This window comes from Chenopodium quinoa, unplaced genomic scaffold (assembly GCF_001683475.1).
Source record: "Chenopodium quinoa cultivar QQ74 unplaced genomic scaffold, ASM168347v1, whole genome shotgun sequence".
NCBI lineage: Eukaryota > Viridiplantae > Streptophyta > Magnoliopsida > Caryophyllales > Amaranthaceae > Chenopodium > Chenopodium quinoa.
Window position 1 is genome coordinate 80,225 of NW_018743697.1, and position 72,089 is coordinate 152,313.

Here is a 72,089-nt window from a genome sequence, read left to right on the forward strand (position 1 = left end):
CGTCCGGCGGCATCCCTCCGGATGAAATTCGTCGCAGAGAGCAGCTCCCTTTTGGGTGGAACATTGCTCTATAAACTAATTACACGACACCTATACGATTGTCCCCAAGGGAAACCACGTAGCCGTTTTTGAGACAAGGATAACTCTATCACTAACCAAACCAGTGGTAGCAGTTGACATCTGAGTCAGATGACCGCCTGTATTACTTGGGATAAATGTAGGGGGTACCTCTTGAGTTAATAGCCAACAAACATTGGCGAATCAAAAGGTTCAGCCGGCCTCCGCCGCCTGGTACCTTTACTACTCAAGCAGGAGTGACGGCGACTGAGTAACACCAAAGTTAACTCATAGTCACTCTCTCAAACTTAGTATGGAGCCTAAAAGGTATGAGTCGTCCGCCTGTTTTTAGCAAACAGGGGCTCTCAACCACTACTCCTGCTAGGTTAACAATCTATGAGTTAAAAGCCAACAAACATTGGCGAATAAAGGGGAACAACCGGTACCCACCGCTTGATACCTCTACTACTCAGTTACTTGGCGACTAGGTAACAATCATGTTTACTTGGTCACTCCTTAAAAATTTAGTATGAAACTAAAAAGGTGTTCATACAGCACCTGTTCACACTAGATTAAATATGGCGGGGAACAGTCGGCCTAGACGACCTAAAGTCTCTAGCCTAAAAACATGACAAGTAGGAAACCACTTTCCTACTTGGTTAATTTTACAAATGACAGAACCGCCTGCCTAAAAGGGATCCAGTCTTTAAAATGGTTCGAATACCGATTGGATAAATGGCCGACTGATCGTCTAGCCTGGAAACAGACAACCAGTCGTCCAGGGGCATAGGCGGCGTGACTAACTATCCGTACCTGTCTGCAACTATCGGCCATGTAAAACAGTCGGTATAGTGTACAATTGGATATCAGAATAATCAATACTTGAACAAATTTGAAGCAAAACAAAAATATTCATTAAAAAGAAGCCGGTCATTAAAGACCGGCAAAATATTCAGAGCCCCGGCCCCCTGGCCGGGTAAATACAAACAAACGGCACGCAGGCCGGGGAAAGAAGACATAAAGCTTATGAAGGGGGCAGATCTTCAATATTAGCAGCTGCCGCCTGGTCAGCACTCTTTTTGCTGGACTCGGCTTCAGCTGCATCCTTCTTCGATGCATTACCCCCAAGCGGCACAAGCGCCACTACCGGCTGCTCCTCCTCCTCCAACGCCTCTTCCTCAGCAGCCGCCAGGATCTCTTGATTATATCTATCAGAACACTGGCGGTACGTTTTTTCCCAGGAGGCAAAGTCGGCATTGGGGAAGAGGCGGCCCCAAGTCATGCGCTGGATTTGAGCAGAGTCTTCCATCATCTCCCGGACCAGCTCTTTCTTTTCTTGCTCGGCCTTTTCCGAGAGCTCCTGAGTAAGACTCTTCTCCTGGGTCACCAGGCGTTCCTTTACGCTCGCCAAGGATTTCTCCAAGGTTTCATATGAGGACATCTTTTGGCGAAGAGGTCTCAGCTCGGTCTTGAGGTTGTTGATGGTCGCCTCCAGCTCGCTATTCCTCTTCTGGGCCGCCTCTAACTGAGCCCGGATAGCGGCGGTAGCCTGCGCCTGATAATAAAGAATATCAATTGTCAGAAATTCATTTTGGGCAATTTGAAACATTGCCTTATCACAGTCAGAGGCGGCCATAGCTTTTGCAGCCTTTACCTCTTTGTTCTTCCGGTCAAGCGGCTTGCGAAGGCCGTTCACTCGGAGCAGGGCTTAAGTAAAAAGGGGAACAGGCGTCAGTTTCCAAACAAAAAAGAAAACAGGCATCCTGGAATTCAAATACTCAAAAATATGCTAAGTATACCTCAGCAAGGACCCCTGCAATCCCGTCTAGGTCAAGGGTGCCGACACCCCTGACCGCCTCCTTTTCAGCTGGAGGTACGGCCTTGATCATAGACTTGGCCACTTCGACCAAGTCAGGCTCCTGAGGGCCGGCTGCATCAAGCATAAACAAACAGATTAGACCTAGTAAAGAAGGGAGCAAGTCTAAAATTTACAAGGACAATTTCATACTTCTAGGTGGCCCAGCTGGAGTTTTAGAAGAAGTGGCCGGCTGTTTCTCAGCCGCCGCATGTTTCCTGGCAGAACCAGGAGAGCTCGCAACAGTCGTCCTCCGGGCCTTGGGGTCCGGCTGTTGGGAAGAAGAAGCTCTTGGAGCGCCCGTCTAAAAAAGAAGAAAAGAGTCAGTATATGAATAAACACAACTCCAAAAAGAGGGTGAAAGGTTCGAAGCCCACCAAGGGTGCCCCCTTGTTGGGGGAGTCGGTTGAAGACTGTTGCATGATGGAGGCCCGCAACATGGCCGCCGCAGTCTTGGAGGCGGTAATTTTGCTCATGGCGTCCGCTGCAAAAACAAATAGCAAAGTTAATAAAAGTCATAACAAGAAATGCACGGAACAACAGAGTATTCGACAGGCCGGCTACCTCTTGAGCACCGACTGCTGAGGCCACAGGCGGCCAAAAAGTACTCGTCGTAGAGCCATTTGAAGCTCGGGACGCAGTGCAGGGGTACTTGCTCTCGTACCCCTGAAGTAGAGTTCACCTTCGACTCTACTTTGAAGAGTCCTTTATCTAGGATCTCTTTCTTAGCCTTGGGGGGAACAGGCGGCATGCTGCGGCCGCCTGCAAGAAGGGGCGGATTCCTGTTCCACCTGTTGAAGCGCTTGTTCAGCTCTGTGTCTGAACTCTCAATGATAAGGAAGGTGCTCCGCCAGCCCTTCCATTTGTTTGCTTTACCTCTCGTCATGAGGTAGCCCCTGTGGCTCGTCAATTGATACCAGCCGGTACCGCCTGTCTTAGGGGTCCGGCTGAGGTAGTTCATGTGGGCGAAAGCCTCGAAGTTCGGCTCCACCCCGTGCAGTCGTACCCGGCCACATAGCCGAGTACGTTGACCCAGGAGTTCGGGGCTAACTGCCATAACCCCAACTCATACCCATCCAAGATCCGCTGAACAGCCGGATGTAGTGGGAAGCGTAGCCCAGCCTTGATGGCCGCCTCGTAGCAGCCAAAGCAGGCGCCATCATAACTGGTACCAGCCGGCCAAACGACTGTGTCTTATGGATCCGGCACGAACACTAAAAAGTCGGGGCCCATTGTGTGGTTTGCGATAAAGCTCTCCACTTTCTCTTGCATGGCCGTGATCCGGCCCCGAGGTACCGTGCAGTAGTAGGGGGTATTTTGCTCTCGGTGAGAGGCGGATGGCTCCGCCCAATCGTCCCCCTTCTCAACTGCGTGAGAAAGCCTCGCCTCTTGTAGGCGACTGTTTTTCTCTTCTGTGTCCAGAGAAGCATGGCCAGAAGAGCTAGACTCGGAATCGTCCTCTGACGAGTCCGAAGAGGACGACTCCTCCCCTCTCCCGGAGGGGCCCGCCTCCTCTCCTTTAAAAGGAGAAGGAGAGAATGTAGAATTGTCAACTGTAAAATGGGAAGGGGTCACTTTGACTCCTCCCTCAGAACTGCCGGCTTTCAAGCCTCTTTGTTTCACTTCCACATCTGGCGCCTGGTCAGATGTTTCACTAATCGGCACCCTGTGGGAGGAGCCGTCTGAGTTTGAGATCCTGGCAGTCTTTTTTGTTCTGGCCATCATGCTCTGCATAGACACAGATACAATCGGACTTTGTATAAAGGGCAAAGATGGGTCCAGAAAAGGGCAGGCGACACTCCTAGTCCTAGATTCAGCCGTCCCCGGTGACCGGCTGATCACTAACCTAGGTCGTGTCGTGTGCTTTCGTGGTGCCATTTCAAAAAAGAATAAAGTAGAGAAAATTAAGAGTAAGAGAACCGACGGTTACCTGAACGAGTGACAATTGATGAAGTTCTGAAAATCCTTTGCAGTCGGCTTGTCAGAGCAGGCGGTAGGAAGAAAGGGTCCAAAATGTCAGAGCAAGTTCAGGGGTCCGAATGTTCTCTCACAAAGTTTTCAAGTGTGAAAATGACCGAAGTCAACACTCCTTTATATAGGCGAAGTGAGAAGGCGAAGGGTCACTTCCAGAATTCAAAATTTTGGCGGGAGAATCTCTCGGCCTCTCGCCGAGAGACATCTGTAGCAGGCCGTCGCCTGTTACAGGGCGACACCTGTCACAGGTAACACGTGACCAGTCACGTGCCACCTGTGAGGGGCAAATGATTAGGGGATTTTGCTCCCACCAATCGGAATGCGCCACGTGGGCCAATCAGGTCCTGCCAAGTGTCCCCCAGTTGGACCTCTCAGGGCTTGCCACGTGGCACACGCTTATTCGTCCACCCTGGACTTATTATGTCATGACACGTGGCATACTCCATGCCTAATGGAGAAGCCGGTCACCTAGGCCCAACTTCCGAGGGAAGCCCAATCAGCCCAAGGTTAACCTAAACCTAGATTGGCACGTTTTCCGAGGTTATAAATACCTCCCTTAATCCTCATTAAGGGAAAAAACGCAGATTACACACATTAAACACTCTCACCTAGAGAGACCCAATCACTTTAATTTCCGCATTAATTACTCCTTAATCAAGTACTAACTTGACCGTCGGAGGCAGATCTCCAATCATCCGGAGCATCCGTTTGTTTTGCAGGTACAGGCGTCCGGTTCCAGTCTCGGAATTGTAACTCTCCCGCAGGACATCAGAAAACCCCGAAACAGAATCAATCAATCAATACTATATACTAAAAGACGACACACCAAAAATGGCTTATAAGGAATGGAATCAATCAATCAATAATATATACTAAAAAACGACACACCAAGAATGACACGAGTCATTTTCCGAAAAATAAAAATCAAATTCTTATCATAATTTATTTGTGACGCACGTAGTATTATGTACTATTCTACCATTATTACATGAAGGATTATTTTTTTATTTTTTTTTATAATTTTTTAATATTATTTATTTATTTATTTACAGATTTTTGAATTAAATTATGTATGAAAAGCTTGCCAGGAAAGATATGAAAAAATATTTTAAGTCAGTTGATTATTGAAAAATAATATTGCATAAGAGAGAATGAATAATAGTGTGTAAAAAATAGATCTATTTACGGGTTGAATAAATATTGTTAAGATATTCATTTGGTTAACAAGAAAAAAATGATATAAATTAATTTGTTGGTGAAATATACTATATATAAATATACATATATGTGTATTTTAAAATATCTATTTTGCTAATAATACTCTTTCATAATAAATTCATTTTACGAAGTAATAACTTAGACAAATTCATTTTTTTATAATTAAATATAGTAATAGTTATTGAAAATTACAGTGAATTCTTTCAAAAAAAAAAGTACATTGAATGACACGGCACCTAAAAACTAGTTATGAAAGGATTTTGGACTTATTATTACGAGTACTCATTATTACTCTCTCCGTCCCAAATTACTTGCAACGGTTTGACTTTTTGCACTATTCACACATCTCACTTTGACCATCTTTTTTAACTATTATATGAAAGTCAATGTAATCATGTAAGATGTTGTTGGGTCTATTTTAATGTATAGTTTCTTAATATAAACTTTTTATAACTTATATAAATTTATAATAAAAGATATCAACGGTCAAACATGTGCATCGGCAAGCGTGTCCAGTCAAAATGTTGCAAGTAAACTGGGACGGAGGGAGTAATATTATCTAGGATAATAAATCTTGCACGAAAGGACAAACTTTCATTTATAATTTTTTATTTAAAAAAAAGATTTATGTGAATTACGTACGTTTTTCATAAGCAATTTATTTTCCTGGAGCTTCAATAATTTATCTTACTAATTTTAAAATGACCCAAAACAAACCTCAATAGCCAGTTAGTAGAGTTATTGTTTATTGAAAATCACAAATCAATGTTCGCGAGTCTTTCCATGCCATCGATCGAGTTATGGTTAGTCATGACTCACGAGTCATGAGTTATTAGCTAAGAGTGGCAACCCTTTAATGGCAAAAGAGTGAACACCTACATTATTTGACTAGAATTTTGCAAGTTTCAATCGGATTTAATTTGGTAGGGTACACCTAACGCCAACGCCAAGGCTAAGCCATAATAATGTTGTGCTACTATTAGGTATTAACTAATGAATGACAACTCTATCGAGGGGTGACCGTGATTGGCCGGCCAAATCTTTCTTTTTGGACGTTTTGACTTATTGGATAATAGATTTATCACGCTGGAGGGTTGGGTCGGATTCGGTCGAATGGGTGCTATCTGAATATGATAAATTTCCGGTTCAGGTCAAATAGTATAAATATTCGGTTTAATTAAATTGATCAAATGGATTGGAGTTTGAGATTTTGAAAAGTTAACCTATTCTCACTTTTTTAAGAGTGAGATATTTATATAAAAATAAAAATTATAAAAAAAATTATTAAAAAAAAAAAAACACACACACAAATTCTTATATGTATCACGTTACTAAAATATAATTGAATAATTATCTCACTAATTCTCATTGATCAACATCGGCCGCATACAATATTTATAATTAGGTATACTTGGGGGGCAAGGCCAAATATACTAAGATAAATCACAATGTCACAATATATTCTAAGATAACTTTTCATAATATTCACAATATTATGACATTCCTAAAATATATCCCATTACCCCCCCTCAAGTTGGAGGGTACGGATCTCAGACACCCAACTTGCGAAGGAAAAACTAGAACTTGAATTTTCCCAAAGCTTTGGTAAAAATGTCGGCCAACTGAACCGCCGTAAAAACATACAAAGGATTAATTGTCCCATCATTAATTGCATCTCTAACAAAATGACAATCAGCTTCAATGTGTTTTGTTCATTCATGGAACACCGGATTCTGAGCAATATACAAAGCTGACTGAGTATCACAATAAAGGTGCATCCTATTCTCATGACGTACACCTAAATCCCCAAGCAATCGCTTCAACCACTTCAACTCACAAGTGACAGCTGCCATAGATCGATACTCTGCTTCTGCTGATGAACGAGAAACATTAGGTTGTTTCTTGGTCTTCTATGATACCGATGAAAAACCAAGAAGCATAAACCAACCGGTCAAAGAACGCCTAGATAGGGGGCAACTCGCCCAATCTGAGTCACACCAACCTTCTAACTGTAAAGCACTGTCGGATCTCAATAAAATTCCTTGTCCTGGGGTCTTCTTCAAATATCCGACAACTCTCAGAGCTGCTTCATGATCAATCTTGGGATTTTGCACAAACTGTGATAAGATGTGCACAGAGTATGCTAAATCTAGTCTTGTAACAGACAAATAAATCAGTCGACCTATGAGACGACGATATTTCTCCGTATCATGAAAATACTCACCCTCCGCCAAGGCCAACCTGTGATTTTGTTCCATAGGGAACTCTGTAGATTTAGCATCTAGTAAACCGGCCTCTGTTATAATATCCAACGCATATTTCCTCTGACAAATAAAATTCCCTACGCATTCCGAGCTACCTCTAGCCCCAATAAATATTTCAACATTCCAAGATCTTTCATCTTAAAGCAATTTCCAAGATATAATTTAAATTCAATCATAGCAAATTTATCGTTGCCTGCAATAATTAAATCATCGACATATACTAATACATTAAGCTGCATCTTTCCCTTTGTCAGAGTAAATGAGAATAATCATAGTACGACTCTTTAAAGCCATACGATTTCAAAGCTGTAGCTAGCTTTGCAAACCAACACCTAGAAGCTTGTTTGAGACCATTCAATGATTTTTTTCATCCTGCAAACTTTGTCATAATTTTTATTTTCAAAGCTAGGGGGAATTTTCATGTATACCTCTTCCTCCAGATTTCCATGAAGAAAAGCGTTATGGACATCCATTTGATGGACATCCCAGTTTTTCACCGCCGCAACTGCAAGAAAGGTTGGAACTGTCACCATTTTTGCTAGTGGAGCAAACGTCTCATTGTAGTCTAGTCCTTCAACCTGATGATGACCGAAAATAACTAGCCTCACCTTTAATCTCTGCAAATTTCCATGCTCGTCGTATTTTTCTTTATACACCCACTTACTCATGAGTGCCTTTTTACCAGGTGGTAGTTTTTCTAGCACCCAAGTATCCTGCTCTTCTAGTGCCTGTATCTCATTTACCATAGCTTTTCTCCAACCCTCGTGCTTCATGGCCTCCCTGAAACTTTTGGGTTCATTTCCTCCTGTAATAGCAGCAATATATTTTCTATGTTTCACAGAAAATCAGTGAGAATCAATAAAATGTGTTACAGGGTAAACAGTACCTGGGGAAGCGGTGTCTCAGGTGAACTCTGAGTTGATGTAGATGGACTTATATTTCGGATCGTGTGTGTCACATAGTCACGGAGCTTCACGGAAGGAACCTTCGTTCTCATGCCTTTACCCAAGGCCTTATCACTAGCTGTTGTGTTGCTTCCCCCCTCGCGCTGCCCACTTTGTTGCTCCGTGTGAACAGGTGTAATGTGCTGGCCAGACCCCCTTGCAAGCTGCCGCAAGGATCAGCAGCACCAGTGCTCGCTGGAGAACCCGCGACCTGATCAAATGGCCTGGCAGGCTCCTCCGCGGCCTAGTCGTGGTCTGTGGCCTCATGCCGCAGGTGGGTCGCGGAGCTCACTGCCTCCCACTCAACTCCCACATGACAATTGGTGCCTTCACTCACGCACTCCCCTTCAACCTTCAAGCACCATTCATCATCACTTACCCCCGCATCTACACAAGGCTCATACACCATTTTTCCATCGACACTAGGAGTTATGAATGGGAATTCGGTCTCAAAAAATTTCACATCCCTTGACACAAATATTTCCCGGGTTTCCAAGTCATACACCTTCCACCCCTTTTTCCTGAAAGGATATCCGATGAACACACATTTTTGGCTTCGACTAGCAAATTTATCATCCTTACTTCTTTGATTATAAGCATTACACAAACACCCACTACTAAAAATAGGCCGAATTACGACGGACCATTTTCGACGGACATGTTTTTCTGTCGTAAATTCCGACGGATTTTTATTCCGTCGAAAATTTACGACGGATTTCCTACGGAATACAAATTCGTTGGAATTTATGGGCTTTCCGACGGAATATTAATTTCCGACGGATTATTCCGTTGAAACAGTTATTTTCCGATGGAAATAAAATCCGTCGGAAAATTCCAACGAAATATTCCGTCGGAATGTAATTAAATAATAATAAAAAAAAACCCTTAAAAACCTAAAAAAAACCCTAACAAACCTATTCTCTCTCCTCTCCCCGCCTCTCTTCTCTTTCTCTTTCTTCCTCTCTTTCTTCCTCTCTCCTTCTCCTTCCTGTCCTTCCTCTCCTTCTCCTTCCTCAGCGCCTCACTCCTCTTTCCTCTTCCCCTCTTTCTCCTTCCTCTCTTTCTCCTTCCTGTCCTCTTCCTTGTTTCTCTTTCCATATGAGAAACACAAAAAACCGAACAACAACGTTAACATCAGCACCAACAACAACGTCAATCACCAACAACAACGACGCAACATCGAACAACGGCGCAACAACAATAAACCGACAACCACAAATCCAAGTTTCGTTCGTTCGTTTGTTGTTTTTACAATTTGTAATCTTGTTTTTTGTTTTTTTTTTTGTCAATTTGAATAGATCTGGTATTTGTTTTTTTGTTTCGATTTGTATTTGTTTCGATTATAATAAAGTTCTGATCTATATTTGGTTTCAATTTGTATAGATCTGGTTTTTTTTTTCAATATTTTTTGGTTTTTTTGTGTTTTTTTCAATTTGTATTCTAGCTTTTTTCAGTTTGGTTTTTTTTTTTCAATAATTTTCGTTTTCAATATTTGGTTTTGGAGGAATGGTGGTTACGGTGGGTGGTTTGGGCTGGGTGGGGTGGGCGGTTTGGGCTGGTGGGGTGGGTGGAATGGTGGTTATGGTGGGTGATCTGGGCTGGTGGGGTGGGTGGAATGGTGGTTACGGTGGGTGGTCTGGGTCTGGTGGGTGGGGTAGGTTGGGGTGGTGGGGGGTCTGGTTTGTTCTGGGTTGGGTTGGAGTTGTGGTGGGGGGGTCTGGTCTGGGTTGGGTTGGGTTGGGGTGGTTTTTCTGGGTTGGGTTACAGTGGTGGGGGGTCTGGTCTGTTCTGGGTTGTGTTGGAGTGGTGGGGGTCTGGTCTGGGTTGGGTTGGGGTGGTGGGGTGATTTTTTTTTTTTTTTTTAATGCTGTTTCCGACAGAATTTTCGTCGGAAGTTTTCGGCGGATTTGTATCCCGTCGGACTTTCCGGTGACCGGAACTCCTCTTCCGGCGAGAAAATTCCGTCGGAAAACACTGTTTCGACGGAATTTCCGACGGAAAAAGGCGTTTTTCCTACAAACATGTTTACGACAACCTGTTCCGACGGAAATTCTGTCGGAAATGGGTTTTCCGACGGAATTCAGGGTGTTTTCGACGGAATTTTTCCGTCGGAAATGGCCTGTTTTCTAGTAGTGACCCAAATATACTCATATGAAGTGGTTTGTCAAATAACATGTCAAAAGGGGTTTTATAATCAAGCAATCAAGAGGGGGTTCTATTAATTAAATGACATGCCGCTTTTCTCTCAACACGCCCATTTTGTTGAGGCGTGCCCACACATGAGGTCTCAAAATATATGCCATTTGTAAAAAAATATTCTTTCAAGGAATTAAATTTTGTACCATTATCACTACGAACCACTTAATTTCTTGAGAGAATTGACGTCGAACAATAGCAACAAAATTATGAAACATATACTCAACTTCCGTTTTATTGCTTAATAAATTAAATAAGTCCACACACCTCTAGAATAATCATCTATGATAGTTAAAAAATAATGAGCACCGCAAGACAATGGAGTCTTGTAAGGCCCCCATAAATCTAAGTGAACAAGCTCAAAAATTCGACTAGCTTTATTTTGACTCAAAGGGAAGCTACTCCTATGTTGTTTTGCCCAAGGGCATACATCACATGATTTAAATTTATTACTAATACGACTCACTAACGGAAGATGTTGTAGAACTTTTCCCGAAGGATGCTCCAAATGTTAATGCCACAACTCTGTCGATTGATCCCCATCTATCTTCAAAGCCACGCGTTTTGTTTGGTGTGTAGCTACTTTACATATCAAACAATTAATTATCGTTTTCCTATTATTGGTTCATTCGCTGATAAAAATTTGTGCGGGATCACAACGGTTGTCAAATTTTCAAACACATTAAATTGAATCAGATGCGGCAAATCATCCTTATTACGGCTACAACAAATTGTTAGATCGTCTCTCCGAAAAAGTTGTATATTCCAACGATGTATCCGAGAGATGTATCACAGTGCAAGATTCATTCAACGATCGTAGCTTTGATAAAGAAACCTTTATTTTATTCTATTTTATGTATTTTTAAAATTTAGATTTCATTTGTAAATAAATGTCTTATGACTTTTATTAATGAATCGATTAAGTTCAAAAAATAAAATAAAATTGAAGTTAGTCTTTTAAACGACGAAAAAATTGGTGAGTTGGACTCATAGTGAGTCCAATATATCTAATAATAATAATATAATATCTGACAATAATATTACAATGTATGACATTAATATTCTAATATCTGACATTAATAATATAATATTTGACATGAATAATCTAATATCTGACATTAGATTATTAGATTTGTCAGATATTAGATTTCTTATGTTAGATATTAGATTATTAATGTCAAATATTATGTCAGATATTAAAATATTAATGTCATATATTAGAATATTATTGTCAGATATTTTGAACTCACAACGCAAAGCTTTTCCTTAAACAAAATAAGGTTATCTTATGAATAATGAGTTACTAATATAAATCACTAAAAGTTATCCTTGTTAATTTTAATTAAGTATTTCTAAATGTGATTTCAAATTCACAACATTGACACCACGAGTTTGCCGCACACAAAGGACTAAAGGAGCTTACTGCAAAAAATACATGCGTGAAGTACACGTACAATATCTTTCACAAAACCTGAGTACGTAGTAACTAGTAAGTCATGTGGAGTAATAATTTTCTCATTTAATTACCATTAAATCCTAAACAAAGATTCCTAGTTTGATCAAGGAGACCCATATTAAATCCAACAATAATTCTAATTGATGAAGACAGTTTTTATTTGTAGAAATTTTCCCATATTCTAATAATGTTACTAATAATTTAGATTTTTCCTTTGATCAAGCTAAAAATAGGTCGGATCAAGTTTTGCCCAATAAACCTCTTTTTTCTAAGTCATATTAGAATTAGAGTGTAGAAACTAGGAGTACCTAAGGAATAACCTATCCACGTATCATTCACATAAGATAAAATTTGAAAACTTGTACGTATTAATCAACCTCTAAGATAGACTAACGTGTTTTCCATCAACATATTCCATCTATGTAACCCTAGAGATTATCACAAATAAAACCTTGATTCGCATATTCCATCCATGTACCCCTAAAGATGATCACACACATATATATATAGGGGAGGGATCCGATGAGAATAAGTCTATATGTGAGAACCCTATTATATATGAGAACAAATCTCAACCATTGGATACCTCATGATCCAACTGTTGAGATTGCTCACATAGTAATGGCAAAAATGTAATCTATATATTTTTTTTTTGTTTGGCTCATTTTGAGCAATAATTTTTTGTTTATTTATCAAATGAGTAACTAATTATTTGCTCATTTATCAAATGAGCAACAATTCATTTATCAAATGAGCAAAAAGATTTTTTAATTTTTTTTTAATTTATTATTTTTTTTTTGTTTTTTTTTTCCCTCATTTATCAAATGAACAACATTTATTTGTTCATTTATCAAATGAGCAAATAATTTTTGTTCATTTGATAAATGAGCAAATAGAGCAAATAATATTTGCTCATTTGATAAATGAGCAATAATTATTTGTTTATTTATTAAATGAGCAAACAATATTTCATTGTTTTGTTTGCTCATTTATCAAATGAGCAACTATTGTTTGTTCATTTATCAAATGAGCAACAATTCTAGAACATTCAAAACCTTGAGCTTACTTACTATATTTGAAAATGTAAACAACTGTTGGACCATAAGAGACCAACCGTATACTAGTTTATATTATGCACTTCATTTTCTGCCTATTTTTGAAGTAGATAGTTCACAAAATTAATTTAATACATGTTGTTCTGCTCATATTCTTCAAAAATGAGCAAACTGAAATTAAAATGAGCAAAAACACATACAATAAAAATGCATAAATGAAAATGAACAAACTTATATTAGAATCTCAGAAAATTGCTCCATACTATCATCACATAATACAAACTCATTAAACTCATTTTCGATGACCGAAATCTTTCAATTTCACCGGAACACGCGACCATAATTGTCGTTGAGTGGAGCTCGAAAATGACATAATTGGTCTGAATTTTGAGCTTGATTTCTTTGTTATTGATGTTGTAAAGTTGATAACAATGATGTTAATGGCGATGTTGTTGATGGCGAACATAATCGTCGCCGATTGGAGCTCGAAAACGCAATTATCGACCTGAATTCGAGCTTAATTTCCTTGTTTTTAATGGCGCGAAGATGATGGTGATATGAGCACAATACAAAGACGCCATGGTTGATTAGAAGTTGAGTTTAATTTCTTTAAAATTAATGGCATGAAGTTGATGATGTATACTGAACAATAGGTGAGAGGAGAAAGAAAGAGAAGGTGAGGAGAGAGAAAGAAAGAAATGTGGAGGTGGAAGAGAGAAATAAGGGGGTTGGTTTAAAATACTCTTTTGATTTTGATTTTTTTAGGGAATAATCACATCCCTTAGATTAAAAAAATTCAAAGGTCTAGATTTATTATCACATATATATATATATTTATATATATATATATATATAATATATATATATAAATATATATATATATATATATATATATATATATATAATTTTCAAACTACAATAATAACAATAATTACTTAATTATGTACACCGTTGGTTGGACACATTAAGCGTCAAATGTTCAATGGACATAGTACAAAATCGTTAAACACGGTGATTATGAGGTTATGACTAGAGTTGTATGCTTATGGAAAACACTTGTCTATCTAGAAACCAAAGGCTTACAATATTTAGTGTACTAATATCGCATTAACAACACTGAAAATTTCAATCAAAAGAAATAATTAATGAAGAAATTAAAACATTAAGAAAATCTTACCTACATCGATGCATGCATGCATAACATTATTTCTTCGATTTATAGTTTTCATAAAGTTAGCCAGTTAGGTATACTTTGCTTCATTGGTGAAGCAATGTAAATTAATGTAGTGTCTACTTGAATGATGTGCACTTTGTCTTTTGTTTTATTTGGCCATCCAATTTAATGGTATACAAGTTATATATATCACGATTAAAATACATAATTGTATGCTGATGATATTAAACAATTCGTCCAAAGGGAGAATGTAATGTCATGTGCATATAGAATTATTTAGAAACGCTTATAAAATAGATTAGTATAGATTTGCTCCCAAAAGAAAATGTATGCATATTTGGAATTGCTTGATTTAATGAAGTTTCATTGTACATGCTCAAAACTACTTCGTATTATTTATAGAAAAGAGTGTTAAAAACACTCAATATTTCTAGTAATTTTATGTTTATCGTTTTTTCTTATAAGCAAGTAGGGTTTGTCATGCCCCCAATGAAGGGTTACATTGCTAACTTGCTGCTTTCATTTCTTTATTTACTAGATGAAGTCCATGCGATGCACAGTTTGTTTGTATTTTTTTAAATAAAATATTTTGATAATATATATTTATTTAATAAACTTTGTGATATTCACTTGCTTACTACTTGAATTTTTTTATTATAAAATGAATTATAAACTTTGTTTCTCATATTTAGATAAAATTCTTAATATAAAAAGCTAATATTTTATTTCAAAAAGTTTCATATATGGCTGGTCACATTGTGTGGTCGGGATTACTTGGTCAGGAGTTACTTGGTTGGTCAAGGATTACTTAATCGATCAGGGGTTACTCACACGGTCAGGGGTTACTCGGTCAGTGTTTAGGTGTGTCTCAGCCGGCCACACGATATAGCCAGCCACACGATATGTATGACCAGCCACACAAAAAACGCGCTAATAATTTTATTTTTATAATTAATATAAAATTTTTGATCTAAAATCAATTGCAATTGTTTTTTTATTGGCTAAAATATAACATTTTCCTATGTGACACTCTAAAATTAATCTTACATGACATAATCCTATTGTATCGTTTTAAAATTAGTAATCCTACGTGGCGATTTTTTATTATAATCCTACATAGCACTTTAAAAAAAAAAACTAATCTTATGTGACAAAATTCTATTGAAGAACAAAAAAAAAAAGGATATACCGAGTATTGATTTTTGTGTAAGCACTTCCCAAAAAATTTAAGTTACTAGCTATTGGAAAAAAAAAAAAAAAAGTGGCTTAGCTTGTTTGCGCCAGTGAGTGGCACAAAGCTTGACACACCTGTGCCACTACTGTACTAGTGTACTGTGCACTGTGCCTTGTGGTGTTATTTACTTCCCATTCTAGTAATACTGCAACAACCGGACTTTTGCACTATTTATCACGTTTGTTTTTTATCACATATTATGATTTATATATAAAGTAAAATATAGTCATGTATGGTCTTGTTAGATTTGTTTCGTAAAATAATTTCACAATATTAACTTTTTATAATATTTACTCTTATATAATTATAGATATTTAACATATAAAATGTGCTTTGGGATGCGTAATTTCATCCTTGTTGCAATATTTGTGGAACAGAGGAAGACTTATTAATTAATGGCACATGAAGGGTATGTAGATGAAATTTGAACCTGTAACTTTAATTTTTAGTCATGCTATTAGCCTATTACCACGTCAAAAGATTACTTCAATCAAAAGTTAAGCTGGTAGTTAGAGGTTGTCTCAGTATTGATTTTATACTCTATCGAAATTGTGTATTCGTATCACACAAACTCAACTTTATCTAATATGTATATTAGTATATCTGTATATTATGGTTTGTTAATTTACAGTACAAAATCCGTATATTCTCAATTTTGTTATAAGGGGTTCTAGATCTAGCAAGGGGTCCTTCAACTAGGTTATATTGGTAACAATAATGAAAGAAAGGGATGTGAGGATCAATAGATTTGATGCCAAAGATTTCGAATTTTGAAAGATGCGTATAGAAGATCATATCAATTATCTACTAGTAAGATCATGAATCTAACCCTCCTCTTGATGGAAAGAAGTCAAATTAATGAGGTGTGATCACTTAGCTTTGATATCCTAAATCGTTAAGTGGTTTGGGTGTGATCCAAGTGACATTGTCAAGGAACATTGCTTTCGTTGTCAAGGATGAGAAAACAACAGCAAGACCGATTACAACCTATCAAATATGTATAAATGCATGAGTCTTTGAGACTTTGAGTAACCCTCTAGATCTCTTGCGCTAACATAATCATCCATTTATGTCCCCAAAAGTTCCTAGCTCCAATATGATGTTAATTAAGGTAGGTTATAAGAGCATCAACACTCGTGATATAATTCATACCACGGTGTAAAAACTCATCAAAATTTTGCAAATTTTCACTACATTGGTGGTATAAAATTATACCATTTGATGTTATACCATCACATGATAAATATTTGCTTTGGTCCCCGTGAAACATGAACCAACCAGGTCACGCCATGTGGCCTGGTTATCATGTATTTTTTTTTTCAATTGCATTTTAAGTAAAAATTATGAAAAAATTACCATTGTTCATAAATTTTCAAGACCTACAAATAGACACCCATATAGATATAGTTTTATATATTTTCGAATTCGCTTTTTACTACCTAAATTGCTTACTACCTCCGTTAACTATTATTTGCAACAAGTGTACCTTTCGCGGAGGCCAATGCAAAACTTTTAAAGCATGGTTATTGAAATATAAGGACATGTAATTAAGTATTAATCCTACATATAAAAAAAATAAAATAAAATAAAATAAAAACAATTAAACAAAACCAGCACCATCACCGAAACCCAAAATCAGAACCACCACCAAAACCACCGACAACCACCAGAACCACCAAACCCGTCGACACTAAGAACCCCAAAACCACCTAAACCCAACCACGAACCCAGCCTTCACCACCGAAACCCAACCACAAACCCAACAAACCACCCACGAACCCAGCAAACCACCATGAACACAGCAAACCACCACGAATACAGAAAACCCAGAAAACCACCACACACCCAAAACCACCTCGAACCCAGCAAACCAACACGAACCGAGCAAACCACCACGAAACCCAATTAAATCGGAACCACCACGAATTGAATTACTCCCAAAACCACCACTTTTCGAACCCAAAACCATCACCTACGCCACCCTAAACCACCCACCTTTCGAACCTGAAACCACCTAACCCACCACCCCCAAATCCAGACCCACAAACCCACGAAACCGAGACCATTTCTCCAGATCTGAAATTGAGTGTCTTTCTTCTTCAATTCATGAAAAGTGGATGAAGGAGGAGAGAGAAAGTTAATGTTGAAGAGGATGAAGATGGAGAAAATAGATTATGAGGGAAGAGGAAGAAGATGATGAAGGAGGAGAGAGAAAGATAATGGGGAAGATGAAGAGATGATGAAGGATTGATGATTATTGAAAGATATAAAATAAGATTAATTAGATTAGATTAGTTTTTAATTAATTATGTTTTAAGTATGTAATTGATGTTATAAAGTTTTAAGTAAGGGTGTTTTTGTAATTTCATTTAAAAAAATTACTAAAAATGGAAAGATTTGGGAATGTTGCAAATAATAGTTAGCACCCCATTTGGGTAAATGTTGCAAATAATAGTTAACAGAGGTAGTATTTTATTTAATTAACTTTACAAATACTAATTAGTTATTTTGAATAATAAACTGAAATATAATTATAATTAAATTAAGTGTATAATTAATATATATAGGAGAGAGAAAGTATGGCGGTAAACTTTTTTAATACCATGGGTGGGATGAGTTTTGGAGAAAGTAAATTGTGATATAGATTTGTGGATGAGAGAAAGTGGTAGAGAGAGAGATGGTATAAATTTTTATACCAGGAGTGATGATGGTCTAAGTGAACTAATATTCTACATTTACTTTTATTGTCATACTATATAATACCTATTTTAACCCATAAATATTCCTTTGCTTACTTTATCTAATTATCTTACACTTAATTACTATTTTCATAAATTTTTTAACTTTGTTTGACCTTTTTACTCCATATATAAAACCAATCACGAATCTTTTTGCCATCAACTTAAACTTTTGGTTAAAATTGTCACTTTGGCATACATGGTATTAGTATCAAATCAGTGCGATAAGATCACAAGTTCAAATGTCATCTACTCATACTTGTGAAATACTAAGCTAGCGTATGTATATGCAACCTTGGATATAGTCAGCTTATGTTGCATCTACACTTTTTAAGCCCAAAAAGCTTTTAGTGAAGGGGCGTTATAATATAATACTACGTATATACAACCAATTTTAAAGCTCTAACCATCTTCTTAAGTTATTTGGTTGAATTTGCCGTTTGACACACTCTTTTAGTTTTTTAATTTCTTACACCCACACAAAGTTTTCAAAGGTTTGTTAAACTATACATACAATAAATGAGTGGAAAAATGAAATCCGGAGCTAATACATTAAACATACAAGTAAGATACATGCACACTAAACTTTCATGTTATACATCTCTACAATTAATTATTGGTAAATTTTGAAATGTGTAACATGCATGCAATCAAATTATGTATATATATATATATATATATAACTTAATTATACATAATTAATTTTAGATTGTCTATTAATTATATATAATTCAAAGCCAAATGTACTAGTTTTGGCACAAAACTAAGTACTATACTAACTGCGTGCATGATAGATCCATCCGAAACCTTAATGATACTGAAACTAATGAAACCAAAATAGAGTTACGAAAAGAGAAATTGAACACTTCCACTATAAGGGCATACATCAATTTGAGAACAACTGGACAAGATTAATTATATGAGAAAGCTACTTTGATAAATTTGGCTACATTATCACTCTTCCAATACCATCACTATCTTTCAGATTAATACTCTTTAAGGACCACACCACAAATGTAACCTTCGTACAACACCTCCAGTTGTAAATATTATTTGTCGTACACTAAGAAACTATAAACTTCGTCCGTAGTCCCTTTGTTTTGAACTAATAGTCATGTAGTACATAGTCGCATTTATTCTATAGTTTTTATTAGTATTGTGACAACTAAATATAAACATATGTAATATAAGCTTATAAGCAATGTAACATTCTACGAGTAAAACAATTGCATGTATTATGATCATAGCTGAAGAATGAGAAGAATGTAGTTGATCTTTTTTTTTAGGAACATATTGTTGTAAGATTATGATAAATATTTTGCGTGTATTCATTATCTCGTAGAATTCTAGTAAAGCGATTAAGTAGATATTATATTTTTTTTTACTTGTGTTTGAGATCGATTAGTGGTCCATTTTTAGATTGGCTGGCAAAATTTGGAAGGTTTTGTGGTACTTGATTACATATTGTACGTGCCTAGCTTCATGGCGGCATGATCATCTCAATTGGCTCTTCTGGTTTTTGTTCTCTTCTTGTATAGGCACCAAATTAAAAGTGGAGATTAAATGTGAATTAGCGGACAAAAATTGATTGAGCAAATATGTGACAAATGTTTTAATAAATAAAATGACGTTCACAAATATTTTCTGAAAAACTAGACATTGCTGAGGTGAAAAAATAAATAAATAAATAAATAAATAATATTAAAAGCCCCATTGTTTGATGTAAGCAAAATCATGCACCTAGAACCAAATGGTAATTGGAGTTTTCCATTTATTTATAAACTGATAGGCCATTGCCTCAGGTATATACTAGTTTGTTATAACTGATGGGAGAGACACAAGTGAAATTTTTTTGCCATTATCAGAGCTCAAAATGAGGTTTTATCCTAAAATTATTTGGTAATCTGTGTCATAGCCTACGAACCTTATACATTACTCACCTTCTAAACACTGTTCCAATGTCGGAAGATTGTTATATACACACGCGTGGAAAATTTCTAATTAACAATCACCCTTCACATGAGTGTTCTAATACTTTTCCCCCTTAGCTTAATTATACACCCTAGATCTCAATTCATAGTGTTGAGAGCCAACTCAACTAACACTACTTCTTATGTATGAGCTTCCAAAGAACTCACTGGTACGACCACAATAGGAATTGTAACTTTCCAGTTACAATAGATCATAATCATGCTTTCACTAAGCCTGTTCCCAATAATTGGCCCTTCCTCATGTGTGTGTTTTGTTTCGTTCTTCGCTTTAATCTTTAGACAAAATAGGAAATGCATGGTTGAATTTGTTCTACAGGAAACAACACTGACACATGCAAATCACATATAGTAAATTAAATTGGAGAATGATAAGAAACAAATGAAAGGTATGTTATATTGTTATGTATGTTAGCAATCTTAGCATGTACCTTCGTTCCAATTTGTACCTCTTTTCACTTTTTCAGCACCATTTGTTTGCAACTATGCAAGTAAGGCCAGACCATAAAATTTCAGCTCAATTTCAACAGAAAACGACTTATGACATTGCAAATAGTACGATGAAATCGCACTAATTGAACAAAACCAAACCCAAATCCAAAACCAAAACAAAAAAAAAAAAAAAAAAAAAAAAAAAAAAAAAAAAAAGGGAAATTGGATTCCTAAGAACCAATTGGCATTTTTGTCTTCAAAGTCACTTTTACGCGTGAAATGGCAAATGGATTGTGAAATTTACCTAAGAAATTGCAACAAAATAAATGATTGACAAAATGACAAGGATATAATATACTTATACAACTTACTAAGAACCAAATACAAGGAAAGTGCGGGGTGTTTTAGGAGTAGAGAAAGAGGATGTGAGCCATCTTTCCAGTAAAGGGATCATGTTTTCGTTTGGTTACGTTCCTTTTTTTGTGTTATTTTAACTTTTAAAGATATGCTCCATTTGTTCTAATTTGAGTTGGTCATACTTATGGACTATATGGTTCTCTATTATAGATAAAGTCCTATCTATAATGCTTGTACCGTACCATTACCTGCATGTTTGGTAAACGGTTATAAATTGCGGGAATGGTAATGCAATTTTATGTAATTATTTTGCAAAGAAATCCTAGGGTCTTTATCATGTCAATAGAGGTTCACCTACAAACTTGTGATTTTGATCGCAAATTTTAATTTTCATTACCTTACTATTCCACCTCTAAAATGGCAATGGATGAAATCTGTGAAGAAAATAGTGTATTTGGGGATGGAGGAACTAGTATTATCATGGACATTACATGAAATTGACTCATCCAATAAGTTGTGTTAATGAGGTTATAATTAGGTTATTTCTCATTATATGTGTTTGAATTTGAATTGGGGTACGGAATTAGAAACTTGATAAATAACAGGTCTAGGTTTGCACTTCACATTAACATGTATCGGGTTCCGATTGTGTTACTTTGGGCGTACAAAAGGAAAACTGCTAGCCTTGTAATTGTAACACATAACGAATGGACACATATACTTTGTTCGTACAAAAGGAAAATTACTAGCCTTGTATACTTCTTTTCTTCATTATATTATTTATTTTTTTGGTGTTATCCGGCAATGCACAAAACGTTTTCCGGGCAAATTTTGCACGCTAATTTACTTAATTAGGGCCCATCTTATCTGGGAAGGATTAAATAGCAATCACATCTTTATGCACATAATAATATTGGAATTATTGCATAATCCAATAAAATTTGATGAAAATCGATGGAAGATTACTATAGGCTGAAGATAAGAACAAAATGAGAATTACAAGTATTTATCTCTATATCAAGTATTGACTTAAACATTGAAACAAGTATATATTCTTTAGACACCCATGCTTAGTCTAATTGTATTTTTACTGTTAATCACTCCAGCCTTATTTTTCTTACAATCCAATCTCATTTTTATAAACTCATCAAGTGTATCAGTTCTTATTTTTAAAACCTCAAGATCCACATTATATTAATTGAGTCTCTTACAACAATTCAATCTCATTGTTATTATAAGGGCCCCTTCTTCACTCTTGATTTTTCAATATTGTTTTTGAAAACTATAGTCCCAGTTTCAAGTAATAAGCAAGCCTTATTTTAATAAGCAATATTATTGTTAGTGGGTTAATGTTACTATGTTTGGCATGATCTAATGATAATGGGATTATGTTCCTTACTTTTAGCTTAGTTTTGCACTATATATATACGTTGCTATATAGTACTCCTTCCGTCCCATAATACTTGAGACATTGGGGTGGACACGTAGTTTAAGAAAACTACAAATTAGTCCATTTAAAACATTTGTTTATTATATAAAGGATTTTCTTTTGTATTTTTATATTGTAAGAAAACAAAAAGTGGGGGAGGGGGTAGTAAGGAGAGAAAATTGTAGGATTTAATTGGGTTTTGGGGTTTGTGGTCCCAAAAAGAGTATAGGGAAATATTTTTTTATTAGTGGTCCCTTCCCTATTTAGTAACGTGTCAAGTATTTTGAAACGGACGAAAATGAAATAGATTAAAATACAAGTTTAAATTATTCTTTCCCTATATCATCTCTATTACGTAATGTTAACACTGAAATAGGTATTAGTTATAAATTGAGCATTATTTATATCTACATCTCTAACTTCAAGGGGGTAATAATTATAAGAATATATAAGGGCAACTTCTATTATTTCCCATCAGTTTTAATTCCAGACTAATTTTAATTAGGAAAACGATAAACTAAGAAGCTAAAAAAGGAAATATCGAGGATAGATTAACATTAATTATACCGATTTACGCGTGATTTTGTCATGAATTCCCAACTTAATTCCGTTTTAGGAACTATATGATTATTGTACAAGTATTAAACACATACAAAATTTGTTATAGAACCAAAAACTATACAAAATTAATCATCACAATATAGGTACTTTAATTTATTTATTTTTGGTGTCAATAAATGAATCATGATAACAGATTTCCAAAAGTCATGTATGCAACACAATTAAAAAAGTGAACAAAATCATCTAAGAACGTATACAATATGTCAAAATAGGTATCAATGTACAAAGATTTGAAGTACAAAACATGAGATTATTGTCCTATCCAATGTAGACGACCACTCAGTTTACTCTTTGGGTTGGGTAGCAGGAGAAACTCCACCAGTAGTCGGCCTATAAAGCATAGAAAATGAGAGATTATTAAGAGATGTTAAGAATAAATTTAAAGGAAACCGCGGTTCAATTTGAGAAGACATCTAGAGATCGAATGTGTAACTTACAGGCCAACAGACACTTTAAAAGCATCATAGATACCCCATTGAGCACCAGTAAGAGTTCCAATCATGACTATACGAAGGGGAAGACCACGCGTAAATAAACCTAATAGTCCTAACTTCTTCACAGCCTGCAGAGGATGTATTATACAAAATTAGCAAGAATGTCAATAGAGTAACGATGTAATAATGTAACAAGGATGAAATTTGGAAGCGTACATCAGCAACGGATGCACCCTTGGCATTGTTGAGAAAGGAAACTAAGTTGTCTGCAGGATGTGATACAACAGCACAAAATATTCCAGCAATATATCCACCAGCAAAGCTAACACCTAGCTGCATTGTCTTGCTACACTCGTCTTTAGGTGTCGGAATGGCATGCTTGTACATTAGCTCCACAATGGTCTCAAATGATGCAAACTTCATCATTGTATCTGCAATTAAAATCAAGTCAAATTTGGCATTTTTCTCATCACTATCATACTACACCTTATCACTACTAGATATGCAAACTCTGTTCCTGAAGCATTATTATTAATGAATATGAAAAACTTTATTAAGACATTAGCAAATTACTAAGCTTATTAAATTCAATCACATAAGCTAGTATCATTTGATATTTGTTATAAGATATTTACACATAAAATTCAGTTCAATCACCTAAATAGGTCATATATATAGACATGAGAATTTATTAAGAAAAAAACGACGAAAACCAGATAAAACAAGTTGACTTACAAGGAATCTGACGGCCCCATAGAGGAACTTGTCCTTTGAACAATCTGTAAGAAAGAAATTCAATCTTGTAGATAAGAAGTTGTAGCTAGACATTATCATGATTGTTGATGATAAAAGGAAAAACCAACTGTAGTAAGTGAGAAACCATGCATACCCCATAACACCTTCAGACTTGACAAAATTAGGCAGGCCATCAGACAGGCCTTGTGCAAACCCGGGCTGAGTTTGCACACGAACTTTCACAGCCTCGAAAGGGCAAAGAGCAACATCAGCAATCACCTCTGCGGATGCAGAGCCAGCCAAGATAATCAGAGTTTTGTATTTGGTTGCGTACTCAGGACCTGCAATATCTGAATAATACTTCTTGAAGAACTCATAGCCGCAGTATTTGAAAGCTCCTTGAGCACTGTAACCAAGAAAAGTTGGTGCCCAACCCTTGAACAACCCCTTAATCCCTTGCTCTCTCATCAAAATTCCGAACCCAGAGCTTATGTTTTTATACTTTGCTGGATCAATCTGAACAATCAGGTAACTTTTATGAGATATATTGCTGAAGCTTAGGACCAAAAACCTCTTGCAGAATATCCCAAGAAAAAGACTCCAAACAAAAACCCAACTTCTAAATTCACAACATAATAAAGTATTTACATCTTAGATTATATGACACATTAAGTACATGTAACTAACCGGAGGCGTAATATCAATAGGAAACCATTATACTCTAATCAGAAAAACAAAAAAGATGATTAAGATGAAAATTTACCTGCATATTACACTTGACAAGATCAAGAGGAGTAACAGCAGTATGAGTAAGACCGCAGCTAAGCATTCCACCAGCAGTACAAGCTGCATAGAATGCGGGCGAATACATCTTTATCTTCTCACTAGGAGAAGCAACCATGATGTTAGTCTTTGACACTACTCCATTTGTTGATGATGAAGGGAGAAGAAAGTTGTTAGACTTCGAGGAATCGTAAGTGGCATGATCAAATTGAAGAGAACTCAAAGAGGAGGAGGAGGAGGACAACGAAGAGGGGTATAGGAAGGAGGGGATCATCGAGGAGTGACTATAGTTCTCGAAGATCACCATCTTTGTTATTATTGCACAAAGTGCCAAAGGTTAGAATATAATGTAGGAAATCAATTGTTAATGTACATATAAATAAATTGGATTTGTCTGAAAATTCAAAGGGAAGAATCATTTGTGCTTGTTGACCAAAAAAAATATGGAAAACGTAAGCATGGAGGTGTACTTGAAGCATAATTTCTTACTTTCCTGGCAAATTGGAAGGTTGTCAACTTTGACATTTTCTAAAATGTTGCTCTTATACAGTATACGTGAAACATTCTCACCTGCTAAAGTCACCGTGTGTAGAATAGGATATACAACGGTTGTATAAGATATTTGTTTGATTGGGAAAGTAAACAGGGTAGCTAACTAGTCGATGATAAATGTAGAACACCTTGTTAGTTTTATGCTGCTCATTTTGCAGAGTAATTAAAGCTTAGTTTAAATTTGGCCTTATTCTTTGTAGAGTTTTGATTCATCCCAAAAGAATCATGCATGTAATTTTTCTTGAATCGAACAATGTACATGATACACCCAACAAAGGTAACAGATGAACCTTCTTTGTTACATAGCTACTCCGCTATCTTCTTTTGCAAAGACTTTTTATTTCTTACTTGTAAATTTTGATATATTGCACTTGAAAGTTGACATGAATAACTCAAGTTCTGTTAATTTTACATTCTTACCATTCATGTTGCTCGTGTTTTATAGAAATTCTTACAGGAATCAAGCTGCAAGAACCCATAGATGTGCAGCTTTTAAGGTGAACATTCAAGCTATAATATCAAGCTCCTCTGCAGAAAAAAATAATAGATTATTGAGCTGTTCATATTAGTAAGTACTTGTGAATTACCATGGTCTCTATCTCCCTTATCAACTCTAAAAGTCACATAAGCAAATGAGATAGACTTTACAATGATAACCAAGTCGCTCTTTGTATTATGAACCCTGTTTTTCATTACTAGGATTAATCACTCCGTATTGAGTTGGATATGTGTATGAACAAGTTTAAACTGCGATTCAGTATTATTGCTAGTTCATGTTCTTTCATCGGAGCGAATTTCTAGTATGTACTTTGTATACTTGCCAAGATTGAAGATGGAAAACAATTTAAATATGTAATTGGCAAATTGAGTACATTCAAAATCTACATCTCCAACTTCAAGGGGCTACTACTTTTCATAACTATAGCTACTCAAATTTATCATAGAAACAAAAGTTATCTTGTATAACTATATGGTAATTTTGTACACGTATTAAGCACATACAAAATTCATCATAGAACCAAAAATTATACAATTGATCATCACTAGCTACTTCACTTTATTTGTTTTTGATATCTATAAACGAGTTCTTAAAACCCATTCACAAAGATAAACGAATTCATGTAAGAATGTTGTATGCAATCTGTCAAAATAGGCATCAATGTACAATTATGAGAAGAATTTTAGTTTCCACAATTGTCCACTGTTGATGACAACTAACTTCACTCTTTAGCTTCGGAAGCAGAACCTCCACCAGTAGTTGGCCTATAAAGCACACAAAATGAGGAGTTCAGAGAAGTTAAAAATGTATTTCGAGGAAAGCATGAGTCGATATGATGAGAACACAACTAGAGTATGTAACTTACAAGCCAACAGACACTTTAAAAGCATCATAGATACCCCATTGAGCACCAGTCAGGGTTCCAATCATGACTATACGAAGGGGAAGGCCACGCGTAAATAAACCCACTAGTCCTAACTTCTTCACAGCCTGCAGAATTTAAAATGTGTTAATGGAGGCTTATAAACTTTATGCAATACAGAATTTGGTACTATAAATTGATTTTATAGAATTGAAAAGATACAGAATAATGTAATAAGGATTAAATTTGGAAGCTTACATCAGCAACAGATGCACCCTTGGCATTGTTTAGGAAGGAAACTAAGTTGTCTGCAGGATGTGATACAACAGCACAAAATATTCCAGCAATATATCCACCAGCAAAGCTAACACCAAGCTGCATTGTCTTGCTACACTCGTCTTTAGGTGTCGGAATGGCATGCTTGTACATTAGCTCCACAATGGTCTCAAATGATGCAAACTTCATCATTGTATCTGCAATCAAAACCAAGTCGAATTTTACCTTCCCATTACCGCCATACTTAAAGCATTATTAATGAATATGAAAAACTTATTAAGACATTGGAAAATCACTGAGCTTATTCAATATTTCAATCACATAAGGTAGCATCATCCGATTTTTGTTCTAAGATATGTAGACGTAATATTCATTTCACCTAAATAGTTCATACTCGTATATATATAGACATGAGAGCTGAAGAAAATAGATGACGAAAACCAATGAAAGGAGAATAAGTTCACTTACATGGAATCTGACGGCCCCAAAGAGGAACTTGTCCTTTGTACAATCTGTAAGAAAATGCTCAATCTTATAGGTAAGAAGTTGTAGCTTGATAATATTGCAAGTTTTTTTGACAAAAAATATAAGGAAAGGCCAATTGTTATTATACCCCATAACACCTTCAGACTTGATAAACTTAGGAAGACCGTCAGACAGGCCTCGAGCAAAGCCAGGTTGAGTCTGCACACGAACTTTCACAGCCTCGAAAGGGCAAAGAGCAACATCAGCAATCACCTCTGCGGATGCAGAGCCAGCCAAGTATATCAGAGTTTTGTATTTGGCTGCGTTCTCAGGACCCGCGATATCTGAATAATACTTCTTGAAGAACTCATAACCCCCCATTTTGAAAGCTCCTTGAGCACTGTAACCAAGAAAAGTTGGTGCCCAACCCTTGAACAACCCCTTAATCCCTTGCTCTCTCATCAAAATTCCGAACCCAGAGCTTATGTTTTTATACTTTGATGGATCAATCTGAATAATCAGGTAACTTTTATGAGATATATTGCTGAAGCTTAGGACCAAAAACCTCTTGCAGAATATCCCAAGAAAAAGACTACAAACAAAAACCCAACTTCTAAATTCACAACATCATAAAGTATTTACATCTTAGATTATATGACACATTAAGTACATGTAACTAACCGGAGGCATAATATCAATAGGAAACCATTAAACTCTAATCAGAACAACAAAAAAGATGATTAAGATGAAAATTTACCTGCATATTACACTTGACAAGATCAAGAGGAGTAACAGCAGTATGAGTAAGACCGCAGCTAAGCATTCCACCAGCAGTACAAGCTGCATAGAACGCGGGCGAATACATCTTTATCTTCTCACTAGGAGAAGCAACCATGATGTTATTCTTTGACGCTACTCCATTTGTTGATGATGAAGGGAGAAGAAAGTTGTTAGACTTCGAGGAATCGTATGTGGCATGATCAAATTGAAGAGAACTCATAGACGAGGAGGAGGACGACAAAGAGGAGTATAGGAAGGAGGGGATCATAGAGGATTGACGAGAGTTCTCAGAGATCACCATTGTTGTTGATATTGCAAAAAATGCTCAAGGTTAGAAAATGATTTAGGAAAGCAGTTAATATATAATTATATATTTGCAATTGTATGAAAATTCAAAGAACATTTTATACTTTTTTATTACTTCGTATTATATGTTGAAACGTGGATTGACCAAGAAAGTTGGAAAAGTAAGCATGGAGGTGTATTTGAATTTGAAGCATAATACTAAGCATGTTAATCATCAATGTCGTCTTAAAAGACTCTACTTTTCTGCAAATTGAAAGGTCAGCTTTGGCTTTCTCTAGAATGTTGCTGTTATACATAAAATCTAAGTTGTCGACTTGTTCAATTTGTGTAAGACATTCAACGGTTGTACAAGATATATGTTTGAGTGGAGAAGCAAATAAGGTAAGCCAATTTATGATAAATGTAGATCACCTTGTTAGTTTTATCCTGCTTGTTTTGCAGAAATTGCAGTTTACAGCTTAACATGGCATTTTATAAATTTTGCGAGCGAATTCCCTCCAAAAGAAACATGCATGTAATTAGTCTTCAATCGATCGATGTACATGATACGCCCAACTTGGTGAGGTGTTTTTACATTGATCTTAGTCAGTGATTATTACAAAATTCGAGTAACTTTGAATTTTGGCTCACATAACGGATTATAATCCAATTCCTGTGTACCATCAACAAATCAACTGTACAACTGACTAGAGATAATGTACAGGACATGGTAATAATTTAACACATGCAAATAAATAAATACGTAATTCTGCAAGAGTGGATAAGAAAAAAGAGATTTTACATAGAGCATAAATCACTCCTCATCGTCTTCATCATCATCGTCAGGTAAGCCAGTATCGTCTCCAACTCCTTCAAGCAGCTGGTCAACATCCTCTCCTAGCTCCAACAGCCTAGCAGTAAGTCTCTCAACTTTGCTTTGCTCTTGTCCTAAGCAAACAAGTAAGTCATTTAACTCTGCCTCACTATCCTTCTGCGCTTCTTCTCTCGCTTCCTCTTTAATTGCCTCAATATCTGGGTAAGGTGAAGCGCCCCCACTTCTTAAAGACTTGACCTCTTTCTCGAATTGGGAGTTGGCCTGTTCCAGACTGCAATAAGCATCGGATAAGCTCTTCAATTCAGACTCCATTTTACTAGCCAAATTCTGGTACATGGAAACATCATTTCCAAGTTTAGCGTTCTCATTCTTGAGCATCTCAAGTCGCTGAGTTGCTTCTCGCAGTTCTCTGCGGTATGTCTCCACCTGGACTCTCTCTGACGGCCCACCAGTCTTTTGCTCAGACCCTGTGCCTGACATAGCCATGCCTTCAGCTAAGCTAGCATTACGGCCAAGGAGATCCTTCACAAGACAAAATAGTTCACAGTTTATCAAAGCCATTTCCATCGGTTCCCAAATATAAAGTTATAATGTTACATAAATCCTCTATTCAATAAATTAAAAAATTCCAAAAATAGGAATGATGTATATATATGTTAAATTCGGCGATTCTTAGTTTCTTATACTACAGGAAGACAAAATTATAGCTTCCAGATGATTAAACATCCCCACTGCCACTCCATACACAATAAGTAATTAAATAAATGAAAGAAAACTTCAAATTGGAAGGGAAGCAGATAGATAAAGACTTCAGATTAAACTGTTTACCTGGATTTCAGAGCACTGTTTCTCCACGAAGGTTTTAAGACGCTTAATATAATCCCCATCACTCTCCCCACTTCTTTGATCCAATTCAGCAGGAACAACTGCCACCTTTGCTTTTGGATTACTATAAACCTCGACAAATCTCTCTCTTATGTTAATCTCCAAGCTACCAACCATTGCAACAAAGCCAGCATCAAAGAGTGAAGCCAGAATTGGATGCACCTCATTGTCAGTTCTCTTGTCCGTCACACTAGCATCATCTTGTTCGTTGTCAACATCCTCCATACTAGCACCATTGGATCTAGTCAAAGGTTTGTGCTGTTCAGAAAGCTTCTTGGAGGAAAACAGGAAGTTCTTTTGCATCTCATCAAACTTCAGAAAGAATGAGGTAAGCCCAGCTTTTTGACTGATTGCATCAACTATGCCGTAAGAATCTTTACCATTTTCAATACACTTATTGTACAGAACACACTCTCCCAAAAGAACAGCAGCTAGCCCCCGAGTGCATACTGTTGCAGATTGATTTGTCAGCAACTCAAGAAGATAGGTGAGATGGGGGCGTGCATCAAGAAAACAATCCACCGCACTAGGGCAATCAACAAGCCACACTATCAGAAGTTTGAGAATCATTTCCTGAATGTAAAGATCTGCTTTTCCATTTGACTTTCCATCTTTACTATCCATGGAAGAAGAAACAGCCAAGTACTTTACCATGCGGTGCATTAATGGCTCAGGGGTCCCCATAGACTGCATTGTTGCCCCCAGCTCAACTTTTAAAGCCTGAAATTTTTGTCAAATTGAATACACAATGACATGTAAGCATAACACAGGCCAAATATAAGCTAGAGAAGGTGAACTAGAAGGGGCAATGAGATAAGAGACTATGGGTTTCCCAGTGGGAACAGAAGTTTAGAACATAAATATGATTAGTACAGAGAAATAAATAGACAAGAAATATACCTTCTCTTTGCACTGGGTGTTGTCCTTCAGCATATGAGACAAAACACTAGCAGCCCGTGCACATATCTGCACCAACAAAAAATAAATAAACAAATTACTGACCGTTTTATAAACCAAATATAGTAGACACTAGACAGATGGAGGTTGGAGGAAGTAAAATAATACAGGTATATATGGTATGCATGAAGAGAACAGGAAAAATGTTTAACAAATACCCTATGTTTTCTATTTTCTATTTCTTCTCTATTATTTCATAGGAAAGGGAAGCTTCACTTTAAATTTATTCTTATGGAAATATTATAGTGCGAGGTTGAGACATCAGCTACTACTTTGAGGCCTACACAGCCACCATATGCCATTTAAGATGTCTGAGTGTCAACACTGCTTACCATTTGGAAAATAGAAAGGGGTGGTTTTGAGCATATGCAAGGTGATTGACCACATAGGGCCCACAAAAAAGGGGCCTCAAATTTGGTATTTTGTTATACTAGTACTACTTTCGATATATACAAAGAGAGCATGTGCATCATATGTAAATTTGTTGGGTTTTGGAGATGTATTTTGAAACCTGCTCTTTTAATTTTCAATTTTATCATAAAATTGATAACTTATTAAAGTTTTATGTTTTGTTGATAAAAATTATCTTTGAATTTATGAATTAAAGGCCTGATTTTTAAATTTGCACAGGGCCTTTGTCGTTGTTGGCATTCATAGCCCTGCTCCTGTACAGCAAGACTAACAAGTTAAGGTCAAGATAGAATTCATGAAGTCAGTCACAAACATAGGCTAGCAAATTGGTACGAAGACCATCAATGGATTGACTGAAAGCATAAACTCATATTATGTTAGTTGTTACAGGTTCTTTTATAAATCGTAGATATATATAAAATATTACCTCAAGATCACCATCACTTTCACTCATCGACAGACCATGGAGCAGCATACTGCAAAACAGAGACCTTTTCTGAATAACTACCCTAATCAAACAATACTGCAAAGATATCAGATGGGATGTCAGAAAAGAACCTTCCAAATGACATATTTACATCATCTTCTAGTGGAGCATGAGCCATTGACTGTGGCTGGGGTGTCAATGTGGATGCTAATAGTCGCTGACCATCAGGATTATTCTGTTTTAAGCAAGGTAGGCAAAAAATCATTTCCAACCATCATGGCCCATTTGGTAGCAATTTATAAATAATGGTAATGAAAATGAATTTAAATATAATTATGGCAAGCAAAATAACATCATAGTGTCTATAGTAATGCAATCTCATCACCAAACTTGTGTTTTTCTTTAAGAATGTCCATTACCACCTAATACCACACCACAAATGGTATGGTTGGTAATGAATATTTGTGAAGAAAAATTGATAATTTGGAGTGAACTAGCATTACCATGGAAATGGACACTTATTTTTCTTACATATAAATGTAAAAATTCAGTCCCATTCCCACCATTTATTACCAATTTACCACTTACCAAACGGGCTATCAGTGACATACCAATTAAGTCCTCCCAAAGTAGTCCTAAAAGACTATATCCAGAAAGCTTTTGGACTAGGTAGCGGCCTTATAGCACTACCTGTTCATCATATTCTCCATTTCTCCTTTTTTTTTTTCCCCACTCTTTAAAAAAAATATTAAAAAAAAAAAAAAAAAAAGAATCTTTATATACTTCAGTCTACCTACCTCACAAAAGTTCTTGAAAACATAATCGGCATCAACAAACTCTTGCATGCTAGAAGTTCGTAAAATGATTCGAAGAATGGAATTTAGAGCAGGTTCTACTTGTGGTTCTTCTCCAAGAACTTTGCTAGCAAGCTCGTCAATGTTCTTAGGATGTCGAGCAATTATATCACCAATACAATGTAGAGCCTGAAACAATTTAGCAACACTATTGTGAAGATTATGGTTACACACATCACCAGTAGAAGAAAACAGCATCAACAATACTAGGATCCGTTAGGAAGAATAATAACCAACAGAGAACCACAAGGAAGAATATATCATACCGCACAACGAACAGTAACAGGAGCCCATTGGCTCTCAACTCCTAGCATAAGGAGATAATCCAATACTTTTCTCTGCAATAAATGAGTAGAATATATAATAAAAAGATATAATAAAAAGATTAATAAAAATTCACTCTCAAGACAAGCTGAAACAAAAGTGCAATAAAAATAAGGGTTTGACAAACCTGAACCAAGACTGTCTTGTTGGTCATACTATTCGTATCTTTCCCTGTTTCAGCTTGTGGACCACTGGCTATCAGCAGATTAACAGTCTCCAATGTGCTGAGCAGATTTATTGTCTACTGGTATGATGGTTTTTAACAGGAGAATAAAATATACCAGTGAGCCATTCAAAGTTAAGAACATAGTTATTATAAGTAAATAAATGTATCAGGTTACATAAGTTTCCAACCTTTTGCTGTGTAAAGCTATAAGAGACTCCTCGAAGCCTCAAAAGTGATATTATAGGATCAAATCCCACTGTCTCCCTCAATAGAGTCTAATCCACGTATGTGAAAGGACATAGTTAGCAGTAGAATACGGTCAATATACAACCAAATCAACAAATTCAATAGGAACTTACCTGATTAGAGGTATTGTTACGCAATATATTATTCAAGAGTTGAAGACAATCCTGCACAAAAATGAAGTAAGCATAAGCCCTAAGTAACTTCAGAACTTTCAGGCATTAAAAATAAACAGTATCAAGCAAAGAGAAGAAAAGGCATCAGAGCTCGTAGTTCAAAAAACCCAAAGGTCGTTTTTCAGCATCAGGTTACAAGGATGTGTTATTGCGAGGACTGAACATACCAAGCCCGAGTTCATAATAATCCAATTTTTGGTTAGGGATCTAAGTCTATAATAAAGATGACAAACAAGAATCTGAAAAGGAAAGGATAGCATAGCTGATGCAATTTGGTGCAACCCTAAGGGGTTTTATTTCATGTTGCTACTAGTTCTAAAGCATGACTGACAAATTTTAAGACAGCTATTCTTCTTATTTTAGAGTGTTAGTATACAAATTATCTCTTACTATAATTTCTTTTATTAAATGTAAAGAAGAAGAGCTTCCCAAAGTATGGAAATATGCACAATTGCACACTGAGTCTGAGAATCAGCTCACCTGAACAACAACTCCACCATCCGAACCACCTTCCTCTTTCATAATGGTAAATATCTTCTCAAAAGCTCCTTCAAACACTACAATTTTTTGTATTTCCTACATAAAAGAAACAATTCTTAGTAAACAAGATGCATGCTAACTGCTCAAGTAAAGCATCAACGGGGAATTCCAACCTCAGCTTCACGAGTCAAGTACGTAAGGAGCAGCAAGGCCTCATTGCGTATAACCTAGCAGAAAGACCAAATAAAATGTTTCAGCAAAGCCCAAAATAATATTGAAGGGAAGGCAAAACAAATGGTAAAATGAGGAGGGAAACAGAAGAATTTTGGACATAGTATGTATAGCAGGTATTAAATAATATTAGAAAGTCGTATCCAGGGATTAAAAAAAAATATGTGGCACCCCAACCTAATCTCAGTAAAATAACTAAATGTGAAAACCAGTTTTACATAATTATGTCAGATTCATGAGCTATTGCAAGAATATTAATCATTTCCAATAACACGTTACCTCACGATCCATCAGCATGTCCATCAGTCGAGTTATGCCACGAGGAATAGTCAAAATTGACTCTTGTAATCTGAACATAAGTGCATCATGAGTCACTATACAGCTCAAAATATAATACCTCTTTTTTTTAGTTGACACGCTTTGACTTTTGAGTTTTGACACTATTCACAAATTGTACTCTGACAAGCTTTTGTGATTTATAGCTACGACAAAACATAGTCATGTGGGATATTGTTTGAATCGTTTCAATGTAAATTTTATTAATATCAACTTTTTATAAATTTTTACATATTGATAATTAGAGATTTTTCACCCTTAAAATTGTGTGTTGGCAAACATGATTAAAAAAATGTGTTAACTAAAAAAAACGAAGGAAGTATAATATAAGAGAGAAAATATACAGGTAGACAAACACCTGTTTAGCGAATTTGTGAGAAGAGCAGTTAATACTTGTAGGGTATAGTATCTTACATAGAAATCATCCTCCGCCTGAAAGGTGAAAAATATTGCACATTAAACAAGCAAAGAACTCAATAAATTATATGACTAAATGAATGAGATACATAAACAGTTCTCACCAACAAGCTGAGAAGGAGAGATATGTTGTCTACTTCTCTTGATAATAAATCAGCATTCAACTTAGATGGCTCCACTTCAATCTTTGCCATTTTTGCATGATTAAGAGGAGTCAAAGAACTAACAAGGGTTTCTAAAGCACCTCGAATCTGTATGCACCAAGTAGAAAATATTTTAGTGACTCAACATTCTATAAGTAGCTATAAGGCAACAAAGAAAGTATCTGATGGACTCTGTTCTGCTAAGTAAACCGACCAAAACTGTTATTCACTGGAAAGTATGGGAAAAAAAAGGTTCTGTGTATTAAGCACAGTGTCGATGTTAAGGAAAAAATTACAAAGATAATATGGTCTATGTTAATAGAACCCCAAACATTTGTGCCCATCACAACATGAATATCAATTCAGGCAAAAGGAAAGATGAAACCAGTAGTTCAAAATGTGTCCAAGTTCAGATATTCACTCTGTTCTTCATTGACCCTTCTACTTTCCATTTATGTGCGTACCTCTTTTATCTTCCTAATTTTAATTTATTCCTTTCATGGAAAAGAAAACTAATTTTACTTTATTCCTTTCATGGAAAAGATATTTTTTTCTGTATCACTCCCTCGCCCCGCCACATGGTCCACTTATACTACTTAATAAAAATAAATGGATTACATAATACATCCCATCCCCACCCCCCCCCCCACCCCTCTCTAGTTTTTATTGCTACAATGAAAAGGAAGATTAATGAGATGGAGGAAGTACACAGCTTGAACTTCAGACTCACTGGAATTCCCTAAACTGCAGTAAGTTCAATATCCACTGGGGTGGAATAATTCAGATCTTTCTCTTGTCATCTCAGTTAACTCAGTATAGAAGCTTTACTAGAAAGCATAATGTAAAGAGACAAATCTAGTGGATTGATAATAGAGGGAAAAACAATAGAAATTTATGTTTGAACGATCATAGGGAAGCACAGTAAGGACCTTCACATACAGTGTATTTTGGATTCCAGGAAAGGATTGAAATTATAATAATAGATATATTAATACACATTGAAATGAATCTAACAAGATCCCACATAATAATTTAATGTCTTATGTTTTCGTGAAAAAGGTGCGGTCAAAGTTTTTGCTGACCTTATAAAATTGTATGTAGCACTTAATATGGGATGTCAGGAGTTCATAAAATGAGCATATGATAAGTAAATACAACACTTGCAGCAGTATCATATACATCACCAACTGTTAGGAAAAATAATGTCTAATAAAAGTGAAGAATTCAAACCATTTCTACGTCATCTCGCTCATCCTTCAGCACACTTAGTAATACTGGCATGCCTGCAAACCCAAAAGAGAAAATATGAGAGAAATCAATCTAGTGTATTGCAGTCCAAGAAAGTTTTACCACGAGAAAGATACCAACCCATTGCTCCAAAAGCTAGCTGTGCAGAATGGTTTTCTGCAACAACAGATTGAAGTTCAACCATTGCCATCCTTCTATCCTCAGCCTTTGCACCATTATTTATTCGATCAAGCAACCGTTCAACATAACTATCAACCAAAGAAAATCAATTATGTAGCATATACAGTGAGGAGTGGAAAGATCACCAACATCGGAATATTACATTTCAAAGAAATCACAGGCTCCAACTTACAAAAAACAACATAAATCTCCTAACACTATTCATGCTTGCAGATATAGTAGAAAACTTTAGGCTCTACAGTTTCTGTCATACCTTTTGAGGCTCTGTATAGGCCCAACTCTGCACCTCCACATCTATTATCCCTGCCAAATTACCCCTTTTCTCTCCCCAACATCAATTTTCAATTTACAGGAAAGTTCCCCGGTTATTTTGCAGAAAAATGCAATTGATGATAGAATGCTTTGCTAGATATGTCACAAAATCGTGCTACTTGGCAGAGCTAAGGGTGATGGTCAGAAAGAAAAATAGGGATAAAGTTACAAGCTTTTCTAGTGCAGATGCAAGAAGACTCAAAAACATTTAATTTAGTTGATCTATGTAGTTATTGGTTGTGGATAATATTATAGTTCTAAGTTGCAATTGCTTATTTGGACTAATTTAAGTTAACTAATGGACAACTTACGGGCTTGCATCTGTTTCGTCTACCCTGATTGACTTCAACACATTAACCTTTGCATGTTAGTTAGAATTACATCATTTTAGAGTTTATGTTAGTTAGAAATTATCTTGAGAGGCTTGTTCTCTCCAAAAGTGCTAAAACAAACTAAAAAAAGTACTCAACAATAATCTCCACAATTTTTCTCTCACCTATCTCCTCTTTATATAGAATTTCCTTCCTCTTTACACTGATTTTAACAACTTATTATGCTTTGCCTACACTACTACTCCTATCTATTAGTCTAGTCAATTACATACTTGTATAGTTGTATTATCTTTTATTTCCAGGTCTGAATGCAAAAAATCTACCTTCTTTCCCCAGCAATTTTCTGGCACAAATTTCCAGTTCATTACAAACAATTCCTCTCCCCCTCCCAACAACCCACATGGCTTCATTCAAATCATTCCCATTAAGGAACCAGCAATCTTTAGTCTGATAATACACCTCCCTATAACCTTCCATCTATAAAACTTTGATCTCCCTCTTTTCAGCACAATAATTTACCTCCCAAATTGTCCATAAAAAGTCATATGATCTACCCCACAATCTTTATCAATGGAATATATTATCACATTTAATTGAATGTACAGATAGCTACACCAACCTTTTACCTCAAATCCAACAGCAATATTCTTCATTTACCCACTTAGTTTCAAGCCTATCAGGATTCAAGCATAAAACATAATGTACCACAGGATCAAACTTCTAAAATTCCTGGCATAATGGGAGACAAGCTTTTCTTTATGTTCCTTGAAGACTAATTGCTATAATTGAAAGTGAAGGTTTCATCTGCCCATCATAATCAGTCAGCTGAGCCTCGAAATGCATTCAGTTAAGGTTCTTGAAGGGTCATTCTGATAATAATAACTTCCTTCATCCGAAATCAATATCAACATAATATAGCGTAGGATATGACACTATTTTAATCAATGACCCTCTATTGTAGTTCGATTATTCTCATATTCTCCTCGTTACTAACCTTTATAAGAGTATATAGGGAAAGCCAAAGACAAATCATAACTATTTTAGAAAATGCAACTTTTTACATACATCCTAAAATAGTTAATCTGACTATTATTTCCAAATGGAGGGAGAGGTTAGTTAAAATAAGCCATAATTCCCAGTATAATTCATAGAAAGTGTATGTAAATTAGCCACGGAATATATGCACAATAACTCACCTATCTTCATTTGAAGTAGCATTATCATTTCCGAACACACGCCCAACAACTCCCTGTCAAGAAATTGCCACAATTTTAAAATGCTTTTAGTGCTGTCAAAAGATATTCAATATAAAAGCAAACAGAGATACAAACTCCCAATGCTTAAATCAACTACAAGCATTAGTAAGGGAACTCATTCTCCAAGAATGTCTATATAGACTAGTATACAATTATTTTTCAACATTAACAAAAAATTACCCCAAATCTCCAACGCCTACAAACAGGCTCCCGCCTAAGGCAGAGTAAGAAAGCTGCGGTATGAAGCCTTATCCCATAGATAACAAAAAAAGTTCACAAAAACCCGAAAATACACTCTAAGTTTATTATGCCCCTACTCAACACTATGTTTGAGCTCACATTGATCAATTCAATAATATGATGCACGATTCATGATGCTGCCGTAGAGCCAAGAATAGTATAATGACTAATATCACATTCATCAATAATTATCATCACACCCGAAATTACAGATGATATGTGAATAAAAGTTTACGAAGATAGATGACATATGCAAGAGGAATTGAGATGAACCTTATAGCCAGATACAAAATCCATCCTAATTAACTTGCCACTTCAACCGCGTTCGTGCTAACCTGAACATCAGTAATCACAGAATAATGTAAATTAAAATTTGTAACCCCAAATGATTGAATTCTTATCTATTATCAAATGATTAAAGTTGGAGTCTTTAAACTCTTTAATATCAAATTAAGCCCGTCCCTAAGCGAGGGCAAGAGGGGCAGCCGCCCGAGGCCGAAAGAAGGTTGTGATTCTAGTTTCTTCCTGACATTAAAGGATAATATAAACCAAAGTCTGCAACACATTATCAACTAAATTTGATTCAATTGTCACATTTAATTCTTCTCGCTTAAGAATATGAATTAATTATATTTATAGCAATGAAATCAGTCGTTATGATCTTTCATAACTTGAGTGATTATAATCAATACTACAATCATCCACCTTAGAAGATCCCTAAATTGAGTATACTGACAACTAAATCAACGATTAACAGTATATCGTGAAATTGATGTTCGATGATTTTAAAAAAATTAAAAATCTTACTTCAGAAGCTGCTTCAATTGAGGAGAGAAAGCTCAGAAATCGCTTCAATGGAGTATTCAGAGTACGCTTCAATGGAGGAGAGAGGGGGAAGGGTGTGCAGCGAGGCAGGGCAAGCGAGATGAAATAAGATCCAAAGGAGGAAAAGGAAAAAAATAAACATGGGAGGAGTACAAAATCCCAATTTAACTCCATTTGTTTATCACGAGGGCAAAAGTGTTTTAAGTAAACCTGGGCACGGGCCGGGTTGGCCCGCGTGCCGCCCGGCACGGCCCGCCGTTCGGAGCAGCCCGGCACGGCCCGAAGTCAAGCACGGCACGGCACGGCACGAAGTTCGACTTCCGTGCCACGGGCCGTGCCACGGACACGGTGGAGAATTCCCAGGCACGGCCCGGCACGAGCACGAGCAAGGCCCGCCATGCTGGCCCGCCGTGCTGGCCCGCAGGCACGGCCCGCGGGCCAACGGCTAGTTAAACGGCTAGTTAAACGGCTATAAACGGCTAGTTTTTTGCCAAAAATTCTATAAATACTCACCTCCATTTCATTCCCAAATCACAAAATCACAATCTCTTCTTCTTATCTCTTATATTCTCTAAATCTCTAATAATCCTTATTTTCTTAAATTCTCTAATTATTCTCTTAAATTCTCTAATTATTTTCCTAATATCGGAAAAAATTAAAAAGTTCGTAATCGTAATTAGTGGAGCGTTGAAGCACGGTTGTAAGATCTAAACTAATCTTAAATTTATTATTGTTTTATTGTTATTATTAGAATAATCTTGTTTAATTATTATTGTTGTTAATTGTTAATTTGTTATTGTTGTTGTTATAATTGTTGTTATTAATTATTATTATTGTTACAATTGTTGTTATTATTTATTTTTGTTGTTATTGTTATTGTTATAGTTGTTGTTATTAATTATTATTATTGATATTTTTATTGTTAAAATTGTTGTTATTAATTATTATTATTATAGTTAACCACTTTTTATTAAAAAATTAATTGTTAATTATGGCATCGAACAACCCATCATCTAGGTCTAGGGGGAAAGGCCGACTTATCCGTAGTAGTAGTTCTAGGGAACCACCAAATACAACGAGCCCCCAAATTACGAGTCAAACCAATGACCCCATTTACTTCCCCCCGGGCTATGAGCCATATAATACGTCGGGATTTCCAGCACCACCACTAAACCAATTTCCACTACCACCATACCAATTTCCACCTAATTATATCGGTAATCAACAAAACTATTGTTCTAGCCAAGGTAGCCAAGAAAGTACCCGAATTCCCTCCGGTTCTACTACCCCTTCTACTGCCACTCCCACTAGTCCCCCTACTAACCAATACACACATCATGAATGGTTAACCGAAACTGAGATGCTACTTTTGAAAAACCGAAGGAGTGAGGTATGGCGTTATTTTGTCCTAAGTAAAGATGGTGAACAATGGGCAAAATGTAAAACATGTAATAGTGTATTCACGGCAGTTACCAAAAACGGGACGGGACACTTATCTAGACACATGAAAGCTTGTGCAAAACCAGCTAGTGATCCAACCCATATTTGGCTTTATATAGAGTCTATGAAGCCAAATATGGCACCGTTCCTCGCTCAGGGCCTTCCCAACCATCTAAAAACGTAAGTAAGAAGGCCAAACATTTATTTTCACAAGCTACTAACTTGATTTCAAGGTTTTCAGGTGATTCATCAATCAAGAGAACGCAAAGCGACGTCTCGGAGTTGCAGATGTACCTGAGTTACGACTTCACCAAAGGCATGGACGACGATGAGATAAACAGCCTCGACCTCCTTGCATGGTGGAAACAACAAAGCTCGAAGCATCCAACTTTGGCGGCAATGGCACGAGACATTCTTGCTATCCAAGTTTCCTCCGTCGCCTCCGAACGAGCTTTCAGCGCATCCGGAAGGGTTTTAGACGATAGAAGAACAAGTCTAAAACCCGAAACACTAGAAATGTGCGTGTGTTTCAAAGATTGGTTGGATGCGGAAAATCGCTCACAAGACCGTTCTTACGACCACAACGACAACGAAGAAGGAACCTCCGCTTCCGGTTCGGGTTCGGCTAGTTCCCAATCTATGCAACTAGCCGATGACCTTGAAGGCGAAGGCGAAGACGAAGACGAAGACGAAGACGAAGACGAAGACGAGCAAGAAGAAGGAGAAGAAGAATAGACAATTATTGTATATTGTACGATTTTAAAAATATCAATTTTATCATTTTCCAATTTTTGTTTAATACCATCATTGTATGATTTTTATCATTGTTATCATTGTACAATTTTCTCAACTCAAGTAATAATAATATAAAGTACGCATTATTCACATCCAAAGTCCAATTTGCCTTTTTTTCCCGTTTTGTTACAATTTGTAAATTCATATTAAAAAAAAATAAAATTATACCAATTACTAATAAATCATAAACATTAAATTTTAAAGTAATAGTATAAAGTAAATATATAAATATAAATATTGAATATACAAATTATAAAACATAAATATTCAACTTATAATTATAAAATTCATAACTTAATAACTTATAACTTATAAGTTATAAACTTATAAGTTACCTTATAAAACTTATAATTATAATTTTATAACTTATATACATTATAAACTTATTAATTAATAATGTTGTCATTAAAAAAAAAAAAAAAAAAAAAAAAAAAAAAAAAAAAAAAAAAAAAAAAAATTGAAAACTGCACCAGCCCGCGCGGGCCAGCCTGCAGCCCGGCACGTGGCCGGCACGGCACGAGCCCGCCAGGCACGAGGGCCGTGCCGTGCCGTGGGCTGGCCTGTGAAAATGGCCGGCACGGCACGGCACGAAATCCTGGGCCCGCCGGCACGACCGGCACGGCACGAACCAGCCCGCGGCCCGCCAGGCACGGCCCGCGGCGGCCCGGCACGGCACGGTGCCCAGGATTAGTTTTAAGTGGTAAAACTTTTTTCTTGTTTCCTTTTTTTCGGCCTTTTGTTTTAAAAAAATCTAAAAACTGAAAATAAAAAACAATGTTAAACAAGCCTGAACTAACGATTTTTCAACTTTCAAGTAGTGGTTTATTCCTTTCTATGCCCTGTGATATATGAAACTTGTTTATCACAGAGATTAATTGGGGCGATGTAATAGCACGATTTTTTTTTATTTTTTTACAACTACAGATTATAGATTAAAAAAAAATAACATAAAGGATTACATAGGGAAAGATAAAGACAAACGATAAAGTCGGCACTGGTTTACTAGAAGGTGAGCTCAGTTAACCTTATCTATATCAACTTACAAGATGGCACAATGCTGGAAGCTCCTTCCCAGTTTTCGAACTACTGTTGTTGTCCAGTGTATCTCCATGTTAGCATATCTTTATGGATTAAGGAATTAAATAGCATCGTCAAGTCCGTGAAGATAGTTACGGATCGAAGTCCACAATCAAGACTCCACCGTAAAAGCAGGGCAAACCCTTTTGAATGAAGAGCCAATTCACAATTCTAGAATTAACCATCGCATCCTTTTCCGCTTGTTCAAAAGAAGTCACATTCCAACCTGTCCCATAAGTGTTAATACCGTTGTGCCAAGAGATATCAACACGAACTACAACTATTAAAGGAGTAGTCCTAATTAAAATGAAGGGAGTGGTTCTCCACTCCTAAGGAAACCGGTAAGAACTCATCAGGAGGTACATGAATATCCTCATCATATATCCTTAAAGTGCCCACCGAGCTTTCAAACATCTAGGTTCAAGAAGTCATGAAATGTTGGAGTGCAAGATTGAGATTTGAAAAATAGCTCCTCAAATAACCATTTTCCCCTTCAAAGACCCTCTTGTCCATAAAGAAACGTAGCAACAAATCTTTGTGTTCGACAGCTTCTAAAGACCATCTTGACTATAAATAGCAGGATATAGGTTTAAATTCACTCTTGCAAAGAAGTAGACCTAGTTTGTTTTTTGCAGTCCGGTTTACCACAATTATCCCAAGCATACCAAGCTATAGAACAATCCAAAAAAAAAAAAAAAAGATGATGAACATTTTCTATTCCCACGTCACAATAACCACACAAACCATCACTACTACATTTTTTACCTATTGCAACCCCCAAATCCATTGCATTAGGCGTCAAAATCCGTGGCATTAGGCCTAATGCAACGGCCATGTACCGTGGCATTTGTTGGCGTTGCAGTACCGTGGCATTTGCTGGCGTTGCAATAGGTCTAATGCAACAATATACGACACCTAATGCCACGACATCTAAGATCCGTTGCGTTAGCTCAATACCTGATACCACGGCATAAATTATCCGTGACAATAGATTACTGACTAATAATTATGATGAAATTGACACCTAATGCAACGGAGAAGCTAATACAATGATATATGAGTTAGTTATATTAGTTGTAAATTACTAATTAGTCAGTACACATCTAAATATACTAACAAAATCAAAATATCATTAAATTTATATATAATAATTATAATGCTAACTACATACATTACAAAATATTACTTTCTTGTTTTCGGTATGACACCCTACTAATAAATAAAAGTAATATAATTAATTTAATCGTCCAAAATACAAATTGTCAACATTTATATAAGCCGGAATTCCAAATCTTCACAAACTTGAACTTAATAGAATAAGAGTCGCCAACATATATGCACCATTTGTTAGATGACCAATCACTATACTTCATCTCCATTTAGCTCGCCATGCACCTACACGTAACATAGAATAAAATAATAGAACTAAATTATAAATTATAATAGATCCAGATTGGCAGGTTTTGGGATTGGATCTTCTTTGCTTGAGTAGTTGGTGCTAAGGGTTCTACTAGACAAAAAAAAAGGGTAACATCCCAGCATTCTCTCTAAGGATGGCACTCTTTGTTTATAGCTCCAGTGACCAGCCACATTTATGGTCTCACAACATATTCAACTATTTCTATCTATGACAGATTCCAATTATTCGATTAAGTTATCTTTATCTCCATTAAGCAAAATTCAGGCTCTCTACTAGTGGTAACATCTAGCAATTTCTCATGTTAACAAAAAAAAAAAAAAAGAGTAACATCCCAACATCCTCTCTAAAGAAAGTTATCACATTCACATTGTCTATATAGCCTTCATAAACTAAATTACTTAAAGAGTTAACAAGTAAAACTAATCTTTTCATATTTCAAAACCAATTAGATGACTTGTCATTCAATCATGACCACAAGTGAGGAGTAAAAGGAAAAAAGACTACTAACCAACTTAGTTTGAGTTGCGAAGGTACCTTTGACCACCAATTGCAGATTTTAGATATTAGCATGTAAAATAAACTATATACAGAATTGGAGTCAAGCCCTGAACCAGAAAAGTATCCTGGGGGACCAAAAGTTTCATTTAAGTTTATTTACAGGGACCAAATAAAAGCTATAACCTACTTTTAAAAATGGAAAAAAAAATTAAAAAAAAAAAAAAATCACGGAGTAACCTTCATTTTTGTAAGAAATTTTGAAATTATGGGGCGTTGAATGTCGAGGCTCCAAGCAATTCTCCTATGTTCCCGCCCATGACTGGAGTAATGTTAAGCCGCCTCAGAGCTTCTATGGGTTCCCCTTTCCCCTTGTCTCTAAAAATACAACCCTTTATCTCTTTTGGACACACGGATTTAAGAGAGTATATTATAAATATGGTCAAGGTCATACTCCGTATATTTTCAAGAACACAAGGAATTAGCAAGATATTGTGTAGTAACTAACCAATGAAGCACAAACTGATTGACATGGCCCATCTAATTCTAATCCAATCCATCTGATTCTATATCAGCCTAGACACGCTACACAAGTAGTAAGGAACATATCAATTTTACTATTTTGACAACACACAAATTTGACCAATAGCAATATTCTACTCAGGGTATCTTCCCCTATAGTTTTTCCAAGATAAACTGAATTATGTCTCACCTATACAATAGTTCCAAGATCTAACTCAAGAATCATGTCCTAATTGATTGATAATTTAGAGATGCAAGAGGCTATGAAAAAGCATGAACATCAACAACAGCAACATACAACAATAAAAAGCAGCAGCAAACAACTAAAGCATTAACCATATACAGAAATAAAAGCAATAAAGCAACAGTGGGCATCAGAAAAATACATCAACAGCAGCAACATTTCAACAGTAGCTATGGTAGAATCAGGTCAGCAGCATACAACAAAAGCTAGACAAAAGCAATAGAAAATAATGTATGTTACCTGATTAATTGTGGCACTAGATTTAGAAGATTGCCCATTTTGGTCAACGAGAAGATGTGGCGCACTAGATGCACCCTTTGGAGCCGAGGGAATTGCAAAATTAGGATTGACAAGATTGATCCTAGGGTTAGCATCCCGAAGTTGAGTCAAAATTGCAATTGTTACGCTTGGTGCAAGTTGTTGTACTAATTGAGATTGCATACTTTCTAAAATTCCGTCGGGAATATGAAATCTGACTTTTTATCTTTTTTCTTCAAATCTGACTTTTTTTTAACACCTTTTCCTTGTAGGTGTACACGACTTTTGCGCTTAGGTACTGGAATCACTTCGGAGTAAGGGTCCTTAGAGTTACTACCACCTTCATGTTGGGAAGACTCCAAAGCATCCATTTTAGCCCATTTTAGGAAAATAAAGCCACCTGCTTATTATTTATCATAACTAAACAAATATAACATATATCTAAAATGTTAACTCACAATATTCTCTTCTATTATTTCATGGTTGGTAAAGTGTGTCCTTCCCACCGTTCTCTTTCTTGATTCTTTATAGACCCTTGCTTGAGAAGGCTCTTGCTTATCAGGATCCTGTTGTTGTTGTGAAACATAATACATAAAATTGAAGTGATTACAAATAATTAAAGGACAGGGGTGAAAGCCTCATGTAGTACATGTAATGATTTTAAAATAAAGATTATAAAGATAATAAAATTGCCTAGAAATGAGATGAATTATTTTACCAACTCATGGCGTAAAATTGTATAAGAGTTACGGCCCATAGTGTGCATATCATCTAACATTAGGCGATTGTCTTTGTTGATCTTACTGATTTCCTATGTGATAACACAATCAAGATTTGTAAATTTGAACCACGTAAATAAATCATAAAAACAGTAAACTAAATTTGAACCATGTAAATAAATCATAAAAACAGTAAACTGAAATAGGCTATTTAGGTCATGAAACTATTTCAATATTGCACAAAAACAGTTCAAAACCATATACATAATACCGCAGCCTCTTTAGAATGCCAATATTGCAAAAGCTCTCTGAATTGAGGTTCTGAAATTGTGTCTGGCTTATGAAACCATCTTAAAGCATCAGCGGGATATGCATAGAAGTAGTTCTTCTTAGTAAAGCATTTATGAGCTTTTAAGCTTCCATAGATAGCATGCATCACCCATTCTCTTCCAGCTTCAGGAACCTTATACTTTTCCTAAACAAATCATGAAAATAAAACATTAGTATGTAACATGTAGCATATGGAGGTCTAAGTATTAACGAGGAATTAATTATGGTCTAGTAATAAAATATCAAGCATTTTTTTAAAATGAAATCCAACAAATTGAAGCTAAAGAATTATATTACTATATACTTGGACATACTCCCACATTTTGTCAAGTGTGGGTAGACATGGAAACTTAATATAATTTAGTGGTGCAAGTTCAGAATCCCTTGCCACAGTTCCCAGGAATTGCTTGAACTCCTGAATAATTTCCCGTGCCAACTGGTTGGCCCAATGAGTTTAAAATAATAAATTCACACTCCTCTCTTGTTCGTGCATGTTTGACCTCGATGCCTTTTGCTTTAGAAGCTTTTTTAGGTTCTGTTTCTATTTATATATTTGTAAGAAACATGTTACAAGATAGAGGTTACAAATACATCAACTAAATACTATAATAACGAGAATGCAAACTGAATCAGGAGTTCTTGTCATCAAATTTTTGAATATGTTTGGACTATATTGTAGAGTTGGAAACAAAATAAGTTCAGCATAAGAAATATCTCTCTAAATCAAAGCAGCTAAATATGTTTACTGTCACAAATAGATATAGGTCAAGTTATACGTATTTTTTCTTGTGGGCCAGTAGATATCAAAACAATGTTGAATTAATTAAGCAAGGAAGCAATAACGGAGTCTTTTAGAAAACAGTGTTGAATTAATTAAAACATTTATGCTAAAGGGAACAGAGCCTTATAGCTAAACGGTCCAGAAGAAATGAGCAAATAAGGGCAAATATCAAGAGTCAGTCATTAAATCAGTGCAACCACCAATTTTTCCCATACAGGCAGTATTTGCATGGCCAGACATGAAAAGAGAAACTTCAAGCATAACTCATGATATGGCTACTTAATCAGTTCTTCAAGCCCAGGGCAGCTATTGGCAGAATCCAACTCGTAATGTACTCTAACATTTCATAATTTAGACATCTCGACAATATCTTGTAATCAATAATATTGCCCCAACTCAAACTCTAACTAAACTAATGAAGCAATAAGCTGCAACTGAATCAATTTGCCCCAGAAATCTTGAAATAAATTTAAGCCCATTTAGTAAACAAATCCACATATAATAAGAGAAAAATAATTCACTAGACTTTGACATGTTAACAAAAGCTGAAATAAATAATACTACGTATAATGATTGCAAATACCTTGCATACCTTCCCATCCATACTGAGATAGAACTTCATCTTCTAATTCTTTATCACCCTCATATTCATTACCAACATCATCATCATTCTCATTTAGTGCATCCGCATCATCATTGTCATTCTCATTCAATGCAGCGCCATTATTCCTTGCTTTTCTAGTAAGAGAACTATTCAAAGACTAATTACTTGCTACAAACGCTTCATTATTTTCTTTTTACTTTTTCGGAACTCGAGGTACGCTGGCATGGAACCAGGAGAACAGAACGCTCGTTTTGTTCCCTTCTTTTCTGAGATAACATGCTGCTTCTTTTGGAAGCATTGATCTTGAACTCTAGCAACCTCAATTGAGTGAATGTTCAGAAATTCATCAACTGCATGCTTCTTACAGCTATTCACTTCCACAACATCAGCCATAGTTTTGGGGCGAAGTGATGATTTCTTTACTTGCTTTCAAAACCTATAAAACAAAAGGCAATTAAAGCATTACTAATTACATGTAAATCGTGAAAAATAATAAAAACAGTCTGTATAATGACAAAATAGAAGTGAACACCTGTTTACTGGCTTTTCTTTTTCCAGAAGTGAGATTGTCAGCTTCCATAATGTTATCAGTTTCAACCTCATTTTCACCATCATATTCTGACGTAGAGTCATCATCTTCATTTTCTAGTATACTATTCTGCCTTGCACTTGGACAAATTAAAGCTTTTGTTTTTTCTTCAAGTATCTTATTAGCTACAGATGGCGATTCTCGGGCTTCCATTCTTTCTGCATTGAAGTTTAGTTTTTGAAGCCGTTGTAGCTCATATTCAGTAAGCTGACTTTGGAAAGCAGAAACTTTGGGTCTATTCCGTTTCATTTGAAAAAAAAATGGAAGTATGTTAATTTTGTATGTAAATATAATAAATTGAAATAAATTGCAATGTAAAATAAGCTCATTCATAACAATTAGTGAAGTATTAAAATAATGTATGTCAATACCATCTGAAAACTCTCTAGGAGGGATTTGAATAGCATAATGCCAACCTTCTCTATTCAAATCTTCTACATAAAACACTTGATGTGCTTGAGTTGCTAAGATAAAAGGTTCTTCTTTAGAAATGGTCTTATTCATATTAACCGTAATAAGCTCATCATCATCCTTTTCTGAGTGAAACCATTGACATCTAAATAAGACAACACTGAAATGACCATGATAGGATATCTCAATGATTTCAGTTATTGAACCATAATAATTAACACTTCCCACAACAGGATTTTTATCTTTGGAGCTTGCAAAGCTATGTGTAATGGCTGTTAGAGTGACGCCACTGTTTTGAGTTACGAAGTTTGCATCTCGCTTCATGGTATGAAACCTATAGCCGTTAACTGAGTACCCTGTGTACTTTTTGGCAATGTGAGAGGGACCTTTTGATAACCACAAAATATGGTCTGAGATATTATCATGGCCTTCTTTAAGAATCAAATCAACTTTCTCCCTAAACCAATCCATGAAATCCTTGCTATGTTCTTGAGCACTATTCCATTTTCTTTTCCTTTTAGCATTCACACAAATCTTGTGCTCACTGTAAAAATAAAATAATTATCTTACTAACGCACTAGAGTTAGAATAAAGACACTTTAAAAAAAAAATAAAAAAAAAACCTACATTATGGTTACAAATCTTACCTTATATATTTCTGAACTTCCTCACAATCACAATTGAACAAGACATAACGATGCGCTTGTGTCCATGTAATGCGATCAATTATGTGTCCACGCACTACTAGAAATAGGCCTATTTCCGACGGACATGTTTTTCCGTCGTAAATTCTGACGGATTTTTATTCCGTCGGAAATTTACAACGGATTTCCAACGGAATACAAATCCGTTGGAATTTATGGGCTTTCCGACGGAATATTCCGTCGGAAACTTAATGTTTCGATGAAAATAAAATCCGTCGGTAATCTCCGACAGAATATTCCGTCGAAACATTTATTTTCCGGTGGAAATATAATCCGTCGGGAATTTTTTTTTTATTCCGTCGGAATATAATTAAATAATAATAATAAAAAAAAACCTAACAAACCCTAATAAACCCGGTTTTCCCCTCCCCCTATCATTTAATTTTCTCTCTCCTCTCCTCTCCTCTCCGCCTCTCTTCTCTTTCTCTCTCCTCTCTTCTTTCCTCTTCTCTTCTCTTCTGATCTCTATTCTCCTCCATTTCGCCTTCTCCTTCCTTCTCTTTCTTCTTCCTTATCCTTCTTCTCTCCTTCCTTATCCTTCTTTGTCCCCTTCGTTCTTCTTCGTCCCCTTCGTCTTCTTCGACCACCACAACAACCGGTGATGCAACAACACTACCACCACAGCAACGACACCAACAACACCAGCAGCCACGACAACCAACAACGACACCAACCTAACGGCGACACATTTTAGATCTAGGGGTTTTTTTTTTTATTTTTTTCGGATCTTTATTAATTTCAGAAGATAAATGTATATATATTTCTTTTTATTTATTTCATTTGTTTTTTTGTATTTTTTTCGGATCTCTATTGTACGATTTGGGTGTTATGAATTCTTTTTGTTTTTTTCGATTTGTTATTTTACGAATTGGTGGTTGTTATTTTACGAATTGGTGGTTGTTACGAATTGGTGGTGGCTAGACAGGGTGGGGGTCCGGTCAAGGTGGTGGGGGAGGTTTAGTTTGGACAGGTGGATGTGGGAGGTTTGGATGGGGGGTCTGGGTGGAGTGGGGTCCGTGGGGTGTGGGTTAGTAGGTGGGTCTGGGTTTGGTTTGGTTTGGTGGGTCTGGGTTAGGTGGATGTGGTAGGGTGGTGTGGATGGTGTGGGGTTAGGCGTGGTGTGGGTGTGGGTGGGTTGGAGGTGGTTAGGCGTGGTGGTGGGTGTGGATGGGTTGGAGGTGGTTAGGCGTGGTGGTGGGTGTGGGTGGGTTAGGGGGATGGTTAGGTGGGGAAGTGGTGGCTGGACAGGGCGGGGTAGGGTGGTTGGGGTGGTGCTGGATTTTTTTTTAATTTTTTTTATATGCTGTTTCAGATGGAATTTCCGTCGGAAGTTTCCGGCGGATTTGTATTCCGTTGAAAATTTCTGACGGACTTTTCGGTGGCCGGAACTCCTCTACCGATGAGAAAATTCCGTCGGAAAACACTATTCCGACGGAATTTCCGATGGAAAAGGCCGTTTTTCCTACAAATTGTTTTACGACAACCTGTTCCGACGGAATTTCTGTCGGAAAACCCGTTTTCCGACGGAATTCAGGGTGTTTCCGACGGAATTTTTCCGTCGAAAATGGCCTGTTTTCTACTAGTGACGATTTTTTTGCTTTGAGGTCCTTCCCTTTCCTTTGATAGGACGTCCTACCTTAGGGAAAAATGATTTTGAGGTACCACACTCATTAACCTCAGGTGTGGCTTTGCTTGATCGTTTCAAAAATCTAGCTATGAAAGCAATACATTCTGTAGCTTGGTATCCTTCTGCCATTAAGCCTTCTGGACGAGCCTTCTTTTGAACATCTTGTTTCATTTCATGAAGATTCCTCTCAATTCCATACATACACCTTGAACTCACAGGTCCACCCAACTTAATTTGGTCTACCAAGTGTATGGGTAAATGTTCCATTATATAAAAAAAAAAGCATGTGGAAAAATCCTCTCAAGTAGGCATAGAGTTTCAACTATCTCAGATTGCAATTTTTTGAGTTCTCGAGGATCAATAGTTTTACTCCATATACCTTTGAAAAAAATCAAAGGACTAGCAACATCTTTGGGTAATGTTGTCTTCACATCAATTGGAAGAAGATAATTCATCATAAAATGAGCATCATGGCTTTTGTAGCCTGTGTTTTTCCTTTCTCCAACTTGCACACAACGACTAAGGTTGGAAGCATAACCTTGAGGAAGCTTAGCATTTTTCATAACCCGGCAGAACTTACGCTTTTGCTCCAATGACATCCAAAAGTGAGATCTTGGAAATTCTTCACTACCATCTTCTAATTCTACTAGTCGAAGCTTTGGCATCAGATTAAGTTCTACCAAATCTCAACAAGCACTCACATGATCTTTGTTCTTCTGAGAAATGTCTAATAACGTCCCAATGACATTATCAAAGACATATTTTTCAATATGCATTACATCAAGATTATGGCGATTAGAGCAATGCTTCCAATATGGTAACTCTAAAAATATGGGTATCTTTCTCCATGGATTCAGATCATCCTCATCACGCCTTGGTTTCTTTTGCTTCTTTCCAAATGCATTTGGAAAATCACGCAACATATTCTCAATATCAATTCCATTCAATGGAATAGGTTGACATCTTTCCTCAAGTTTTCCGTCAAAATTCCTCTTATCATGACGCCAAGGGTGAGATGGATCCAAAAAATTACGATTTGCCCTATACACATTCTTACCACTACAAGGCAACCACTCAGAATCTGTTTCATAATGACATTTAGGGCATGCCAAGTATCCTTTTGTGCTCCACCCAAATAACATTGCGTAACCTGGAAAATCACTCACGGTAGTCATCAATGCTACATGCATGTCAAACCTTTGATTAGTCGAAGCATCATAAGTTTCCAACCCAAACTCCCATAAATCCTTCGAGTCCTTGATAAGTAGCTGCAAATATAGGTCAATGTCATTGCCAGGGGAAGATGGACCGGGAATTAGTAAGGCTAGGATCAAAAACTCGGGCTTCATAATCATCTAAGGAGGCAATGCAAGTTATAATTAATCAACATAATTGGCCATGTACTATGGACAATGCTCATTGAGTTGAACGGGCTAAATCCATCTGTGGATAACCCAAGCCTCACATTGCGTGGGTCATCAGCAAACTTTGGATATAAAGAATCAAATTCCTTCCAAGCTTGACCATCAACTAGATGATGTAATAGATGATCATTTTCACGCCCATCAGCATGCCAAGTCATGTATCTCGCCGTCTCCTTGACACATAAATAGTTGTTGAAGCTTTTCTTTATTGGAAAGTACCTAAGAATCTTTTGAGGAATCCTACAGGTATTTCCATTTTCATTTTGTATGCCATTCAATGTGTCATTTGATTTCCATCATGGCGTCTCACAAACATGGCAACTTGTTGCATTTTCATACTCTTCCCAATATATCATGCAATCATTTGGGCATGCATCTATCTTAGTGTAATCCAATCCCAACACTTTCAAAACACTTTTTGCTTCATTAAAAGAAGCTGGCAGTTTTGCATCAGGTAACAACTCCCTTATAAGCTCCAATATATCTCCAAAAGCAACATTAGTTAGCTTATGATCACACTTGAAAATAAAAAGTCGACTCATGAAGGAAAGTTTTGAATGATTTTTACAACCAGGATACAATTCTTCCTGGCCCTCTTCAACTAACTTAAAAAAAAAAAATTTGCCTTGTCATTTGGCCTCTTTCTAAAAGGATCACGTGCATCATGCAACAACCCTACTATGTCATCATTAAAATCATTTGGGTTTGACCCTTCATCATTATCCAAAATATTTTGTTCCCTTTCAGTGTTGATCCCTAACTCTGATAACTTATCCGTTCGTGGAACAAAACCATTACAAATAAGGTGATCACTCACAACACCTTCATGACGCCAAAAATGATAATGACAACTTTCACAAGGACAACAAATTTGATTTCCTTGAGACTTGGAAGCAAAAGCCTGTTGTACATATTCATCTACTCCCCGTTCATATTCATCACTCCATTTGGCAAACGTCCACCACTCTTTAGTTCCACTATCCATATCTTAGGGTAAGAATTAAGAGGGTTACTTTAATTAATTTTTATAGTAAAAACATTTAATCAATTCTCTAAGAATTAAGAGAGTCACTTTAATCAATTAGAAAGAACGGACAGTAAATCTGCTTTTCAACCACCGGGAAGAAAGAGAACTAATCTAAAAATCAACTTGTGCTCCACAATTTAAATTATAATCATGACTCATGAGTTGTGATACATAAGAGCATTTTCAGACATACATTTCCATGAAAAATAATATATATATTATTTGAAAAAAAATATATTTTCATTAATCGTCAACAAATTACCAATATACTCCAATGAACAAAGCTGCCAGAACCAACAACTGACAGAAACCAAAACAAACACACCATATCTACACATCATCTTCCTAAACCACTCTTGATTTTTCCTAGTTTTTACATGCTAAATATCATACAACAGGTCCTTGATAGCCATTTATGGTCTTCTGAGAAATATATTACAGTAGCAATTAAGTATTAAGTCGTTTATAGCTTGATGATATGATCAGAATACTTAAAACTAGTGTATTTCTATTGCCAAGGACAACTTTATCAAGTAACTGGTGATCATTAGAGCTAGCTGCAACACTGAATAACCAAGGTGCAACACTTGATACACTAAGACTTTTGTTTCTGCTATTTCAAGAAGAGTTCACAATTAGTATACCTTTCTGTAGCACATGAAAAGAGCCTATCGCGATACTATCTAATCTAATCAGTTGAAAGGGGTGATCCTAAGGATAATGTAATCAAGTCTACTCCATCAGCAATTGTTTTGGGCACTTGTTTTTGCATAATCCCCATAATAATACATTTTCGTTTTTTAATCTTATTAACAACTTTGCCTATCAATTATTATGAGTTAAAGCTTGTTTTATTTGCTGGAAATGAACCATAAGGTAGATTAGTTAACAAGATCATTCACATAGCCCATTTGATGCAAGGAGATATTAAAAAGAGGCAAGTGTAATAAGCAAGGAGTATCAAACTTGTATTCATACAAATTTATGACCCACTTTACATTAATCTAGTAACAATGAAAAAGAAATGAGATATTAAAAAAGAGGCAAGTGTAATTAGCAAGGAAAGTTGAAAAGCCTTAAACTAATAATATTAGGGGAGAAACCATGTCAGAGTATAATCATTCTTCTAGTATTTTAAGAGCCACCATCAAATAAACAATACAAATCAAGATAAACAAATGGACTAAAACATGACAAACAATAAGAGTATCAATATGCTATAAATCACTGGGGCAAATTAATTGATAAACTACAAAAGCCCAACTCCTTCCTATGTCTGATCAAACACTAGATCAAATTAACAGTATTCACTAACACACTACTAGGAACAATATTCCGAATTCGATACACCATATTTTCAGAAACTGCTTGCCTCAAACCCTTCTCATGTGAATTACATCTGTATTCAGACCCAGACTTCTAAGCCTCTTTTAAAGCCCTCGGTGCAGCTATTATTCACACACAGACAATGATACACATCTCAAAGAGTGAATAACAATAATTTCTAATAATTTCTGTTAAATCTAAAGGCTTTGGGTGACTTCTTTAACTAAATAGTAAATAGGAGGACACATTGGAGTAAAAATGCCAAACCCATCAATGTCTAAAGTTACTTGTCTCTTTGTAAAATCACAACAGAACTCAAAAAACAAGATTCAGAAAAATAATTCGCAAATACAAAGAACTAAGTAATTGCAGTATATCTTCTAATCCATTTATATGAAATTCCCCCAAAAAAACCATTAGACTACTCAAATTCGAGTTGTCATGGAAAACATTACTCACTCAGATCGTTTCTCACCCAACTCGTTCCCTCTCTACAAATACAAATTTGAACTAAGTAATTTCATCTTCGTATTACCATAATTTATGGCCTCGAATAGAAATTTGCAAGCACAACAGCTAAAACTTCAAATTAATCACCACGACATGCAACAACAAAAAATTTTAATTAAGCAATCTAAAAAACAAAACTATGTCGTATACCTTAAACAACACTTCGAGCAATCAACCACAAGGCAGGAACATGCAAGATGAAAATGGGAGTTGCCGAAACCGCCTAAAACTCGTAGCCACCGCCTGAAACTCGTAACCACCACCTGAAATTCAAGCAATCAGCCACCGCTTGAGTGCCGCCTTCGTCTACTTCCTCAGATTTCATTGTTTAATTTTCCTCTCAAAAATTTTTCAATAATTTTCCTACAGTAATTTAGGGCTTCAAAAATGGAGAATTGGGGGAAAATGGGTATAATGCAAATGATGTGAGAAAATGGGTTTAGTTTGGAGAAGCAGCTTTCTTACTTTTCTAATTTTCTTTTCTTTTTATTTGTCTTAGAATAGGAACACGTGTAAGGGGTTTTAAATTTTTGGAGTAAAAGTAGAGGGAAGTCATGAAAATTTCCGCGCCATTTAATTTTTCATTACATACTGTTGCATCAGCTTTCTTGGTTGTTGAAATAGCTAGGCTAATGCAACGGTTCTTTAGAGCCGTTGTATTAGCTCTACCTCTTAGAATATTAGAGGTGAATCTGTTGCATTAGCCTATGCTATTACAATGGTAATTAAACTACCGTTGCGTTAGCCTTAATTTAGCCGTGAGGTCAAGAATGTAGTAGTGCATCAACATGCATACCTCTAGTTAGGAGGTTTGCTTTAATTGGAATACCATTTACAGCTAATTTCCACTTAAAGATGTAATTTTGGTGGGATTTCCAAAGGCCATATGATTTTATAAACATCAAAGGCTTCCTTTTCTATGTGATGATTCCATGATTCCATTTAAATCTGTAAGAAAAGCATAACTAGACTTAAATGTATATCTTCTAGAAGGGTGTTGAGGCCAATAGAGAAAACCATTTCAACATATATGTTGTGGCAAATCTATTGTGGTGAAGATCTTTTGTGCACTGTCCCATTCAAAATGCTCCCAAATAATTCCTACATCTTAGGTATGAGATCTATGTTCAATAAGATTAAAAATTGTCCACTTTGCACTTTGTCGAAGGCTTTGATTAGTCTTAACTGCATGAAGTAATACCATGAACGCAATTCGAACTAAGGGCTAAAATATCCTTACAAGACATAATTTTGCAAGCAAATCCTTTACTCATTTTGAGAGAAAGTTTATGCATACTCTTCCGCACCCAAGAAAAAGAAGAAAGGACTTTCTTCCTAGTATTCCCCGTGCACAATAGCCAAGTGAAATTTGCATTGTAAACCCTTGATGCCAGAAGTTGTGGGTTAGTATGCATCCTTTGAACCTATATAAAGAGAAAAGCATCATTATATACACATTTACAGAGCGGATACCTAGTTAGGCCTCCTATACCTTTAGATAGCTATACCGTTTTTTCTGTTAACCCAATGTATTCTTTTATCATCACTCTTTGCCCACCAGAACCTAGTGATAAGTGAATCTAGCTTATTTGCAATTACCAATGGCAATTTGAAGTATTTCATAACATGAAACGAAATATCCTAAAGAACAGAGTTAATAAGAATTAACTTTGCGTTTTCAGATAGCTTGCATTGCACCCAAGAGATAATTTTCTTTATAACTTGTTCCTTTATAACTTGTTCATCAACAAGGTAGATGAAATATTGCAACTTTATTTTTTTTTCCCATATTCTATTGAGACTCCTAATAAATGTTTCCCAATACTCTCTGTAAACCGTAAAAAAAATTCAAACCTGCAATATACAAATAAAGAAGGAGAAAAATATACGAAAACGATGATTTCATTATTGATAATTTGTAGGTTACAATTCTGGTATATCTCTTAATTCCTCTCTCCAAAACGCTAAGCTAGAGTTTTGATGTGTTTAAAGTACGGGGGTCTTGCCGGCTTAATCCATACAGTATACCTACAATGTTTGGTAGTAGGGAGGAGATGGGGCCTTTGTGTTTATAGTGCGGGGTCTTGCCAGCTTAATCCATACAGTATACCTACAATGTTTGGTAGTAGGGAGGAGATGGGGCCTTTGTGACTTATTACAACCCACTTTATATAAAGAGTCGTAGTAAACAAGATAATTATCAAATTTTTTACGAGCATCTGAAGATAATATCTTATATTTTTTTGATATTATCTCCTTATTTACATATTTCTTACATCGAAAAATCAATAAAATTTTGGTGTCAACACTCTCAACTACCGCGACCCTAAGGATATCCTTAAAGGATTCTACTAACCCCGGGGACACCAAAATTTGACAAAAGATTTGCTAAAATTAATCTGCTGATCCGAAGCCTTGCCAAACTATGAAAGAATGTCTGCTATAGTAATACAAGAATTAATCCATATCAATCTTGAAAAAGAACATTGCATCATCTGCAAAAAAATAGATGTAAGATAGATGGTGCTCTCCTTGAAATTATACAGTCCTCTCTCCTCCTTCCTTTCTTCCTAAATCCTAGCCTCCATTGTCGATTTTTTAAGGGGTTTTCATCAGTTTTAACTGGTGGAATTAAAACTTATGAGATGAACTTTTCTCTCTCAAAAGACAGGCTTCGAAAGACAGTACAAGGGTTTTTCAACCTCTTTCGAAAGACAATTCGATGGACAAATTTCTTAGTTTTAAATTTGTGATAGTAGATCTAATGGATTGTCGTGAAATTGTTTCGTTGGTGAAAAACTATGCAAGATCGCAAAGGTTATCAAGTTTTTGAATACAATCATATAAATTAATTAGAAGGAAAACATCCTCTTGACTACAAAGGGTTGTTAGATTGCTTGTCTCTCCAACAAGATATAAGGCTGTATTTTCCAGCGATATAAGCGGGGAGATGCTCCACAATTCAATAACCTTTTTATCGGTAGAACGAAGATATTCTCATGGAGCATTTTGTACGAATAATAGAAATGGAGAAGAAAGGAATTGAATCATTTAACATGACACTTACCTTTTCACTTGTTTGGTTTAACCATTGAAAGGAGAATCTTTTAAACCTAACTCTCTTTTTTTTATTTGGGGGAGGGTAAGGATAAGTGTTACATTGGGTTTTACAGAGGTAACAATACAAATAGGTGAAAATCATTATTCCTAGGTAATGGTAATTGTTACATACCCAAACCTTCTAACCAAACACATGATAATAGTAATGGTTTAGTTAAATATTTTCCAACCCAGAACACACTCTTACCAAACATGTTCTTTTTCTAACAGGAAACCAAACATGTTCTTAGTATTAGTTATTCTTTTAATTTTATTTCTTTTCCGTCATGTAAGAAGAGATGGTAATAGTGTAGCTCACCATCTTGATAAGGTTAAGCCTTTTGGTGTTGAACAAGTTTGGGTTAATCACACCCCAAGTAATGTTTTCTTGTATGTTTTGATGGATAAATTACTATCAATACATAATAAGGCTCCACTTTTTCTTAAAAAAACACTAATTAGTATGATTAAATTAATTATTAGTCAATATCCCTACCTTATAAAAAGTATAAGATTGTTCTTATGAATAGTGTGATTTCAATTTTGCCCCTTAAAAAATGTATTTACATATTTATTCCTACCTTATAAAAATTATAAGATTGTTCTTATGAATAGTGTGATTCCAATTTTGCCCGTCAAATAGTGTATTTATATATTTATCCTCGTTAATATGGCTAAGGTTATTTTGTTCTTCTTTCTCTTTAAACGCCCCTTTCTTTTTATTTCTCCTTCCTCATTTGCCTCTGTGCTCTATTAAAGCGACCTATGAGTTCTCCATTGAAGCGCGTACTAAACTTTCTCTCTTCCATTAAATCAGTTTATAAGGTGAGGTAATTTTGTAAGAAAATTATTGAATATCAATTTTACAATCTTGGTTTATTGGTAAGTTTCTTGTCTATGTTTTTGTTTCATCAATTTGAGTAGCGAAGAAAATTGAAATGCATGCATCTGAATCAATTGATAAATTATGCCAAATCAATGCACGTATCTCCTAATTGGCGTTTAATTATGATGATAATCACACTTTAAATTCCATAATTTCTGCTTTCATTCTTTACTATTTCTCTCCTTTGGTTAGATTGAATAATCGATTGATAGAATTTTACAACCCTTATTTACTCTATCAATTGAATTGAGATGAATTGATCGTAGAAAGGAGTTTGTTTAGGAGACACAATTAGAAGATATATATTTTATCTTGCTTTTCTTTTTTTTTTTTTTTTTTTTTTTTTTTTTTTTTTTGTTGCAGTTAAGCAGGCTTCACCCCCGGTGATGTTGTGGGTAAGCATGAATTCGGGCGTTCATCAATCATTATAGACTAAAACCCGTGCATTTGCTGAAGAAATATATGCTCGTGCTCTTCATAAGAAAATTTGGTTAATGTGAGTTTGGTATTGAATTTGATCTATTGTTTTAAGATGTTTCCCTTAACCATTTTGAGGTGCGATAGAGTAACTTGATCTACATATATATTAAAATTAATTAGGCCTTAGAATTTCATGTTTATTTATGTGATTTTGCTAAAACAGAATGTATGTCAGGTTTAATTGAAGTTATTTTTGTTTGGAAGGATTAGTATAGTTTCATGTTTTTCTTTATGTATCCAACCAAACTAAAAGCCATTGGGGGGAGGGAGTCGTGGCATCTTTTAGCTTACGCTTTGCGTATACATGCTTGTTGCTTATACTTGAATTTGGTATGTGACTTTTCTATGGGTTATTGGGAGTTAATATCATACACGGGTAAATGGGTTCTTCTGCCAAGACATGCCTCATAGCCATGTTGCAAATTTATCATTGACGAAAACTTTATATATCAGACTACTAAAGCCTCGTTCATATCTGTTTTTTGGTATCATAGGTCAAACCTACGTGGAACCTTGGTCCTTCTGCGATATATTGGCAGAGTTGCAGATAAACTGACATTATATGCAAAAGATTTATATCAAACTGGAAAGGTTTTTTTTTTTTCCCTTATATTCTCTATACAATTTGGTCTTAACAGCTCAGATGCTTCAACCTAAACTAAGGTTCTGATGCTGTATGCTTTTCTGTACAGATTGATCATGATCAATTGTTGGAGTATCTACAATAAGGATTTAGGTACTCTAACCGGAATGTCATGAATCATATTCATACGCACCTAAAACAAGATCGCATGCATAACACACAAGAATCACATAATTATACCTTTGAAGCATGATCTCCACGTAGCAAGTTGATTGACAATTAGGGAGAGAATAGAGCCCCAATCGTTGCTCCTCTACTTAGTTCAAGGGAATCGAATAAGTTGTCCACCAATACTAGATTGGTTAGATGAAGGGGAAACACCATGATCACCACCTTTGCGGACAACTGGCCACCGCCACAAACCACCACAAACCACCACCACCATCGAACACACACCGGCGCACGGAGAGGAGTAAGAGCCGTGAGAGAGGGGAGAGTTTGAGATAGGCATGGCTTGTGTTTGCTAATTAGGGTTTGATATATGATCACTGAATTGTGTTACTCAATCCTAGGCACCTAGTCTATTTATAATCATATTATAATTAGACTAGGAAGTAAAGCCCATATCCTCTAATCTACTCCATATGGCCGGCCACCTAGATGGAGAAGGCCCATCATAGGCCTCTTCCTATTATGCTCAATCTAGGCCCTTTGTCTGACCTTATAGGATCCGTTCAGTTGGGCTTTAGACTATTTTACTAGCCCAAAGATTGTTAGTACCTCTAGCTATGATATAACGACGACCCAAAAGAACGAACTTAATTATCTCCATAATTTGATCCATTATATATTTAGTAATTGCACTTGAAGAAGACATAAAACCTTCAATCTCCCACTTGTTTGAGACAAGTGCGCAATATTCAAATTCCTTAAGTCAATATGCGTCGATTTGATGATATGATTGCATCTCATGTCGAGATCATATTAATCTACAAATCATTTCTTGAAATCTGAGTTAGAATTACAAATCAAATGATTACTCAACAATACATTTGAGCGCGACCACGCATTTTCTAAATTCTCCCTCTTCACGAGGCCATGACACATTCCTAATTAAATAGGTAGACTCAATCCAATCTTGTGGCAACCAAAGCTCCCACTCAACTTTTGAAGTAAACAGGAAACACCCTTTATAGTCCCCATTTGCGGCAAGACGTTATGATGTACCACAGTTAAATAAATCATTGAATGAAACCAGTGTTCCACTCATGTCAGAGGAATCCACTAATATATCTGGAAGCTCTATACTTGGACTTCAAAGTAGGTCAATAGTTCGATCATGCATATCCATGTGATTGACCGAGCATCTCTATGCCCCTATAGCACATGAAACTGCGCTATCTAATCAATCTTACATGCTAGTCCATTTATTGAAATCATTTATGTCCAATTTAGTGATTTTGAACTAGGAACTTAAATAATTTATGAATTTAGTTCACCTGTGGGGTTTCATTCACCAAATCACGCATTTGATGATCCCATCAATTCATAATTATTTTGGACATTTTATTTAATATCAAATAATAATTAAATAAGAGAAATAAAAATTTCTGATTAAACATAATTCTGCAAGTTAATGTATTACATATGTAATAAGTTTTCTAAAAAAAATACAACTTAAATTACATAACTTGCTTTAATCTAGAAGCCCTAGAGTAACTCTCATGCTTGGGCTGTGAAAGGGGTTTAGTGAGCGGATCAGTGATATTCTCATCCGTATGAACTTTGCTTGATATCTCGCCTACCAATGATCTCTCGAATGAGGTAATATTTCCTCTCAACATGTTTAGACTTGTAATGTGACCTTGGCTCCTTTGATTGCGCAATGGCGCCATTGTTGTCACAAAACAACTCAATTCCTTCTTGAGCACTAGGTACAATGTCTAGCTCAATGAGGAACTTCTTGATCCAAACTGTCTCCTTAGCTGCTTCTACCACAACCAAATACTCAGATTCTGTCGTGGAGTCTGCGACAGTGCTTTGCTTCGAACTTTTCCAGCTCACTGCTCCTCCATTTAGACAGAAAATGTATCCAGATTGGGATTTGAAGTCATCTATGTCCGTTTGGAAACTCGCATCCCTATAGCCCTTGACAATCAATTCACTTTCGCCACCATAACTTAGAAACATTCCTTTAGTTCTTCTCAAGTACTTAAAGATGTTCTTAGCAGCAGTCCAGTGTGCATCTCCTGGATTTTCTTGAAACCTGCTACACATGATTAAGTCATATGCAACATCCGACCTTGTACATATCATGGCATACATAATGGACCCTATTGCGAAGGCATAAGGTACATTAGCCATACGACTCAACTCTTCTAGCTTTTGAGGGCATTGAGTTATACTGAGCGTAATACCATGAGACATGGGTAAAAATCTTTTCTTAGAGTCTTTCATCACAAACCTGTCAAGGATCTTATCAATATAAGTCTCTTGACTTAGTCCAATCATTCTTCAAGACCTATCTCGATGGATCTTAATTCCCAATATGTACTCGGCATCTCCCAAGTCTTTCATAGAGAAACAACTCTTCAACCATTCCTTGATTGAGTCAAGCATTGGTATGTTATTCCCCATGAGCAGTATGTCATCTACATACAAGACTAAGAAAACTAGGCTGCTCCCACTGGAGTTCTTGTATACACAAGGTTTTTCTTCGCTCTTTGAGGAAACCAAACTGTTTGATTGCCTCGTCGAAACGAATGTTCCAACTCCATGATGCTTGCTTCAATCCATAAATGGATTTCTGAAGTTTGCAAACCTTTCTAGGATTTTCTAGATCCTCAAAACCCTTAGGTTGTGTCATGTACACATCCTCCGTCAAGAACCCATTCAAGAAGGCGGTTTTGACGTCCAACTACCAAATTTCGTAATCGAAAAAGCAGTAATCGCTAGAATAATCCGAATAGACTTAAGCCTTGGGTTTTACCCCATTAGGAAAGTTTACTAGGGCCCACACATCATTTTAGACATGGATTCCATTTTGGATTTCATTGTGTCAAGCCATTTCTCAGAATCAGGGGCTCGCCAAAGCTTGCTTGTAGGTTGTGGGTTCCGCATATTCCAATAGGAAAATTTTGGAATCCTCAGAGTGACCGACGAGGGGTAAGAGCAACAATTAGAAATATTCTCTTCAACTCTTTTAAGGTTCAAATGGGACGATAGGAGTCTCGCTAGTTGAATTAGCTTGCTCCGACGCATGATTTGTCAAATTAGTTAACTCATGTTCCATCGCCTCTGACGTGGTGTTATCCACATCCATTTGTTGCTCATTTCGAATTTCTTCGAGAACCACTTTACTCCCACTTGGATTTGTAGAAAGAAATTCCCTTTCTAAAAAGGCACCATCGCGAGCAACAAACACTTTGTTATCTGCGCGATTGTAGAAGTAATACCCTTTTGTCTCCTTGTGATAACCCACGAAGAACATTTATCTGATTTAGGGCCTAGTTTGTCACCTTGTAAACGTTTTACATAGACTTCACAACCCCAAATCTTGAGAAAAGACAACTTTGGAACTTTTCCGGTCCATAACTCACATGGCGTCTTCTCAACTGCTTTGGACGGGCTTTTGTTTAGTATGTTCGCAGTTGTCCCTAATGCATATCCCCATAACGATATGTGTAGATTAATAAAGCTCATCATGGATCGAATTCAATTAAAGTTCGATTCCTCCTTTCTGACACGCCGTTTAATTGTGGTGTTCCTGGAGGAGTTAATTGTGAAATAATTCCACAATCCCTCAGATGATCGTCAAAATCTTATTCACCACCACGATCAGATCGTAGTGCTTTAACTAATGTCTAGCCCAGAATTAGCCAGGACTATTCCCGTGAGTCCCCCTACAGTTAGAAGGAAGATTATAGAGAAAGTGGCATCCATCCCATTCGTACCGCCTCAACTGCTCCCTTATCCTGACTTCTCTATTAATTGGATCTGTTTTTACAAGCTGATTTTTGTACTTCATTTTGGAATTCTTTGGACTTTTCAAAGGATTCCGACTTATGTTTCATTAAGTAAATATAGCCATACCTACTTAAATCGTCAGTAAAGTAATGAAGTAGTTAAATCCACCTTTAGCTTGAACTCATTGGTCCACACACATCCGTATGTATGAGTCCCAAAAGATCACTAGCTCTTTCACTCTTTCTTGTAAAAGGTGATTTGGTCATCTTACTTAACAAGCATGACTCACAATTCTCAAATGATTCATAATCAAATAAGGATAAGAGTTCATCCTTTTGTAAACTCGGAATGCGCGATTGGTTTATGTGACCTAACCTTACTATGTTATTAGTAGGTTGGTTTTGAATCATCTGTTTTTCGCTTCTTATTGTGATCTTCTTATATCAATGTCATAAAACAAATTTAACTCATATTTAGCAAATGAAAACAATTATTACCTTGCCATGGATCAACACTTGCCCATGACAAGTAAACCAATTCAGTATTTCAACAAAAATTGACAATTGTCTCAACAAAACCCGGAAATAAGTCTAAAATCATCATAAAACAATCAGAAATTAAAACTGCAAGCTTTTCTGGCCACTTGAACTATTCTCGTGCACCTTCAAGCTCCATTTCCTTGCTAGCTTCACTTTTTGCAGTTTCTGCACAATATAAACAATGTGAGCACTGCAACTTGGTATCACATACCTAAGTGAAAGTTAAAATGTTTATAACATGAATATTAGGTAACTCTTTACCTCACAATTCATCGTAGTGGGGACATCCTTGATGGTTGAAGCACTGGCTCATTCCCCTTTCATATAATTCACTGCATGATTTTTTAATAAATCAACTAACTTGATTGTAGAATCCCCATCATCACGTGATAGTTTCTCAAGATCAAAACCATCATGTAGTGAATGCAGCATTATATCATGAACCTCATGATCTTGGAATGGTCTCCCTAACTTATTCATGTAATTGAATAGTTGAACCATCATATCCACATGAATTTGAACTGATTGTCCTGGCATAAGCTTTCTGGTAATAATCTCACCAGTAATCTTGAAAGTTTCATGCCTAATATTTCCAGTCCAAGAGTCATCATTTCTGGAAAAAATGTTAATGATTTCCTCGACATTTCCATCCAATTCCCCATCACCATGGGACTTTTCTATTCCATTGCAAAAATCAAGTAAGCATTTGAATAAGAGATAAGGTTCATAGTCCATAAATCTTCTAGCCCAAACCTCCAAAATAGAAGATAATATAACAGACACGACTCTCTTAGATTCTGAAACATTTCTTAAATATTTCTTAGGAGTCATGCTTGGGCTAAATCTGCCCTCGATTGGTAAGTCTAAACGAGATTCAAGCTTTTCGTTCCTTAGAACACTTCTAAGTTCGTTTTCCCAATCGTTGAAGTTGAGAAAATAGCCTCGTTCTCATTGTTGGTGGTAAAGTAGTGTTGTCAGGATTGCTATTCATCTACAAAAGAATAAGGCAATGTTCAATAATTATGTTTAATAGAATTAAAGTACCATAAATGAATTAAATAGGTTACTTTAAAGCACTTTATTCAATATTAAATGGTCCCAATTGAATTAAGTAATTCCAAGACCCTTTATTTGTGCAATAATTGACCAGACTTTGGCCCTACCATCAACCATTACATTTTCAAGGTGAGTAAACTTTTTATTAATTGCAACTCTTGGTTGAATAATTAACCATCTCATGTTCAATTATTACCCTTTGCTTCAAGATTCTAAACTCTTTAGGTAATCATGTTGAGCACAACCAATTAAAATTGTAAAACTTGATTTACCCCAAGTTACCTAAGACATAAAAATGACACCCAACTTTGGCATGACCAATCGTTAATTATCGAAGGGTTGTTGGGTTTTTAATTGGAAAAGCAATCTCAATATTACCGGGATCTAGATTTATTATGTTGTGATTAATTTAGTGAACTCTAGCGCATCATCAACAACATAAATAAAACCTAACATGCATAATCTACTAATGCATAAAATAAAACATGACATATTATGGCCCCTTAGTCCTAAGAAAACTAATCTTGAAATGCTCTCACTTGAACCTTTATGGATCTCCATCCACCTTGCTCCTTTGGGCCTTCACTTCATGTGTGGACTAAACTATTTAAATAACTAATCTATTTACTATAAATAAAAAGTTACAAAAATACTTAATGATACGCAAACCGTATTTAGATTACAAAAATATATCACGATGCGCATATCGTATTTAGAATCTATGGGCCATACTAGTCTATATATAGCAAAATAATATCATATATTATAAAAGGTGCCATATAATAAATCACTTAACATGCTTGCCTAAACTAAAATATCGAATATTCTTAATTAAGGCAACGCAATTCCTAAAATATCTCATATTTTTAATTCGTAATTAGATAATATCATATATTATTCATTAATCACCATCTATAAAATATCATATATTTTAAATTGGGTATGAGATAGAATCAAATCTTATTTTAATATGGAAAGATAAATCATATTTATTTTCCATGATTATCCTAACTGATGTAGGAGATTCTATCCTAATTAGTAGCCAATAAAATAATTTTAAAATCAATTATATCCAAATTTAATTTTGGGATAATCACATTATTTAAATTAATTATTATCCTTTTGGAATATTGCTCAAAATATCCTAATAAATCGATATCTTATCCAAAATTAACAACTTAATTATGGATAATCACCAAAATATCAACTTTGAAAATTGATTTTATCCCAAAATAAAATCTGTTTTTTATTTTGAAATATTTGAATTTTTTTTTTGAAAAAAGCCGTACTGCACGGCTGCAGGCCACCGTGGTTGGCTAGCCGAAGCTAGCCACGGTGGCAGGCTGCTTTTCAGCAGCCACCCCCGCAAGGCAGCAGCAAGCAACAATAGTAGCAACCAAGGCAGCAACGTGCAACGCTAGCACGGCTACTGCCCAGCCACCTCCAGACCACCTGCATTCTCATCCTCCCTCTTGGACTGACCCCGATCGGCAGCAGATGTGGCTGCGCTACCCAGCCGTGGCTACCGACCACTTTAATAAGTTTTTTTTTTTTAATTTAATTAAAACAACTTTTGAAAAAATTAAATTAAATCAGTCCAATAATTAAAACTAAATCCCAATTTAATTTTAAATTTAGGGTTCATCATAAAATTAATTCCAATTTTAATTCTAACTCTTAAAATTAAAATTGTTGATCATACTCAAAACATTTTTATGCATAAATCAACCTAATTAAAATTATGAAACCTAGCAAATCGAATTTAACCAAAAACAAGCACAACAATCAAAATTTAGGGCTAGGGTTTTCGAAAAATTCGAAAATTAGGGTTTAGGGTTTGAAAATTTCGAACATTCTAGGGCAAATTTTCGGTCCTTTCTTTGGCTATTTTGAGCAAATTAAATCACATTTAATCAATTCCAAGAGTTAAATCACATTTAATATAATAATTGAACCATAATTAAATTAATTCTCCCTCTTAATTGATTATAAAATTATGAACATGGACTTCAAATAATCGTATTATTATAATCAAGGGTGTTCATGTAAGAGGCTAACTGATACCACTGTAAGGATTTAGGTACTTTAAGCGGAATTTCATGAATCATATTCATACGTACCTAAAACAAGATCGCATGCATAACACACAAGAATCACATTATTATACCTTTGAAGCGTGACCTCCTCGTAGCTAGTTGATTGACAATTAAGGAAAGAATAGAGCCCCAAGCGTTGCTCCTCTACTTAGTCCACGGTATTCGAATGAGCTGTCCACCAATACTAGATTGGTCGGATGAAGGGGAAACACCACGATCACCACCTTTGCGGACTCCCGACCACCACCACAAACCACCACCCACCATCGAACACACACCGGCGCACGGAGAGGAGAGAGAGTCGTGAGAGAGGGAAGAGTTTGAGAGAGGCTTGGCTTGTGTTTGCTAATTAGGGTTTGATCTATGATCACTTAATTGAGTTACTCTACCCTAGGCACCTAATGTATTTATAATTATATTATAATTAGACTAGGAAGTAAAGGTCAAACTCTCTAATCTACTCCATATGGCCGGCCACCTAGAGGGAGAAGCTAAGGCCCATCATGGGTCTCTTCCTCTTATGCTCAATCTAGGCCCTTTGTGTGACCTTATAGGATCCGTTCAGTTGAGCTTTAATTTAGACTATTTTACTAGCTCAAAGATCGTTAGCACCTCTAACTATGATATGCTAGGAACCAGGATGTTCCACAGGATTACGCAGGAAACCAGGATGTTGATGCTGCAATTTATATATGGGGATAATGGTGTTGGCCGAAGTGTGGTTACATTGTAAGAGGTGTGGGCTGCCAATAGTCAGGTAAGAATTGCGAGGAGCGCTAGCATAGCGAAGGTGAAAGAAATTGTCTTTAGGTTGTGAATGTCAATGCAATACAATATACAATGCTACTTCCGTGGTGGTGGAGAGTAATTGCTGGAAGACCATTATAATGATCAAGGATAAATTGTTAGAGGGTTCTTATGTTGGTGTTGCTGTAGTAATTATAATATAGTTTCTTTTAGTCGTGTTTATAGGGAGTCGAACGAAGCAACTCTGTGGAGGAGTGTTCTTCGGCCCACGGCTATTATGTCTCACAAGTGTAATATAGCCTGGTGTTTTTGGATAAAGAGGTTGTTTGAAGATATATTTTGCTTTACTCTTTGTGTTACTGTTCTGATTTTATCCCATGAAAAGCTTATTGGAAAAAGCTAAGATCTTTTATCACACTATTTTTATATCTACTGTCTCCTCCATCATATGGTCCAAAGACCATCTAATTGCAAGTAAATATATTTCTTTACATAACCTTGTGTTGGTGTTTATTGAGGATTTTGTATTTTCGAATTTTATTTAGCTTTTAAAAGTTTCAATAATACATAGTCTTGTGGGTTTCCTCTCAGAAAATAAATGATTTAATTAGTCAACTTTGACTGAACAACTCACTGTATTACTCGAAAACATATATGAGGGATTCTATATCGTATATAGTGACTAGGTTTTGCCATTAATCCTTAAGTGTCGTATATCTGCACTTGTTAGACTAGAAGAATTTCTAGAAAGGGGTGCTTTTGATAATTAATTACCGCATTCACACTTTCCAAATTTCCATTGATTTGTTAGAGACAACACCTCCCCATAACCCTTCTACTATAGTCATGGAATGATATATAAAGTTCCTAACTTATGAAATTAAATAATAGCTTTGATTTGTCTTTATAAATACATCGTTTTAAAAAATCATTGTAACACAAAATAATAAAATATATAATAATATAATGTCTATTGATCAACTTAATACAAGTGTAATTCAACGGTAACTAAAAGTCTGTAAACTCTGAAGTTCTAATACATAATATCCTCGTGATGGCTAGCCATGCCGTGTGCATGGGCTCCCCTAGTGTTCCTAAAAATTCTTACACTAACTATATATTTGAAAGGACTCTAATAATGCATGACTTTGATAAATACTCCGTATGTAATATGATTAATTTTTTATGAAAAATTATTAGTTGTTTTTTTGTGATTAATTTTTTGATAATATTAGTTGTTTTTTTTTAAAAAAAAAAATAAAAAAATAGGATGTGTAATGTTGGACTTTCACGCTTCTCAAATACCAATGCACATAACTTTAAATGTCATTTACGTACTAAAAACTATAAGAATTCAATATTTTTACAAGTATAATACACGAAGACAATCATAAAAATACCCCACGGAAATATTTTTATTCTTACAAAATAATCACAGATGAAAGTCAAAGGGTATTATGTGAATAATTTAGTTTTCATATATCATATTCCAAGTAAGTTACATTTTTATTGAAATCAAATTATTTTTACTTTAATTTAAATTATTTTTTCTCAAATTAAATTATTTTTACAAAATTGAAATTATTTTTATTGAAGTAAAATATTTTCAGTAACTTTTGTCTGCGGCTAGCCACACCGTGTGGCAAACTAATTTAACACACGAGTAATCATACCCCTATCCAGGTAAACCCTCACCGACCAAGTAACTTATGACCGAGTAACCCCCGACCGAATAACCCTTGACCGACCGAGTAATCCCTTACTGAGTAATTAATCCCTGATCAACCGAGTAACCCTTGACCAAGTAACCCCTGATTGACCGAGTAACCCCTGACCGAGTGAGTAATTCCTGACTGACCAAGTAACCCCGACCATTCTTTCAAAAAAAAAAAATATATGGCTTGCCATACGGCGTGGCCAGCCACATATGAAAGTTTGTGATTTTATTATACTAACAATTTTCTATTGTATTTGTTCTTCAAAATTACTGATTTTTATGGATTAAAAATTATTTAAACCTAATTTTGCTGAACTAAACTTATTTTAATTGAACTAAAATTAATTTTACTGATTCTACTCAGTGTTTCAATTATTTAAGCACAAAGAGAGTAATTTAAAGTGAAAAGAACGGAGACTAACACCAATCAACTAGGAGTATATTTTAGGTACCTAACCATTTTTCATGTAAATAAAATAATCATGTTGAAGCGCGCAGTCAATATGAACATTAACCAATTTATGTTTGAAAAATAAGGCAAATGTATGCATGTAATCTACACCCAGTCAACTTGGTGACCAATTCTTAATTACCTATTCTTAATTAGCAGCTCCATATTAGCAAGTATAGTTTTGCACGAAACCGATGATCACTTTTTATTTGTACCTTTGCTTCT

At 35.9% G+C, this 72,089-nt stretch overlaps 4 protein-coding genes and 1 long non-coding RNA gene across 5 annotated transcripts; 1 reads left to right on the forward strand and 4 right to left on the reverse strand.

Moving 5' to 3' along the window:
* Nucleotides 1-23,079: 23,079 nt before the first annotated feature.
* On the reverse strand, nt 23,080-25,380 carry LOC110683943 (mitochondrial phosphate carrier protein 3, mitochondrial-like). Its single transcript, XM_021860339.1, has 6 exons — nt 24,925-25,380; nt 24,316-24,677; nt 24,162-24,205; nt 23,643-23,857; nt 23,430-23,554; nt 23,080-23,322 (listed from the first exon to the last, which is right to left on the reverse strand). Exons 1-6 carry the CDS (start codon nt 25,249-25,251, stop codon nt 23,277-23,279), a joined length of 1,119 nt encoding a protein of 372 aa, XP_021716031.1. The 5' UTR covers nt 25,252-25,380; the 3' UTR covers nt 23,080-23,276.
* Nucleotides 25,381-26,437: 1,057 nt separating this feature from the next.
* LOC110683998 (mitochondrial phosphate carrier protein 3, mitochondrial-like) lies at nt 26,438-28,762 on the reverse strand. Its single transcript, XM_021860391.1, has 6 exons — nt 28,356-28,762; nt 27,747-28,108; nt 27,602-27,645; nt 27,116-27,330; nt 26,861-26,985; nt 26,438-26,759 (listed from the first exon to the last, which is right to left on the reverse strand). Exons 1-6 carry the CDS (start codon nt 28,677-28,679, stop codon nt 26,717-26,719), a joined length of 1,113 nt encoding a protein of 370 aa, XP_021716083.1. The 5' UTR covers nt 28,680-28,762; the 3' UTR covers nt 26,438-26,716.
* A 413-nt stretch (nt 28,763-29,175) lies between these two features.
* Nucleotides 29,176-40,093, reverse strand: LOC110683997 (golgin candidate 6-like). The gene is made up of 20 exons (XM_021860390.1): nt 39,924-40,093; nt 39,390-39,451; nt 38,817-38,869; nt 36,917-37,044; nt 36,779-36,831; nt 35,510-35,656; nt 35,347-35,420; nt 34,932-35,001; nt 34,595-34,648; nt 34,422-34,517; nt 33,882-33,932; nt 33,711-33,797; nt 33,484-33,597; nt 33,299-33,370; nt 32,976-33,161; nt 32,310-32,413; nt 32,179-32,227; nt 31,284-31,349; nt 30,327-31,103; nt 29,176-30,020 (listed from the first exon to the last, which is right to left on the reverse strand). The coding sequence occupies exons 2-20, from the start codon at nt 39,411-39,413 to the stop codon at nt 29,478-29,480; spliced, it is 2,748 nt and encodes a 915-aa protein (XP_021716082.1). The 5' UTR covers nt 39,414-39,451; nt 39,924-40,093; the 3' UTR covers nt 29,176-29,477.
* Nucleotides 40,094-52,643: 12,550 nt separating this feature from the next.
* LOC110684441 lies at nt 52,644-54,366 on the reverse strand. Its single transcript, XM_021860901.1, has 4 exons — nt 54,007-54,366; nt 53,721-53,899; nt 53,423-53,621; nt 52,644-53,312 (listed from the first exon to the last, which is right to left on the reverse strand). Exons 1-4 carry the CDS (start codon nt 54,364-54,366, stop codon nt 52,644-52,646), a joined length of 1,407 nt encoding a protein of 468 aa, XP_021716593.1.
* Nucleotides 54,367-59,983: 5,617 nt separating this feature from the next.
* On the forward strand, nt 59,984-62,061 carry LOC110683944. Its single transcript, XR_002503709.1, has 3 exons — nt 59,984-60,168; nt 60,593-60,725; nt 61,204-62,061. It is a non-coding gene; the product is annotated as an uncharacterized LOC110683944 (long non-coding RNA).
* The last annotated feature ends 10,028 nt before the right edge of the window (nt 62,062-72,089 follow it).

Bases quoted from the DNA above. Each gene is read 5' to 3' on its own strand.
- LOC110683998 (XM_021860391.1), bottom strand. From the start codon at position 28,679: ATGGTGATCTCTGAGAACTCTCGTCAATCCTCTATGATCCCCTCCTTC. The intron at 27,646-27,746 runs GTATAATAACAA...ATTTTCTTACAG, and splicing joins AAGTCTGAAGGTGTTATGGG to ATTGTACAAAGGACAAGTTC. The intron at 26,760-26,860 runs GTAAGTTACATA...TGTGCTTTATAG, and splicing joins TTTAAAGTGTCTGTTGGCTT to GCCAACTACTGGTGGAGGTT.
- LOC110684441 (XM_021860901.1), bottom strand. From the start codon at position 54,366: ATGGATAGTGGAACTAAAGAGTGGTGGACGTTTGCCAAATGGAGTGAT. The intron at 53,900-54,006 runs GCAAATTTTTTT...TTTATTTTCAAG, and splicing joins GAAAGAGGCCAAATGACAAG to TGTGATCATAAGCTAACTAA. The intron at 53,622-53,720 runs GTATGAAAATGC...AAATACCTGTAG, and splicing joins TGCATGATATATTGGGAAGA to GATTCCTCAAAAGATTCTTA.
- LOC110683943 (XM_021860339.1), bottom strand. From the start codon at position 25,251: ATGGTGATCTTCGAGAACTATAGTCACTCCTCGATGATCCCCTCCTTC. The intron at 24,678-24,924 runs GTAAATTTTCAT...CTGATTGTTCAG, and splicing joins TTGTCAAGTGTAATATGCAG to ATTGATCCAGCAAAGTATAA. The intron at 23,555-23,642 runs GTACGCTTCCAA...CATCCTCTGCAG, and splicing joins AGGGTGCATCCGTTGCTGAT to GCTGTGAAGAAGTTAGGACT.
- LOC110683997 (XM_021860390.1), bottom strand. From the start codon at position 39,413: ATGGATTTTGTATCTGGCTATAAG. The intron at 38,870-39,389 runs GTTCATCTCAAT...ATTTCTTGACAG, and splicing joins ATTTTGTATCTGGCTATAAG to GGAGTTGTTGGGCGTGTGTT. The intron at 31,104-31,283 runs GTATATTTCTTG...CAAAAATTTCAG, and splicing joins ACACCCAGTGCAAAGAGAAG to GCTTTAAAAGTTGAGCTGGG.